The sequence below is a fragment of the Musca vetustissima genome, unplaced genomic scaffold, assembly GCF_032173495.1.
Source record: "Musca vetustissima isolate MV318-11 ecotype Yass unplaced genomic scaffold, APGP_CSIRO_Mvet_v1 utg35446, whole genome shotgun sequence".
Taxonomy (NCBI): domain Eukaryota; kingdom Metazoa; phylum Arthropoda; class Insecta; order Diptera; family Muscidae; genus Musca; species Musca vetustissima.
This window is the reverse complement of record NW_026880501.1, coordinates 31,389-92,336: the sequence shown is the minus strand read 5'-3', so window position 1 is coordinate 92,336 and position 60,948 is coordinate 31,389. Positions and strand designations below refer to the sequence as shown.

The 60,948-nt window shown below is 35.9% G+C and overlaps 2 protein-coding genes across 2 annotated transcripts; one reads left to right on the top strand and one right to left on the bottom strand.

Annotated features, from left to right (window-relative positions):
- Nucleotides 1-831: 831 nt before the first annotated feature.
- LOC133326176 (lysosomal thioesterase PPT2 homolog) lies at nt 832-33,343 on the top strand. The gene is made up of 6 exons (XM_061534853.1): nt 832-959; nt 1,020-1,155; nt 24,054-24,195; nt 32,648-32,755; nt 32,816-33,089; nt 33,144-33,343. Exons 1-6 carry the CDS (start codon nt 832-834, stop codon nt 33,340-33,342), a joined length of 987 nt encoding a protein of 328 aa, XP_061390837.1. The 3' UTR covers nt 33,343.
- An 18,248-nt stretch (nt 33,344-51,591) lies between these two features.
- LOC133326175 (uncharacterized) lies at nt 51,592-60,792 on the bottom strand. The gene has a single exon (XM_061534852.1). It carries the CDS (start codon nt 60,787-60,789, stop codon nt 51,652-51,654), a length of 9,138 nt encoding a protein of 3,045 aa, XP_061390836.1. The 5' UTR covers nt 60,790-60,792; the 3' UTR covers nt 51,592-51,651.
- Nucleotides 60,793-60,948: the final 156 nt, after the last annotated feature.

Sequence of the window (60,948 nt, the reverse complement as noted above, 5' to 3'; positions counted from 1 at the left end):
TCAAGAGGAACCTCAAACTCATTAGGAAGTTCTCTATGAACTATCCTGATGACATTAAGAGGGACTTCTTGATTGATAGGATCCCCCGACCCAGTACTAGGACCACAGCGGTAGTCCCTTCAAAGAAGGAGAAACCTACTGATGGCCCTGGTACATCCAGGAAACTGATGCCTGAGACGTCTAAGCCCTCAGCACCCCCAAGGGTAAACTGAGTACTGAGACGTCCCAGACAGCAGCATCCACAAAGACAGAAGGCAGGGGACTGTCGAAGTCGGCCCGAAGGAGAGCCCGTAAAAAGGCCTCCAAGAAGACCGATAAGGCACAACCGCCCTCTGTCAATCCAACTTCTGTCGAATTTCCAAAGCCGACAGCCAAGACGGAGACAATTGGGCAGTCGCCAGTGGATGAGCAGAAGGTAGCGAACGCGAAGCAGGTGCCTGCGTCTGCTGGGCATACCTCTGCAGTGGTTGCTACCCCGAGTGCCAAATCTCGGCCACAGCCCACGGCTGTCAAGAGAATGAGGTCCTCGGAGGAGCAACAATCTGCTGCAAAGAGACCCACGCAGTCGTCGGCCGAGCTGACCCCGACGGGTTTATCAGTGAGGATAGATGGGAGCTGGTCGACAGTCATCTGTAGGACCTCTTCCTATCCGACGAGGTTGATCGAAAGAGCCTGCGGTTTGGCCTGACATCCTCATACAAAGGGGTAAAGGTTGTTGACTGTAGCACTAAGGAGACTTCAGATTTCCTTAAGAAGACAATCAACAGCCTGGACCCTCTTTGGGAAGGTAGTCGTCTGGCAGCTGTAGCGGTCCGAGAGATACCGAGCGGTATGGTAACCTCTGTGCTCATCCCAAAACCTTTCAAGGGGCTGGAGAAGACACAGGTTATTAGAGAAGCAGAACGACGGCCTTCAGATGAAGAGGTGGAGAATCTTCGCCTCATTTTAAAGGAACGGCGGTGTAGTCGCGAAGTTCGCTACCGATTAATGCTTCTTTCTAATTTAATGCTTCTTTTCAGCAATGGATATATGACGACAGCAAGACTAGGCAGAGGTACATCGAAACCCCTGATAGTCTCTGCCGTCTATCTTCCCTATGAGGCTCCTGACCCGCCCGGTACTGTGGTATGCCGCCTACTGGAGGAGATGGGCAGAGTTGGTGATATCATCATCGGATGTGACAAAACTCAGTACAGATTGGGATGTTTATAAAAGACAATTCAATAGGTACAAGGGCAAAATCAAGAAAGCTACGGATCCAAAATCCATAGGGAGTATTATGCGAAGTGATGGTACGTGGACATTGAGAGGGACTTCTTGATTGATAGGATCCCCCGACCCAGTACTAGGACCACAGCGGTAGTCCCTTCAAAGAAGGAGAAACCTACTGATGGCCCTGGTACATCCAGGAAACTGAGACTCTTGGTAGTGAGACTCTTGATCTTCTATCATCAACCCACTTTCCTGGTTGCAAGGACTATAGGATGCGCAGTGTGTGCATCAGCCTACAGTTCGGACGAGGGAAGAGGAGAAGTTGATAGAAGATACAATAAGATACACAAAACTGATATGGGCGATAAACAGTTTTCAACCCTATAAATCTCCTGGCCCAGATGGTATAATACCGGCCATGCGGCAACACGCAGATGAACGTATAATATCATTTCTGCAGGACATTTTTAGAGCTTGTTAACTTCTGTCGTACATACCAAGTCTATGGAAAGAGGTTACCGAGACCCTCATACCGAAAGCCGGGTCATACGTTACCTAACGACTATAGACCGATTAGCCTTTCTTCCTTTCTATTCAAGACTTTAGAAAGGTTACTAGACTCAGAAATTAGAAATACCATTGACCATAGTAAACTTAGTAAATCCCAGCATGCCTACATCAAAGGCAGATCAGTGGATACACCCTCTGCATGAGGTGGTTGGATGCAACGAGAAGAATATGGAGTCCTCTGGCTACACTTTGGCAACATTCCTCGATATCGAAGGAGCTTTCAACAATGTGAAGCTAGAGACCATCCATTCTGCTCTCGTAGGCATACGTATCCCCTCACTCCTTACAGAATGGATTGATAGAATGCAGGAAAGCAGAATTATCAACTCATTCTTAGGAGAGAGTTCCGTGAGGAAATCTGTCAACATAGGCACACCTCAGGGAGGAGTACTTTCTCCCCTTTTGTGGCTTCTGGTGATAAATGAGATACTTATGAAATTCAATCATCTCAGGAAAAAGGCGGTAGCCTATGCCGATGATGTAGTCTTGCTGGCACTCTATTCATGCAAGAATTCCATAGGGGGAATAGTCATATCAGTGATTATATTGTAAGATTGTAAGTCCGCTTTGAATGATATACGACAGATAGTTGGTTTATGTTGGGTACCAGGACATAGTGAAATTGAAGGGAATGAGATAGCCGACGAGCTTGTTCGAGGGGGCTCACAGTCGTCCAATCTTCTGATTGAGAGATCTGTGAAACCTCCCATCAGCTATTTCATTGGCAGAATCCGTGCGTTCCATTGCGAGGTAGTTGGTAACAGATGGCTAAGGGAACCTGCTTGCAGAATCTCAAAATCTGTCTGGCCTGAATTCTCTCGTAAAAGAACGTCTTCGCTGGTGGAACACAGTAAGAGGGAGATCAAAATCGTTGTGGGAATTATAACTGGTCACTGCAAAATTAGATCTCTCACTTCTAAGTGGGACACCAGTGGAGAGGATTAATGTCGTCTATGTGAGGACGAAGAAGAACTGCAAATGTCCATCGCTGATCAGCAGAAGACATAAACAGTTTGGAAGTTATGAAATTGATAATCTAGTCTTCTTCTCCAAAATAGACCCTAACCAAATTCTAGGCTTTGTCAAAAAATTGACTTGGCTAAAATAATCTCTCTTCCGCCCCCTTCTTTCTCATTATTTTTTCTCCCACTCTTCCACTATCTCTTTTCTTTTTCTTTATAGGTACACATATATATATAAAGGACGATCACAATTGACATAGTTCCCCAGTGGACGGTTGTTACAACAACCTATCATTCTGTCATATGTTTCCATTTTTTCATAAATTTTTAATTTGTCTGAAACTTAATACTCGGAGGTTTTTGGCTGAGCACCGAGCACAGAAGAATACAAAAGAAAACAGAGTGCTCCGATAAATTGTAAGTATAAAAATCAAGGCCTATATAAGGTCGGACAGTAAGCGAATTCAAAGAGAAAACTTAAGTTTAACGTCATTTTTTTTGCCCAGGAGAAAACTAATTGTTTGGCCTTTAAATAAAAAACACATCCAAAACACAACATAATTTATAATTTTTAGGATAATTTGAAATAGTCCAAATGTGCTTCACAAAGACGATGTAAATTTAAATATAATTGAATGTTTACAAAATATTAACATTTTCGTTTTGAATATACATAACATAATTTTGTATGTATGTTTATGTTTCAAAATATGATTTGACAGCAAACTTTATACTCACCTGTGCTTACTGGCTGACTTGATAAAAATAATAAATTTTATTAAAATTTCGTCCGCCATATTGAATTTTGGAAAACTTAACGCTTGAGCGACAAGTTTCAAGCGAATCTGATATTTTATAAAAATGTTGGTCACTTGGTTCTAAAAACTTCAAATGCGTTTTTCTCGAATGTGGTGGTGGACAAGATTTCTCAAAAACTACTGAACCAATCAGCTTCAAATTTGTAGAGCCTATTTTGCACATAAATGACTAGTTCGTGAACGAAGGACTTTTTATTTCAATAAAAACTTTTATTTCTACTAAATAAAATCCTGAATTATTTGCTTACAAAATCATATTTTTCAAAAAAAAAAAAAAAAATGCAGCCATTTGTCAAAAACTGAAAATTTTTAAAATCTTTCGTTTACAAACTGTGTATAGCATCGCACTATCAGAAGAGTTTGGGATTTTTGATTTTAGTCCAGAATTTTGAAATACTTGTTGATTGTTTAATTATTTTTAAACATTTAATTATATGCAATGTAACAACATTTTGTTAATTTGTAACGGATTAAAGAAATAAAGAATTTGATTCTTTATTTCGTTTAAAAATAACATAGACTGAGCATTGCTATTTGATGAAGTGTCTGTTTCCAAGAGACGATAAATATGATTGACCTTGTTATCAATGGATGTTGATGAATTTGGCGTAATTAAATGCGCTTTCGCATTAGTCGGCGATTAAATTGGCCTTTTCTTAATAATAATAAACTTCTTTGCCATTTACCACTACATTTTTCATTGAGTTATTTATTACACTGATTTTTTTTTTTTTTTTTTTTTTTGTAATTTTCCAAAATTGTTTGCTGCTTGTTGGAAAAGAAGACAGAAACATTTCTCCATTGTGCGTTTCTATCATTGTTTATATTGATGAAAATGAATTTATTTAGCTCCCTAACGATAGCACACATGGCATAATTTTACAAGGTAGTCCCATGCAGTCATATGTTTCCATTTTTTTTTTCATAAAATTGCATTTATTCAGCTTTAAAAATTGAAATGAAAATATATTCTTTCGAAATGTACGCATATCATTTGTTCAGTGGCAAAAAATTGCTAAATAATTTATATTTATAAAAACTTATAAATATAAGATGATTAAATCTTGAGAGCAATGTTCAGCTTTAAAAAATGTATTTTGTTTACCTTATTGAAAATATGCCAATCGACATACATAAAATTTTGTGGCATTTATTTTTTATATTATTTATAATTGATAGATGAATTCCAAATTAATAAGAGTTACTATGATCAAATTCTAACATGAGACTACATTCTGTAATTGTGCCATGGATAGCACATTGGAATCATCTTTTATATGTATTTGTTTCTTGTGGTTTTAGAGAGGCCTGCCTGTGTGTGTGATTTTTAGAAAATCCTGTGTGGTTAGGTGGATAATATTTATAGCAATTATAATTATTCTGATGATTAAACAAGGCGTAATGCAGTTCCAACTGGCGAGGTGACCAGTTGGAGTCGCCAATTGATGTTGTTATTATATCAAGATCAGGAAGCTAATATGAATTTTGTTATGAACATTTAATTGTTCAATTTTTGTTCTGCAATTAGGTCGGTCAGATATCGTTTTTGAAAAAATGTGGTATAATTCATCGATGTTAAAAAGTTTGGCTGTTGATGAGCTATTTTGAGTGCATAATTCAATTACTCTTGCGTACGTGTTTTCCGGTCTGAGTGGATCGGAATTGTTTGAGGTAAAATATGATTTTTTACCTGTGGAAATTCATTAGCTGTTATATCGAAGGTTAACGGAACAGGGTGTCTTCTTACAGAATATCTCCTTGTTAAGTTTTCCCAGATTGCTAAGTATTCTTTTCGGCAAGGACATCGTGGATCGTCAGCCCGATGGTTGTTGTTTTTCAATTTTTTTTGTGTTTTATTTACTTGGCACATTGATAAGTCGTGGTTATCAATGTTATCAATGTGAAATGATTGAAGTATCTTAAAACGGTTTTCACTAGTTTTATAATTTCTTTTGGCGGCCTTCCTGACAATTTTTTTTCTCTTGAGTGAGTGCATTTCAATGTACCACGAGTAGTTGTTATTGTTTATTACAATTTGAGTTGAACACAAAACGTGTTACAGTAGATATCGGATATAAGAAACTCAAAAAAGCCCTCGATTTCTTTCTTATATGCGTTTTTTTTCTTATATGGAATTATCGGATATAAGGAAGTTGTTTCTTATATGCGTACATACGCATATAAGTTTTCAGAGGATAGAATACCTCCTCGCATATTAAATGCGCCCATGTTTCGAACTCGTCCTCATGAAAAGGTCCTACTTTTTTATAGTGGTCCACATTACCCGACGTTGAATATTCTTATTCTTATTTAAAAAAATTATCGGCTTAAAAACGTATAAAATTAAAAATAACCGATTGTAATTGCAGCTAAACGTTTATTTTTGTTAAAGAAAACAATAAAACCACATAACTTCTTTATATTCGAGGAAAACAAAGTGTTCGACTATTGTGGTAAAAGATTTTAAAATCACACTTACAATCAGAGCTACATTTTCTACTACTACATTTTCAACATTGCAATTATTTATCAAAAACCAAGTTTGATGTTTGTTTTCACGAATTAGGAAAACATTTATCAAGGCGGCATTGACGTATTTCTAGCATTTTCTTAGATATGGGGGTGGTCCATATTAGACAGATATTTCTTATTGCGACACACTTTTTTATAATCGTCGATAATTTGTTTCTCTCGGCATAAGTAGTTGCAAATGTTTTGGGCTGGCCAAAACACGTTTTTATATTCTTTTGAAAATAACAACAAAATATTGAAATATATAACTTTTTCCAAGTATAATTTAGAAGGATGACTTATTAAATATTGTTTTTAAGCATAAGTAAACATTATAAAACCATATAAGTATTAGTTTCGCTCTCTATATATATAATGTAATTATCGTTAGAATTATGTTAAGAAATGTTAAAAAGCATACAATTTATATTGTATGGCAATACTATTATGTTATTAGTACCATGTTGACGTTTATTTTTGTTTTTATTGTGCACAAGTTCGAAAACTTCTGAGGGGAAGTGTATGTGTGAAGTGTAAAAAACTCACCGTGTGTTCCAGAACATACCCGATATTGTTTGGTTCAGTAGTATTGAAAAATATGTAAAAGCAATTTGTATAAGTTCCGATACAGGCGCATGAACTTGTAGGGGTTCTAATTCTACAGAGTAGCTTTAGAGCCGAAAGTATTTGTTGCGTAAAGACGAACAATAATAAATATAAATATTAGACAACACAACAAGTATACAGGAGATACTTACATGTTGTTAATTAGGAACTGATGGTGGTTGGCAACAATAAAACACTTGTTTTAATAATAGACTCTGGCGGTCTACAATCAGCAGTTATCAGTGTCTATCATACTCCGATTTTCTTGGATTAGCTTCTAGTCCTTGTCCGGCTCCAAGCTTTTAGCAATATTTCACTTTTAAGAATGGGGCAGCTGAAGATTGCAAACGATCCTGCTATTATCCTCCTTCGGGAATTACAACATCAGTTGGCCAGACAGGGATAGAGACCATGGTGGGAACTCTGTCGCAAATTCTTTGAGCATCCATATTCGCAGAATAGGATCAAGCTACCAATTATTCGGAGGTGCAAGAATATGAAACGAGGCTTAGAGATAATTATCTCCAGATCCAAGCCACTCAAAGCCATTTGTCCAGACGAATTTTCTATGTTTATGTTAAAGATGCGTAGTCAAAAGGGCTACACAATCTGGCCAAATTCACGAACTATCTATTTCACAGTTGATAAATCCTGATAGTAGGAATCTAAAACCTGATAAATAGAATACTAATGTCCCCATTACCATCACGGAAACAGCATTTTGTTCGTTTTTTCTACACACCAACATAATTTCAGGAAAATATATAGCACAAAAAAAAATAATTTCCACCTTATTTAGCAACGATCAATGAATCATTGTGGCAGCCTTAAATCTGTCTTTGATTTCCGTGCCCAAAAATTTAAATATCGCAAGATAAAAGTGAGATGACCGCAAGTCGGCGTCATATCTATTATTTTTTTCAGTGGTGTTGTACGCCGACAACTGGCATTTAATCATGGTTTGATATTGATGACAAAAAAGCCAATCATAAATTATGCACTACAAATTCAAGACCTCCCGCATGCTTCTAAGGAAGCATCAGTCGGAAGAACAGCATAGTTATGTATGGTAAAACATGTCATCGGGTTTTGAATATAAAGGGAAGGAAAGGGCCTTTTCGAAAATGCAAAGTTGCGCAACTTTTTTCCATACCTGATATGTAACTTAGAAAGCAAAAACATCGAAAATTAGCACACACATGTATTTTTGTTACATTACATTCAAATACACATTTTGTTTGCTCAAACAGTTTGATCAAAATGACAGAAAACTAAAATTTATTTCAATTTCGATTATTTTTCTTTTTTTCCTGTTGAGCATTTGATAAATTATATGTTTTTTTGTTCGAAAAAGTTATGGGTATTGCGAAATGCTCGTTTCATGAATTTGAGTGAAAACTTGACTAGAACTTTATAAATATCGAACATAGTACCGTTTTATATATAATCTCCATATTCAAAATTGTCAAGATGGTTTTTGTTTTATAATTCAGGTTTATTTAAAATAAAATGTAATTCTTCAATAAATATATAAGGTTACAGAAATATTTTATAGTACGCTTTAGCTTTCTTAAAAGCGTCCTCTCTCGTTCACTTCTTAACGACGACTATCCTAATAACTCATTTGATACTTGACAATTCGGCCTCTCCTGACTCTCGTCCCTCCTGGGCGAACTATCAGCGGACTCATATTCATCCATGACATCTAGATTTAGGTCGCCATAACACCATGGCTTCATATGATCTGTTGACATAACACTCCAATATTTCCTCTGCTTCAAACTCAAATCTGGTAAGTCCTTTACCAAATAACGATCGTTTCCAATGATTATTGTCACTATGTATGGTTCTTTAAACCGGGCACCTAACTTATGTGATTCTCCAGTAGGTTGTGGTACTGTATCAACAACAACTAAATCACCTTCCTTGTATTGTGTAGGTTTAGTATGACGACTGTCAAACCTTTCTTTCCACTTTTTCTTTTGTGTGTTGATGTTAGCAACTGCCTGTTCTCTAATTATATTTACATCATTCTTCTCTCTTTCATCATTTTCAAGAACCTTGATAATTCAATTACCACTAACATAACGCACGTTGAAGTTGAATATTAAGTCATTCAGACTAAATATCGTAGTTGCATTCTGCGTCCTCTGTCTCCATATGAGGACATCGTTTTTAAAGAGAGACAACTATATGTAATACCGTTAACTTTCGGATTGTAAATACACATATGACTGATGTAGGCTAAGTGTGTTTTATTAACAAGAACGCGTGGTCCCAAACAAGTGTTATTTTTAGTGTTTTGTAATTTCGGTTCAGTTTGTAATATCGGTTCAGTTGTGTTTGGTAAAATGTTTTAATGTTATTAATTATACCAAGTGATTTAAATTTAGTAATTCTTGATGTATAATATCTCGATTGCGTGTAGAGAAGCGTGTTACATTTTAAATAAACAAAAAGTGAAAATTTTGGCTAAAACGTAAGGTATGATCCTCATGTAGGGACAACCCTTTTTCTCAAAAGTGAACAATGATTTTTAAGTTTTTTTTTATGGAATCCCTTTTATTTAGTCGGTCATGAATTAATAAAAATCAATTAAGGGGACCCTTTGTATTTTGGTTTAATTCAAGAATGCCCCTATAAATTTTCAAGTGAAAATCTCAACAATTGTTGAAGATATAACCGATTTATTGTGTTAGCATCAAGTGGCAGCAAGAGGGCTTCCTAAACTTCAAACGCGTTTTTCTCCAAACAGCGTTTTTGCGAATGGCGGGCACGATAACTCAAAAACTAATAACCTCATCGATTTCAAATTTTTGGACGTTTCTCTGTGAGTGTATAGCTATCGTATGAATTAGGATAAAGCCAATCGATGAAGATCTTCCTTATTTTTTAACTTAGCATGGGGTCAAAAATAGGTGATTTTCCAAAAAAAATTTAAAAGTTCCGCCATTTTGTTAATTCTTGTTCGAAGTCAATAATCCTAGTTCATACGAGAGCCAGGCATGTACTATTCCCTTAAAGCAATTTTAAACGACAGTTTTCTTTTGGACGTTAATGGGTTAATACTCCATTGTATAGTTGATATCTTGGTATCCCATTCATTTGTAGCTTCCGTACATGCTCCAACGCTGCAAACGCTGTTGCTTTATCTGAGACAATTCTCCGCGGTTGTTCAAAAATTTACGTTGCATCTTGCAAAGCTGTTATAACAGTCTTTGTATTTCTTGTGGGCCTTATTATGGTGTATTTACTGAAACATATAGATTTTCTCTCTAACTTCTTGGAAAGGTACCCCTATGATCAATGTTGAGACTTCTGAATGGAATTGGTAGAACTTCTTCAATATTCTGAATATACGATTTAACATATCGTCTCATTCTTTGGAACCAAACATCTCGTTGCATCCTTTGAAGAGTTTTCTCTAGACCGAAGTGTCCAAATCATCCTTAGTAATACGCCACCGAACCCTTTCCGGAATTACTAACCTTTTCCCATTGTCCGTTTTGTGGTATAGCCTACCATTCTCTATAACATAATCAGTCTTGATCTGCTTCGTTTCGTTAGCTTCTCCTGACCCTTGGCCATTGATAACACCGAAAAGGTGTTTCAGCTTGCTATCAGACATTTGTAGTTGATAAACCCAGTCGTAAATACCACCATCTAGATATACGAGTTGCAATCCGTGACAATCCTGAAATATATCCCAAACAAATAGATCCTGAGTCTTTGCAACGTCTCGACAATGGCTAATACCTCGAGTGCATGACTGACATATTTACTTTCATCTTCAGTACATCTATTCTTCACCTTCACGTTGGAGTAATATTCCAGGCAAACCAATAGAACAATCATCCATATGTACTTCATGTTCTTTCTGGGGATCAAACAGTGCCAAAACTGGTTGTGCTGTGATTTGATTTTTCAGCGAAACAAATGCATTCTCTTCCTGTTCTTCCGTGTCCTTCTTTATCAGCCTCGTTAGTGGCATAGCTACGTGACTGTACATTAGTACAAACTTACAGATCAAATTGGTATGCCAATAAACTTACGTTCGTTCGTTCCCATGCCTCACTTTCCCACCCCTGCCGACCGAGGGGGCGACCTCCCCTTTCGTAGGGATCGCGTACACACCATAATCAGCATTATGAAGGAATATGAGAAGGGATAGAAAACCAGCTACAGAAATCTACTTCAACAGCCAGTTTGTTATTAAGTTGTATTATTCATTTAAAAATATAATTATATTAGATTTTATTAGTTCTATATTCATGCAAAAGTCTACGTTAGAATACACAGAATTGAAATCAATACACATTTTACTAAGTGGATCTCCCATAGAATAATTTGTGCGATGAAAATCTACGTATAATGGTTGATAATATCTACTTAATCGAAAAGGAACATTTATTCTAATGGATGAAATTAGGAAGTCTGAGGGTATATTACCGTTTAGTATTTTAATTACCATCATAGTGTTCAACATAATACGTCTACTTTTTAATGTAGGCAATCGAATTAATTTTAACCTGCTAGTGTAAGAAGGCAACACAAAGTCACTATTCCAATGTAAACCTCTCAGTGCAAAAATTAGAAATTGTTTCTGCACTGATTCAATTTTATCGGAATATATTGTATATTGGGGATCCTATACAACAGAGCCATATTCTAATATGGGTCGCACAAGAGATGTAAAAAGTTGTTTTGTAATGTAGGGATCAGAGAATTCTTTAGCCCATCGTTTTATAAATCCTAAGACACCGTGGGCTTTGTTTACCATAGAAATGACATGATTATTAAAATTTAATTTTGACACGCTTTCGGGTCTCGGAAATGCCTCAATGCTAGCACTGACCGTATGCCCTAGGAAACTTACACTTCCTTGAAGGATTGTGCATTTGGTTGGCCTTAACGTTAGCCCTTCTTCTCTAATAGCTGTCAGAAACTCTTCCAATACCTGTTGTCCTTCATCAATTGTCTCAGACGGAATTATCACCTCACCACATAGCTTATGATATTTCTTCGATGTTTCAATTTACGTATTGTTCTCGTTATCATTTCCTGGAAGACCATGGGAGCGTTTGTCAGTCCGAAAGGCATGACATTATACTCATTGAGATCATCTGGTGTTAAAAAGGCCGTGAATTTCTTTGATTCTTCTTTGACGGGTATCTGGTAATATCCTGACGTAATGTCCAAAGTCGTGAAATACTTATTTACAAATAACGAAAGTTGCTCTTCTACTACAGGCATTGAGTATTACTTAATATAATGCTCTGTAATCTGTGCAGATACAAGTTGCATCGAAGCAACTTGTCAATAATATCAGATAAAATTTGTCTTTGGCGTCTTGCCATAACCTTTACATCTTTCCTGTCATTGCTACAACTGTTGATTCTTTGCGTTTGCATTGGGATGCATCATGCCTAATCTTTGCACATTTATTACATTTCGGTTTCTTCAATGGTTGTGGACAACTAGTCGATATATGTATATCCAAATTGATTACAGTTAAAATATTTCGGTCCCTTGGGCACAACTCCACATGATGCATTCAAACTTTTGCTTTCTTCATCAAAATTAGTAAAAATAATGGGGGCTCCTAGAAGAAAACTCATGTTATGATAAAATCTGGAATATTCCGAAAAAGAGTTGAGAAAAAGATGATTACCTAATAAATGGGGGCTAGCGTTTTAGGGGCTATACCAATGGGAGTTCAACATTGATCATTTTGGGTAGGAAAATTTGACAGCCAATGAGAATACAAATTACAGCCAATTTGATTGAACAACGTGTCCAAAATTTCAAATTCAGAACACATCTGAAAACATGTGTTTTGTTATTCTACATATCCAAACAAACCAAAATGCTGTAAAAAAGTTTTTAACAAACTTACAAAGAACATTTAACCCTCGTGATAATATTGGTAATCAGTAGTTTGAAGCAAGCGAGGATGTTTAAAATTAGTACAAGTTTGTGATTACTAATATAAAAGGCTTGTTAACACTTGTTGAATAAACAAAATTTGACCCTTGCTTTAATATTGCTGGTTTATAGTATGCAACAAGGGTAGAAGTTTAAATTCTTAAATTCCAAACCTCGTCGAAAGTCACATAAAATAATTAAAAGAAATTAAATTTTACTTAATTTGCACGAACATTCTGTTTAGGCCTTGAGAACGAACTACGTTGTCCGAATACCCGCAAGAACATGGCATAATAAAAATAAAATTTCCCTCGTGATAATACTGGTAGTCAGTAGTATGAAGCAAGCGAGGATGTGTAACATTAGTACAAGCTTGTGATTACTATTGTTAACACTTGTTGAACATGGCATAATAAAAAAAATCCCATTATATTATGACATGTACAGACGAGCGTTGTTAGCTCTCTTATTCGTTGTTCGACACTTAATAATTAAGTAATTACTTAGTTCCCCATACAAAATTTTCTGAGCGAACACCGACTTTTGTACATTGTTCAATTCGAATCACTCTCTGAATAACCAAGAAAATTGTCCCATTCATAACAATTGAGAGTATTTATCGAAAATAAATTAATTTTGTCAGCATGAAAATATTTAAAAAATTTTAAAATGTTCCCTTCCCTAACAGTTGAGAGTATTTATAGAAAAAAAATAATTTTGACTTGAATATTTATAAAATTTTCCAACTTTTTTAGTAAAATTAAAAATGATGAATGAAAAGTAAGAAATTGTCTTTTTTATATTTGCAGCAGGATGTAAATTTTGTTATCTATATAATACAATATGAATTTCTTTCCCCTTAGTTCTAATTAGCGTACAAAACAAGAAACAAATGTGGGGAAACTCAAACAAAAAAATCTCCAAATTTTTGTATGTGACATTTGAACATGGCATTATGCCATGTTCTGACGGGCAATCCAACAACGAAGTTCGCTCTCACAATTACGTACATATCTATTTACTTTTAATTCGTGTTTTCCATTTTTTCTGAAAATATTGTTGTTTTCATACATTTTTATATTTTCGAAATTCAAATGTCACATATAAAAATTTGGAGAATTTTTTGTTTGAGTTTCCCCAAATTTGTTTCTTGTTTTGTACGCTAATTAGAACCCAGGGGAAAGATATTCATATTGCATTATGAAGATAACAAAATTTACATCCTGCTGCATAGACAAAAACTAGACAATTTTTTACTTTTCATTCACCATTTTCAATTTTACTAAAAAAGTTTGAAATTTTATAAATATTTTCAAGCTGTCAAAATTAATTTATTTTCGATAAATGCTCTCAATTGTTACTGATGGGACAAATTTCTTGGTTATTCAGAGAGTGATTCGAATTGAACAATGTACAAAAGTCGGTGTTCGCTCAGAAAATTTTGTATGGGGAACTAAGTAATTACTTTATAATTAAGGTTCGAACAACGAATGAGAGAGCGAACAACGCTGGTCTGTATATGGCATTACATTACTGTCCTTCCGATAGTATATATTGCCAACACTGACATATCGATAAAGAGATTTGTCATCACTATAACTTTCGATAACAACATTTTTATCGAAACTACAATTTTTGCAACTGTTCTGGCATAAAAAGTCATCAACGGAAAAAAAGAAAATTATGAATGAACATAACGACAAATTTAAAAATATTGTTGTATAATTTGTTTTATAGTCTCCATTTACAGATTTATTTGTAATGTCCCAGTAGCAGCAGTAATAAATAAAATTTCGTCGTTCTGTGCCAACGTAGCTAACTTCACGGAGGTAAATATTTGACCAAGGTGTATTAATAAGGTCATCCAAAAGGTCAAATTCTCAAATGAGACTACCTTCTGTAATTATGCCATGCTATAACAGTAGTTTGTTGTAGAAAATCGCCTATGTTGCTACAATGGCACAAGAAATATGTATTCCCAAGGCCTATTAATAATGTCATCCAGAGAGACCAGCTGCATATCAGCTGCTTCTCAAGTTTGCTGTTAAAATAAATTATTGTAAATAGGCTTCCATTTGAAAACGTAAACAAAGGGCAAATTGTTGACATTAGACTTGAGAAAAAACAGCTCACTTTTTTTTTGTACTTCATAGCATTGGATTTGGTGGAATACATTCATGATAGCTCTGTCTGTTAACTCGATATTTGGTAACAATTGTTACCAAATGTTACTAAATGTTGTTTGTTTACACTAAAATCCAGTAAAAGAGAGTCAAGTGAGAGAGCAAGTTTGACAGTTGAACAACAACAAAGTTGCTGGAGTTTACTGAAAGAATTTTATTCAGTAACATTTTGCAACTCAGCCATTTTCTGATCAGCTGTTTTCTGACCAAACACAAAAATTATTTAAAACATTTGCAAAGTTCAATTTGAAGTTAAGTTGTATAAAAATTACAGAAAATGATGATGTCTTGATTATTTTTTTTTTGTACTTCTATACGTTGTCAAGTATGTTGGTGGGAGAACATATGATGTTCATTCACCAGGACCGGTTATGGGTTACTTGAAGTATAAGTACTCATTTATTTACATTTTCTTTTGATGCTTACGTACTAATATTTACATATATGTGTATTTAGAAGTAAACTGTGTAACAGAAAGAGTATAGCAAAACAAATGAAAAAAAAATTGAAACTGAATATAACCAAAATTATAAACAAAAGTGAAATAAAAATTAGAGATCAATTTTACATTTTGATATAAAAATTAAAAGTTCATCAATGTGTTGCTGGTTTCTGGACATTAAGAGCTCTTGTAGGTTGCTGAACGTGTGGAAGATTGTAAACTGCTTCCTTTCGATTTCGTATTTTTTACAATGAAAAATAATGTGTTTCTCATCTTCAATAGTATTGCAGACTTCACACAGATTTGTGTCCACAATGCCGATTCGATGGAAGTATTTTTTTGTGTAAGTGTGACCAGCTAGGAGTCTGTTAATAATTTTTATATTTGCAGGTTTCATCTTAGAGGATTTGAACCAAGGTTGTTTTGGTGGTTCTGGAAAAAATTGATAGAACCAAATGCCTTTGGACCGGGAGATTTCTTTATATATATCCGTGAACTCATTCCACATAGATGATTCGACTTGCTTAATAGCATCCGTTACTGAGAGACAATAGTCAATTTTGCATCCTGCGTTAGCTGCATGTTTGGCGAAGTAATCTGCCGCTTCGTTTATTGAAATTCCAACGTGTGATGGTGTCCAAACAAATGTTATTTTGTGTATATTAGAGTTTGAAATTTTTCTTATGATGTTGTATGCTGTGTAATTATTGGAAGAGTTATTCTGTAACAGAAGACAGGCATTTTTACTATCTGTAAATAAAGCTGCTGTACAGATTCCATCCTCAATCATTAAATCTATGGCCTTTTCAATTGCACATAGTTCTCCACTAAGCGAAGACAGTTTTTCATGAATTTTGAATAAAAAGTTTTGACTAGACGATATGTTGCAGACGGCAATGCCTGTGCTATTGTTAGTTATAGAAGCATCTGTTGCCCAAATTGATACACATTCGGATTTAAAATCATTAATAATTTTAGCATAGTGTGCTTTTATGTATTCTGTAGATGTGTTATTTCTGGAAGTGTTGAAACAATTTAAGAGTATCTCCATTTTGTTTCGCGAAGTTGAATTAAACCCAATTTTTAAATTATCAAAAATGTTTTTAAATTTTAAGTAAACATATCCAATGCTGGTTTTTTTGGAGGGATTTGCAGTCAAATGCTCATAAAGAGACATGTTGTAAGTTTTTAGTCTTATTAGTTCTTTGGCAGCCCAAAGTTGAGCCCTCAGATTCGTAGGTAAAATCCCAGCAAGAGCGCATACTACATGATTGGGAGTAGATGGAGCAAGCCCTATATTTCTCCTTATAGTTTGGTTTTGAAAACTTGTTATTTTTTATTAATATATGTTGGTCTGTGCGCCATGGACGATACTGCATATTCTGTTTTGGAGAAAACTATCGATTTTGAAATATTAATTGCTTTAGCGGGATGAAGACCATGTTTTGGACCAGTGACCATTTTTAAAGCGTTAATAGTGTTCTTACTCGAAAGCATCACCTCATCATAATGCTCTTTGAGTGAGAGACTGTTTTTAATATGTCTTCCCAGAAATTTTATAGTTTTGACAGTGGTTACAGGATTTCCATTTATTAATATGTGAGGGTTCTTTCTACTGCCTTTTGCAACATACATGACCGCTGTTTTTTCTATATTCACTTCCAGGTTGAGTTTTTTAAATAAGGAGACCATGTCGGTAGTTTTGTTTTGTAAGATTTTGTTAGCATGTTCAAAGTTGGAATTAGCAACTAACAGAATGAAATCATCGGCATATTGAAATAGTGTTGTGTTTTCATCAGTTATACCATGAAGTCCTATTGTGTATAAATTAAACAGTATTGGGCTTAAGCTGCTCCCTTGTGGGATACCATTGTATATTTCAAGATTAGTGTTACCCATGTGAAGAATGCGTTTGGATAGGAAATTACCAATCCACAATATAATTTGGTATGGGATATTCAATTCCAATAGAATGGTAAGCAAACAGTTTAGATCGACACATTCGTAAGCCTTTGACACATCCATTGAGAGAAGTAAAACTTTTTTATTTTTTTCCTTTAGAGTATTTACTGTGTGAAGAATGTCGTTGATACATGTTGAGGTTGATACTGTTTCCTATATGCGTATGATCTTGGTGGAAGTAAATTATTGTCTTCTATGAATTTAGTTAGCCTTTGTTTCACCATTAGGTTTATTATCTTCGCAAGCACAGAAATAAGAGCTATTGGCCTAAAATTGGTAATGGAATCTAAATTCTTACCCCTCTTGGGTATGGGTATTATTTTAATTTTCCTCCATTCAGCAAGAAATTCGTTGTTCTGCCACAATTTATTGTAAGATGCCAGAAGATTTGCTTTCCCTTCTTGGGAAATTTTGTTAACTATTTCATAGGTTATTCCATCCAGACCAGCTGCCGATGGTTTCTTCTTTTGTTCAAGAACATTATTCAATTCATCCATGGAAAAATCTATTGATTGACAAATTGGGGATTGTGTAAAAAATAATTGACTATTATTAGGAACTTGATCCCTCAAGTGACGAAGGTATGCTTCATTATTTTCAGGACACCACTTGGAGCCAGTGTGAGGTTCGAAAAGGGATTTGCAACTTTTAATATAGCGAAAGAGTTCTTTGGAATTAGACATTTGATTTAATTCAAAAAGTTTTTGGCGTTTTGCTCGATTTTTGGCACGTTTTACAGCTTTTTTGAAATTATCTGTAGTCTCGATTGCATTTAGGGCGTTTTCTGTATTTTTATATTTCTCGAATTTCTTTTCGGCTGCCTCTTTTAATCTCAAATACTTATTTAGGCCATCATTCCACCATGAATTGAATTTTTTTCCAGATTCAACGACGAAAGTTGATTTTTTTATTGAAAGATGTAAATCCTGCTGAATTGCTTTCATATTGGTTCCAAGTTTGAGATTTGATAGATTGTTGAAAAGATGTTTTTTCGCTAAAAAATATTGGTTTTTTGGCGTAACATTGCCTATAGTTATCAAGATTGGTTTGTGGTGACTTCCACCTATTGTTATATTTTTTACGCTCCATGTCAAATTTGAGAATGTGTTCGTAAAAGTGAGGTCTAAAACCGAACCAAAGGAATTATCAAAAATATTCTTTTTGAAAGTGGCTGAACCATCATTAATGCACCTGAAAGCTGAATTATTCATAAGAGTTTCCACAGTGGATCCTCGCACTGTATCAAAAATGTCTCCATATGCTTTACATCTAGCGTTGAAGTCACCAGCAATTATAATATTCGGGTTTTCATCCAGAAAAATTAAGTTTTGACAATTCAGATTTCAATAAGTTGGATTTTACTGAATGTGGAAAATATACTGAGGCAAAAGTAAAATTTTCCGTTAGATTAGTGGTTTCGCCGATTAGAATGTCCAATGTCGAGTTAAAGGGTAATCTTTTCATATTTATGGAGTTTTTGTGCAGTATGGCAACACCTCCATAATTATCACTTCTTTTTTTGCAAAATAGTTTATAGTTTTTTATATACGAATTTGACAAGTTTTCGTCAACATTGAAAATTTCACTAAGAATGCATATGTCTACAGAGTATTTGTTTAAATATACCTCCAGGTAGTTTTTATTTTTATTTAAACTTTGAATGTTGTGTTGTAGAATTATCATCTTGTGTATTAATGTTAAAAGTAATTTCTTTTGAGGGGGCTTTTAAGGCGTCTGATAGACCGTTTAAGATATCTAGACCTTCTTTGCAGTTTGCGTTGGCTAAGACCATTTCCATTTGTTTAGTAAAATATGATAGAATTTTTTCGTAATGTGAGACCTTTGAAAAATTTGTGAAATCAAAGGACGGTTTAGTAGGCGTAAGAGATTCAGAATCTGCAGTGATCAGCGATCTTTTGGGTATTTTTGCTGCTACTTTATTATAGCTCACTCTTGTGAGTCTGCGATTGAATTCGTCATTAAAAGTTTGAACTGGAGGCTTAGTTTTGTTGGTCAGTGAAGGAAATTCATTTTCATATTGGGGTTCATCTAGAATTGCATAATAATTGGCTGACGCTTTACGGGTACATTCCTTCCTAGATAGGTTTGAAATTGCCATTGCTTCAAGGATATTTTTTTCATAAGCGTACTTCTCACATTTTTTTACATCCATGGCATTATGATTATATTTATTGCATAAAATGCATCTGGGAAAAGTACAAAAGGTGGTACACTTAATTGTGGAGAGGCATGTGTCACATTTTTGATCGGTGCAATTGTTAGGACAATCAATGTTTTGACCGCATAGGATCAGCGTTCGAAAATAATCATTATGGTACCGTTCCATAGTGTTCTGTACCGTACCAAGGTGGATAGGTACACTAAAATAGCGTACTGTACCGGTACACAAACACTAAAAATATTTTTAGCGTTACTGTTCCGGAGCACAACGAAAATCTTAGCGTACCTGCTGCGGTACACTAAAAAATCGTAGTGTACCGACAGCGGTACACTAAAAATCGTAGTGTACCGACTGCGGTACATTAAAAATCGTTGTGTTCCTCTGGACGGAACACTAAAAATGTTAGTGTTCCGCTTATCGGAACACTAAAAATCTTAGTGTTCCACTTGCCGGAACACTACGATTTTTAGTGGTACACCAAAAATCGTAGTGTTCCACTGGTCGGAACAATACAAATCGTAGCGTAACAATACAAATCGTAAGTTTACTTGCAATTAAAAAAGTGAAAATGTCCATTTGAAATAGGTATTTTGGCCTGTTTTTGTGACAAAATTATACAGCTTAGGATAAAATTTTCATTAATTTACACAACGAACATATTTTCCATAATATTGGGAGATCTCCTTGTAAAATTCTAGTACGAAAATTTTTTTCTTAAAACAATTATACCTGCATCCATCTATGATTCATACTTTTAGGAAATTTTAGCAAAAATATACAAAATTTGGTGATTGTCACACAATCAACATAATTATTACCTGCTTATTCATTAAAAGAAGTGTACAAATTACGCGGGTATGAAAAAAATATTTTTATGATTTTGGGATAAATGTTACAAAACCACATATTCTTTATGATTTTTGCACAGGTAGTCTTATGCAATACATTTTTCCGATCAGCGCAATCGATTATCAGCGAAAATGTAATCCAATGGAATTTTCAGTTGCGAGTTGGTATCAGATTGAATTTTCACTCGACGACCTTTTTTAGTTATAAAATATTTATTATTTAAAACTGTAGATGCTAATAAAATATTACTAATTTTTAATAAAATATAAACAAATTTAACAAGTTTTCTATTTATTAAATCTATTGACAAAAATATATAAATTTTATTCATACAAAAAATAAAATATAATTAATACATCTTTTTGTGTTCCGACAAATGGAACTCTACGATTTTAAGTGTTCCGCCAAGTGGAACACTACGATTTTTAGAGTTCCGCCAAATGGAACACTACGATTTTTAGTGTTCCGGCCAGTGGAACACTACGATTTTTAGTGTTCCGGCAACGGCGGTACGCTACGGTTTTTTAGTGTTCCGACAGCGGTACACTACGATTTTTAGTGCTCCGACCGCGGTACACTACGAATTTCGTTGTGCTCCGGAACAGTAACACTAAAATATTTTTTTAATGTTTGTGTACCGGAACACTAACGCTAAAAATTTTTTAGTGTTTGTGTTCCTGGTACGGTACACTACGATAGTGTACCGTTTTTTTGCGAACACTGCATAGGATACACCTTTTTTTTGACCTGCATCTTGTTGCAATGTGACCTAAACGGCCACAATTCTTGCAAAGACGAACTTGTGGAATATAGAATTCAGTTTCAACCAACGAATTAAACATTTTGAGTTCTTTTATTATAAAATCTGCTGCAATACCGACTTTGATTGTCTGTGAAGGAACATACTGACCATTTTCATTTCTGTATTTGAAACATTTAAAATCGTTGTCACTGTTATTGATTTGATCAAAAATCATCTTCCCTGTGAACTCAATTGGCACAGATTTTATAATATAAAATTTCTGCACAAATCTGTCCGGTATAAACGCCGTCAGACCAATGCGTTTGACATCGGGATTTAATATAAAATTATTTGCGGAATTAGCGTTGTTAAAACTCAAACGGAAGGTCTTGTACCCTACATTGTTGGACACAAAATGGGCGTTAATGTTGGCATTGGCTAGTTTTGCATATAGATGTAGTTCTGAGTTTTTCCTTCTGGAAGATATTGGTTCATCAGAAGTTAGCATGACATAGTAAGGGCCAGGATGTGCTTGATTATATAGAATAGTATTGTTTTCATTAATATCGTAGCTGTATATATCGGTTTTATTGGGAAAAATTGAGGCATTTGCATTATTAGAGTTTTTGCTATTGTTGGTTATATTTGTGAAATTTGTGTTGTTAGTGTTTGTTAGTTCATTATTTTGTTTATTGTTTTCACTTAAAGCTTGATGAGGCTGTATTTGATATTGTGTATGTGGTGAGTTTGATGCAACTGATAGTGTTGTTGGAGATATTTGTGATTTTTGTATTGACGGCGAAAGTTTAAAATTTTTGAATTTTTTTGATTCCTGGTTGTTTGAGGTTTCAGATCTTCTCCTCGGGTCCAGCCGAGGAGGCGGCTCCTCGTCCCCCATGATCACCAGATATTGTTGTTATTGGAATACCAAATTTTATTTTAAAAAAACCAAAAATCAGAGAAAAAAGCGAAATTGGTTATGTGTTAATGTGTGTGTATTGTTTATGCGTAATATGCAGAGAGAAATTAAAAACATAAAAAAGCGACCCGCGCGTATTTAGTCTAACATCAACAAAGGTTGAGAAGCGACTGATGTCTTGATTAACTGTCAAAGTGGGTAATTTCTACTTGAATTCGATGTGTAGTGTTGCCAACCATTTGAAATATTATATGGAAAAATTTGACAGATAATCGAGACAAAAACAAAGGTTTTTGTTTTGATACATCACCTTATTATTACATCATGGCCGCTACCAAGATGCAATAATAAGGTGATGGATCACAACAAAAACCTTTGTTTTTGTCTCGACTAGCTGTCAACATTTTTTCCTTATAATATTTCACATGGTTGGCAACATTACACATCGAATTCAAGTAAAAATTACGGATTTTGACAGTTAATCGAGACATCAGCTGCTCTAAATGGACTATCTATTTATTCATGGTATAATAATAGAAGGTAACAGCAAGTGTTGTTGTACAACAAACGATACAACAACCACATGGAAATTTGTTGTTGTAAGTCGATGTCATTTGACAGAAAAATGTAAACAAACAATGAAATTATCAACAAATTATAATAATTTTAAAAATGAAATATTTTCGAATCCTCAAAATAAAGTTTGAAAACCATGAATGAAAATCTATCAATTTTATATTTCTATCGCTTCCACATCTTTCCTATAATTGAGCCATTGCCACTTATATGTGTAACACATATGAAAATGCAGGGAATTGAGAGTTATTCCATGAAGAAAGATTTGCTTCCTCAAACTTTCCCAGCAGGCAGGTTGAGTAAACTGAATACGGGAGCACATTTAATAAAGAACAATTTCAAATTGTATGCGTTTCCAATTTTCCTGTTGGGTGATTTTTAAAAACATAATTTGTCAAGTTCAGTATTACGTTGGAATCAAATCAGCTGGGATTTGCTGTTATAGTACGTTTACATTATACCGGATTTCGTTAACCCAGTCGGTTTCAATTATCAATTCCATTGTATACATGCCAAATAAATCCTCATAAAGTAGGTTAACCCGGTAAAAAGTTCTAATGTAAATGCCGTTTTACCTTTTGTAATTGTACCATGCTTTTTATTGTACTGTGCTATTTATTGTACCTTACAACGTTACCTAAAATTTGACGGGGCGTACAAAAATATTCAACTTTCCCACTATGACAAAACGTTTTGTACGGCCGTATTACCCAAATACGTCGAATCCATTTCTCTTAGCGAACTAAACCAAATCGCGAAATAAAATTAAGAAATTATAAAATGTGTTCAAATAGTTCATATTCTTATTGAAAAAAATTATATTTCTTTATGTTTTGTTTCTTTTTTCAACAAAAAAAAAAAAAAAAACTACGTTCTGTCATAGTTGAATTTTTTCAACTTTGAAAATTCGTACGTCGACGTATTTCGGTAACATTCATATAAATACATGTGTTCTACTTTTGTGGTGAAAAACGTCGAACGTTTAGGTAAGGCTGTTACTGAATATATAAGGTCTATTAATAAGGTCATCAGTCAGCTGTCAAAATCCATTCTTGTGAATTGATTTCCATTATGAAAACGACTTTCGCTAACCGAGTAACCTTATTAATAAATATTGGTACCAAAAAAAATGAGTGACTTTTTCAAAATTTATTTGCCACTTTTTCAAAGTGGCTACGTTTTGTAATTTTCCAGCGGTCATGTTGCGTGTGTTTTTGTTTTGGTTTAATGTCTATCCTCTGATAATTGTTGCTGCATGAAACAGCATTTAAGTTTATGAGAAAGAGAGAGAGAGAGGTGTTTGCCTAACACAAAAAATAAAGCAGAAAGAACAAATAAGCATTTTCTCAATTCAGAAAGTAACAAGTTTTACACATTTTAGAATGAAGTCATTTCCATATATAAGTTGTGTATGCAATTTTATATTGATTTGTGCTATTCAAGTTAAAGCATATATGCCTGTTGTTTTATTTCATGGAATATTATCGGGATCGGAATCGATGGCATCTCTAAAGTTCTATATAGAAGTCGTAAGATGACAAATTTAATTTTATCAATATGATTACTCAATGCTTCCTGTGCGAAATTCATCTAGCAACATCCTGGAACTAAAGTTTACAACTGCGAACTGTATAGCAATTGGAACAGTCTTGAAGCCGCTTGGAGGCAAGTTGCAGGATATCGTGATTATCTTTATGATATTGGTGGCAGACATCCGGAAGGAATAATAGTAATAGGTATTTATTATTTGTCAATAGTTGACCTTAAACATTATGATGGAAACAAACGTATGAAATGTTTTACTATTATGCCGCAATAGAGAAACCGATTACAACGATATTGCTAGCGGAAGTCAAAAAAATCATAGGTATGGATCATTACCATTCGTTTTAAAATTAACTATGATAATATGGGTATATTTTTGAAGCGGTTGATGTCCTGAGTGGGACAAAGTATATTTTGCCCGTGGAAGTTCGTAAAAACAATTCGGTACATTTTGTTGCGTAGCCCGTATTGGCGTGTCCATAGGATAAAGTCTTTAATACCCGGACAAACACCCACGAGATCGTTTTTACAACTAATGTGAAAATACAAATTCGTAAAGGAACTTTGCAATCCTATATACCTGGAAGTATAGACTTCGGCAAGAAAGATAGAATATCGATATAATCCTAAGCCTAAACTTGTTTCTAAATGTGCTTAAGGGGCACCTCTCAGAAAATGTTATTTTTTTACCATATGTAGCTTTTTGATGCTGGTGCCGGAAAATATGGGATACTCAGTTTTGAAATCATCTCTGACCCGCAGTTTCCTAGAGCAATAAGAGATGAGAGTTGCAATCTTAAAAGAATTATGAAGTTTTCATTTCGAAAATTATAAATTTCCGGAGCATGTTTGCCATCCACCTCAATTTCTTTACATTTAGAAGGGAATTTCAATTTTTTCAATTTTGATTCTGTTGCGTATCCTGTATTGGAATCTGTCGGTGCCTGAAGTTGTCGCCGAGATCCGTCCAAGCAGCTCAACATTTAGAATAAGAGCTTTCTTTAAAAAATATGTTTTTTTTTTCATATTCATTTCGGATACGATCAGTTGTTAGTGTATGTTGTTTGATAACTTAAAAGTTTAGTAAATGGGAGTAAGGGTGACATAAATTTTGGCAGTTGTGTACTGAGTATTGAAAAATTCCTACTCGGTACAAATTTTAATTTATTATCCATAAATTTTTTGGTGATAATAAGCAATATTTAATGTATAACAGCATGAAATATATAAAATTCTTTATTAAAAATTGTTATTTTGTATCCGATTTCTTAACAACTGTAAATTGTGAAACATGAATGGTCTGTTCCCGTACTGCAAGAATCTATTCGATTTTACTATTTTTTTTGATATCATAAAGGAAAAAAGTGTTATCGGAGTAAAAAGTAGTAGATTCTTGCAGTACGGGAACAGACCAAAAGATTCTTACTAGATTTTACTGGATGTCATTCGATTACTTTTTTCAATATTTTCATATGAAAGAACAAACTCTCAACATATGTAGCGAAGTAATTTTTCATACGTTATCGGATTTACCTAAGGGTCGTACCCAATTTATTGCGCTCCGTACAAAAATACTCACCTTCTCACCTTTATAGGTTTGTTAGACGTCCGTATTACCCAAATACGCAAGGGATTTATTTGCATCTGGCCATTGAAAACGGCGAAAATGGGTGGCAATATTTTTTTTAATGATCAAAAAATGTTTACATGTGTAGAAAAACAAATTTTTCAATGACTGAAATTCTCTTTTCAAAAAACAAAAAATTCCAAAATACACATTGTCAATGTTGAAAATTTTCAACTTAATATTTGTATACGCAATGCGTATTTGGGTAACATTCATTGAAATACATGTATTTAACTTTTGAGGTGAATAAAATCGTACGCATACGCATGAATTTAGGTACGACCCTAATATGTATTTCAAATATATGATTAACTAAGCTTAACCAAGGTGTATTTAATAAGGTGTAAGTAACAATCATATGGTTTTAAACAATTATCTTTGTTTGTGAAGCAAATTGTCAAAAATATTTGTCAACGTTTCATTTCGATTTAAAATGTTAGGTTTCTTTGACAGCCCAATAATTTGTAAGAATTTGTACCAATTTGAGAACTTAAAAGTTCTGTAAATTAAAGTAAGTTGAGAGAACATTTTTGGCAGTTGAGTACTGAGTATTGAAAAATTCTTACTGGTAAAATTTACTGAGTAAGAATTTTCTTGTTTATGTTTTGTTGTCATTTGAGAACTTAAAAGTTCTGTAAATTAAAGTAAGTTGAGAGAACATTTTTGGCAGTTGAGTACTGAGTATTGAAAAATTCTTACTGGTAAAATTTACTGAGTAAGAATTTTCTTGTTTATGTTTTGTTGTCAAATATATATTATTTTTTTTTTTTCAATCAATGCAAAAATCTGAATAGTTTAATTTTTATGGCGATATAAAGCAATACGCAATATATAATAGCAGGAAATACATAAAATTAATTTATTAAAATTTGTTATTTTGTATCCGATTTCCTGACAACTTCAAATTGTGATACATTCATTTGATTTCTTACTGGATGTTGTTCGATAATTTTTTTCAATATTTTCAAATGAGATAACAAACTCTCTCAACAGAAGTTACTGAGTATTTTTTCTCAGTAAGTTATCGGACAAACCCATTGTCTTTTGTCTTCGGTTATTAATTTTTATTAATGAAAGTGCAATAATAATTCATTTATAGGGACGGAATATTTCTTAATGCCCCAAGTGATGACAAGGAAACGTGAGCTTAAATTAGTTTTAAATCCGGCCGCTGATTTGATCCACATATTTGCCCCAAGTACAACTTGGGTTCCAGATTGCAATTATACATATGTATATGTGTGTTCTTATGATCGATTCAATCCCAAAAAGATATTGTTACGTACCCCGTGTAAAATTTTACCCATAAATCCCCTGCTTCCCTCAAAATCAAGGAAATTATGTTACATAGCTTGTATTAGAATTTGTCCATTAGTTTTCTACAAACGCCTGGCTAAATACATTTTTTTTACTGGATGACCTATTATATAGACCTTGGACCTGAAGAAATATATAATTGTTTTTATCTATTTATGTCAACACCTATTTGTCAGCATGACAATTTAATGTATATAACAACAATGTTGTTTTCGTAAAATGTTGGTTGTTGTTGTAGCAGCCCTATTGCTTTTACAAAATGGGCTGAGTTGACAGACGTTGGCCGAGTAAGACTCGGGTCGTTTCGGATCGTAGACCCCTCTGTCGTGGAAACGTAAAATGTTGGTTGTTGTATCTGATGCATATACTTATTAAATACACCTTGAGTTTAACAAACAAAAAATAAAAAACTTAGGGTCGTACCTAAATACAAGCGTATTCGTACGATTTTATTCACTTCAAAAGTTAAATACATGTATTTCAATGAATGTTACCCAAATACGCATTGAGTATAAAAATATAAAGGGGAGAAGAAATGAAAAAATACTCGGGTCAATATGAATATGACAAATTATGTTTTTAAAAATAAAATTTGGTACCCATAAAATTCGAGAATGTTCTTGATTAAATGTCCTCCGGTATTCAATCTACTCATCTGCCGACCGAGGGGGGCGACCTCCCTTTCGTAGGGATCGCGTACACACCATAATCCGCATCATGATGAAATATGAGAAGGGAATAGAAAGCCAACTTCAGAATCTACTACAATAGAGAGTATGTTATTATTATTATTTATAAGTTCTACATTCATGCAAAAATTTTACTAAATGGATTTCCATAGAATAATTTGTGCGATGAAAATCTACGTATAATATTTGACAATATCTATGGATCGAAAAGGATCAGTTATTCTAATAGGTGAAATCAGGAAGTCTGATTATTAATGTTTAATATTTTTATTACCATGATAGTGTTCAAAATAATACCACTACTTTTTAATATAGGCAATCGAATGAATTTTTAACTGCGTCAGAGTGACTAGTGGACTGTATTAGTGGATGATGAAGAGCTCCTGACACCGAACGTCGGTGATACTTAGAAGTAAAAGAAATAAAGGTGGCTTGCGGAGTAGGGTTTTATTATCAATGCTTGGAGATTTGTGTTTACCCCTCGAGAGATGGATTGAAAAGAATTTCAGACATGGCTTTATACACCTCTGAACGGATAGGGCTGTCGAATGCGGCTTTATAGTCGACGAATAGGTGGAATGTGTCGATGTGTTTTTCGTGGTTTTTTCAGGATTTGGCGCAGAGTGAAAATCTGGTTAATGGTGGATTTGCCAGGTCTGAAGCCACATTGGTATGGTACAATAATGTAATTGACCATTTGCTTCAGTCGTTTACACAGTACGCTGGATAACACTTTATATGCGATGGGAAGGAGACTTATTCCTCTATTGTTGGCACATATCGTATTGTCTCCTTTTTTGTGCACGGGACATAGGATGCTGAGGTTCCAATCAAATGGGCATGCATTTTTCTAGCCAAATTGTACTAATCAGCTGGTGCATGCTCCTTACCTTAGTTCGGCTTGTAACCCATCGGCACCTGCTGTTTTATTATTCTTCAGCCGATTGATTGCTATTCTGACTTTATCTTGGCTAGGTGGTATACACTCTATACTGTAATCTATTATTGGTTCTGGGGTATCCACTTCACTGCTATTATTTGATACCAGAAGTTTCTCAAAATGCTCCTTCCAGATCCTCAGCGTGATGTCTGTATCTGTCGCCAGGTTTCCTTCTTTATCTGTACAGGAGGATGTGCCTGCACCAAAGCATTCGGTTTGGTGTTTTACCCGCTGGTAGAATTTTCGGACTTCATTCTGACTCCTATACATCTAGATTTGCTCATGTTTTTCTTGCTCTTTCTTCTTTTTTCTGAAAATACGTTTCTCCTCTCCTATTCTTCTGCTATCTGTTGTGTTTGCAGCTTTTCGACGTCAAATTTCCGTGTTACATTAGATCGCACTTTTGCTGCAACATTCAGACGGGTGCGTACCTTGGCTGCCACAAGGTAATGGTCCGAATCGATATTCGCTCCCTTCCGCCTATCACAACATGATCGATTTGATTTCTCGTTGTTCGATCGGGAGAAATCCACGTGGCCTTGTGTATATCGAGATGCTTGAATCTACCATGATTTATACTGTGGACTTTATTATACAGTGGATTTTAAACGGTATTACAAATTTTAATGTAAAACCGTTAAATTCAAATTCAGTTATAAATTTATATAGATATAATAAGACTAAAATGAATAGAAATAAATCCGAAGAACACCTTTAGAAAGTGCCATTAATTGGTCTGTTCCCGTACTGCCAGAATCTACTACTTTTTACTACGATAACGAATTTTACTTTATGTTATCGAAGAAAATAGTAAAATCTGATAGATTCTTGCAGTAAGGGAACAGACCAAATATTGTATTGGAGTGGGCCTAATTGACTTCCTTGAGGAACACCCGAATGAACATCAATGGATTTAGGGAGACAATCATTAAACTAAACTACCTGTGATCTTTTCGAAGATCACGATTTTCAAATTGCACTTAATTTAGCAATTCATCTATAATTCGGGACATCAGTTACAGGAATTACATAGGACTTCTTCCAGATGGCGAGAAAATGGCTAAATTTCAGGGAATATTTTAACAACAGCGTCAAAGGGATAACCAATGTATCTGAACAATACTTTAGAATTATGCTAGGAAACCCATCGTGGCCTGCACTTTTAATTGATATTAAATTACGTAGATGTTTAAAAACATATTAACTTTGATAAATATATAAGTTAACAATTTGGACTTTGTTTACGTTTTCATAATGGAAGTCAATTCACAATAATGCATTTTGGCAGCTAATTTCAGAGGCATCTGAAATCTAGTTGGACTCTCTGGATGACCTTATTACTAGGGTACTTTTAAAACGGAAAATATTAATTAATATTACAATAAAATGAACTGAATTCAATTGGTCTGTTCCCGTACTGCAAGAATCTACTAATTTTTGCTATATTTTCCATATCATAAAAGTTGTACATTCTTGGTGGTTCATGAACAGACATATGGTCTGTTTCCGTACTACAAGACTCTACTACTTTTTACTACGATAAGATATTTTCCTTTATTATATCGAAAAATATAGTAAAAATTAGTAACTTGCTGTACGGCAACACACCAATATTTATTTAAAAATAATTGCTTTGTTCCTGCACTCAATTTTTTGCTACGAAAACATATTTTCCTTTATGATATCGAAAAAATAGTAAAATCTGGTAATTTCTTGCGGTACGGGAAGTGAAGTCGAAACCAATTTCGATTAATTGAAGATTTTTTTAGATAACCTTTTTTGGATTAATCGGATCCGTAGACCCGGGTATAACCCGAACTTCCGAGTCAAATAACCCGGTAACTGGATATGTAAATAAATAGGGTAAAAATATATCTGGAAGAAAATTTCAAAAAAACCTGATCGTTTTTACTAAACCACCCAAATGTACCAGTTAGTACACATTAATATAAATTTCTATAACTACCTATTTTAACAGTCATAAGTATGAACTTCTAAAACTTCCCACATACCCCAAGTGGAAATTTCCATTACTACCGACATCATGCAATCCAATGGAAATCTTATTACCCAATTTCAGGATTCCAGCTCTGTCGGTTCACTCTAAATTCAAATTGTACCTAATTTAGTGTTTATTACTAGATATTTCTAAGATTTCCTACATGCCCCAATCCTACACCCCATCAGTGAACCTAAATCCATATTTGGTACCATTTTATACAAATTTATAAAACTTTCTACATATCCCAATCTTACACTACAAGAGTGGCACTAACTCCAAATTTCAGGATTCCACTCCATTGGTTCACACAAAATTTAAATTGTACCAAATTTAGTGCACATTAGTACAAATTTTCTAAAATTCTTACACAGCACAATTATACACCCCAATAGTGACCATAACTCCAAATTTCAGGATTCCAGCTCTATCGATTCATCCAACTCCAAATTTGGTACCACTTAGTACACATTAGTACGAATTTACAAAACTTTCTGCATAACCCAATCCTACACCGCAACAATGAACCTAACTTCAAATTTCAGGATCCCAGCTGTGTCTATTATTTAGTACAAAACAAGAACAAAAAATCGAACAAATATATAATTTTTGTTAAATTAAAATGCGACATGCCGACTATTACAACATGTCATTCCGTCAATTGGCAAAAAAAATCACTCGGATTTTTAAATACGTAATTCCTTAAAGTAGCGACAACTAGTGCACTTACCCTATTTACATGTTTCATCTAGTCTTTCAACAATATATTCTTTATAAATGTAAGGTATTATTTAGTACACGGCCTTCGAACGACCAAGGTGGCGATGGAATATGAGAAAAGAATAGAAAACCAGCTACAGCTGTGTCATTGTTCCACGCTTGTCCTCTATTTGAACCATTGCAAGTTGTATGTGTCACACATACGAAAATGCTGGAAATCCGAATTTATTGTATGAATTATTTTACAGTAGACAGATTGAGTAAATTGAATAAGGAAGAACATAATATGTACCTAATATTTATGATAGAAGTTGACACGAGTAGGGCATTTGCGTTTTCGATATGAAGCTCTTACCGTACATCATTAGCTTCGATACATATGTATCGAATATAAAAATAAAAAACTGTGGCAAAGTTTGAAATCTCTAGCTAATAAACATACACGATTTTTTGCATTTTTACAGATGTTTTTCTAATATTTCCATTCTAATTCGTAAGGGTTTCGTGTATAGAACTTTTAAATTTTTAGGGCAGTATTATTAAAAAGTAGTAAATTACAATGTGCATTCTTACAAAAATAATTAAAAATATAATGTTTTAAGAAGATTGAGAGAATAACTATAAAAATTGGGGCACATTCGGCGATATACAGATAGTGCTATATAATTTTCTTAGAATGGTTTTGAGTTTGTCTTTAAAAACATTGCTTTAATATGGTTCGAAAGTACACAACAAGTTCAAACGTGCTTGTATTGACGAAAATGTGATAGAAAAAACCTATTTCTGAGGGTGTGTGTGTGGCCTTGAGAAGTCAACGTCCGTCGCTAGAAAATATAGCCTTAAAAGTCAAATTTTGAGTCGCATATTAAAACAAAATGGGATATTTAGAGGACCAGAATTTCACCCAGACTGATAGCGGTGATAATTACCAGGCTATGACTATGGTGCCGAATGTGCTCCCATCAAATGCATTCGGCAAATTTGACTTTTTTACAAAACTGTAAAAATGTTTAACTAATAATAATTTGTTATATGTTGTTGGTACTAGTGTTTATAATTAAGTATCTGAGGACAATAATCAGCCATGAAGTTTTTATATCTGTTGAATAAGTATTAAGATATAGAGCTCTAAACAAAAAGTGCCGATGGTGCCCCAGTCTCCCATATTACATTGGAATCAAATCAGCTGGGTTTTGCAGTTACCTTGTCATGAACTCAACTGATCTGTTACCGAACTACAGGAATCTACTAATCTCTGAAAATATGGTAAAAATATAAAAATTTTCTGAGAGATACTCCATATGGAAAATTAAGCTTAAAATTTAATTTTATTTATTTTTAATACGGTTAGGATATTCACAAGGAGGACTGTTGGCAAGGGCGGCTGTTCAGTCAATGCCCGAACACAATGTGCGAATTTTTATATCTTTATCTTCTCCTCAAGCAGGACAGTATGGAAGTAAGTACTGTGTCAAAGCAACACTTAGGATCTACATCAAATATTTTTTAACATCTATAGCCAGTTTTCTGCACCTGATATTTCCGGATTTGGCTGCCAAGACCGCATATGAACTATTTTATTCCAAAGTAGGACAACATACATCTGTCGGAAACTACTGGAATGATCCTCGAAAGCAAGATTTGTATTTGAAATATAGCGTTTTTCTGCCGTACATAAATAATGAAATTATTTCGGGAAATTCAACCGATTTTAAAGAATCTTTGACTCGCTTAGATAAATTAATTCTTGTTGGAGGTCCGAACGATGGAGTGATTACACCGTGGCAATCAAGGTTAGGTTTATAATATACATAAAAAGACGTTGACTTATGATTTTTCTTTTTTAGCCATTTTGGATATTACAACGAGAGTCTAGATGTGATTCCATTCAATGAACGAAAAATATACACATCGGATGAAATTGGTTTGAAAACTTTGGCAGATCACGGAAAATTGATAATAATCGCTAAACCATTTGTACATCACTTAACATGGCATACAAATAAACGTGTTATCAATGAGGTAATATTACCTTATCTGATATAAAGTGATTCAAAAAATATCTTCAAACTATGATTATTGAATAAATGTATGTTATTTGTGTCCATTGTATTTTTTATGTAAATATTTGCAAGATCAATATATAGGTTTGGTGATAAATTTCCTCGTCAGCAGTGCGACATTTTTTCCTCCGATTTTATTTATTTACTCAATATAATGAAAGCTTCAACTTTTTTTACTCAATCGAATGTTATAATTGCCAGTTGTTCAAAAAATATCAATTGTCTTCTATTATATGGTTATATAGTTATTTACTTGGTGATCTAGTTACTTTATACCCCAAAAAGGGACATCAAATTGATAGAAAAATTTGTTTAGGCACATTATACCAATTCGGTAGTTACTGGTAATGCAAATGGTAATGAATCGACTATGAAGGCAAAACAAAACAGAACAATTGTTTTGTCATTTTTTTCGAACGTTCCCATGCCTCACTTTCCCACCCCTTCCGACCGAGGGGGCGACCTCCCCTTTCGTAGGGATCACGTACACACCATAATCTGCATTATGATGGAATATGAGAAGGGATAGAAAACCAGCTACAGAAATCTACTTCAACAGCCAATTTGTTATTAAGTTGTATTATTCATTTTAAAATATAATTATATTAGATTTTATTAGATCTATATTCATGCAAAAGTCTACGTTAGAATACACAGAATTGAAATCAATACACATTTTACTAAGTGGATCTCCCATAGAATAATGTGTGCGATGAAAATCTACGTATATTGGTTGATAATCTCTATTTAATCGAAAAGGAACATTTATTCTAATGGATGAAATTAGGAAGTCCGAGGGTATATTACCGTTTAGTATTTTAATTACCATCATAGTGTTCAACATAATACGTCTACTTTTTAATGTAGGCAATCGAATTAATTTAAACCTGCTAGTGTAAGAAGCCAAGTCGCACAAGAGATGTAAAAAGTTGTTTTGTAATGTAGGATCAGAGAATTCTTTAGCCCATCGTTTTTTTAAATCCTAAGACACCGTGGACTTTGTTTACCATAGAAATTACATGATTATTAAAATTTAATTTTGGATCCTTTTAAATACCAAGATCAACAAATTAATCTACAGTTGATAAAACAGTACCATTAATATTGTATTGCCTTGTTAAAGTGGAAGATCTGGAAAAACACATATGCTTACATTTGTTTAGGTTTAGCTCCATACAGTTTAATTCGCACCATTGAAAAAGGCTATTTGAATCATTTTGTAGTAAATCAGCTTGCTTTATGGAGTTATGTGTGATAATCAACTTGACATCGTCTGCATACATTAGCAACTTGGAATGGATTATAGCATTTGGTAAATCATTTATAAATAGAAGAAAGAGGAGTGGGCCTAAATGACTTCCTTGGGGAACACCAGAAGGAACAATAATGGATTTGGAGAGACAATCATCAAACAAAACTACCTGTGATCTCAATCCCACGGCAGCTGGTTCTTTGTACCGGATTGACTCGGAGATGGACTCCGACCAGAGGCTGCCACATCAACAATTACATGTTCGTGTTCGTCATTTTTGTCATGGGAGCGGCATTATATCCCGGAATGCCTGCTCCGAACCCTACTGGTCCGTGCCGGGATTGAAAGTAACCCCGGACCTTGGTTCTGCAGTGTTTGCAGAAACCGCATCCACCACAGATCTGTCTCGGTGAGATGCAATGGATGTGGAGAATGGGTGCATTTTCGAGGCTGCTCTGGACTGAACAGGATCCAGGAGTACTGCGAAAGGAGTTACGTTGCTTCATGCTGCGCTAGCACGTCTCCCAGTGTGTCTCAAGAGTCGTCGTCCGATTCATCATCCGAATCGTCATCGTCGGAGTACGAGACACCCCCGCAGTCTCCCCAACAGCAAAACGCGCAGCATTTAACACCACATATTGCTGTTCCGCGCCTTGAAAATGCATCGTTTTTGCAGTTCAACTGCGACGGTCTTCGCAACAAAATCAGCGAAATTGTAGATTTTATGAGTCGCAAGAGAATAATGGTCGGTGCGATCCAAGAAACCAAGCTAACTGAGAACTGTAGCTTGCAGCGTTGCGATGGTTACAACGTTGTGCGGAAGGATCGTACCAGAAGCGGAGGTGGGGGACTCGCATTCTTATTACACCATTCTGTCCAGTACAGACCTATCTCGCTTGAGCTAGACTCTAGTGACCCATACATGGAATGTATGGGGGTAGCAGTCAAGTGTGGAACTGCCGAGGTAGAGGTGCTCAATGTTTATATACCGCCGATGAATAGCTGTACACCGCGTTATTTACCGAATATCAGTCCGCTTTTAGAAGGTAATAACCGCCTGGTACTAGGGGATTTCAATGCCCACCATGAATTATGGCATTCCGTCCTAGGTAATGACCAGAGGGGTACAGCGCTGGCTGAGCAAATTGATAGCTCAACATTTTGCACGGTTAATGAGGATGCCCCCACGAGGATAAGAGGAGATTGCCACAGCTCGCCAGACATCACCATTGTGGCACCGGGTCTGATAAATGACGTAACCTGGCAACCCGTCGTTTCACTAGGCTCAGACCACCTTCCGATCATCGTCTCCGTAAACAGACCACCAGACTTCATAACCTCTGAAAGCCGTACTTTCCTGAACCATGGGAAAGCTGATTGGCCTGGCTTCAGAGAGTTTACCAATCACCGCTTCAGAGAGCTGCCCACTCCCTCAGATCCACGGGTAGCTGAGAGGAATTTCCGCAAAATCATCGCTACTGCTGCCGCTCGCTTCATACCTGCTGGTCGAATACCCGAAGTAAGACCTAACTTCCCAGCAGAAGCAACGGTATTGGCCAATGAGCGTGATGAGCTCCGTCGTACTACTCCTGAGGACCCAAGGGTGCGAGAGCTTACCCTTGAACAACAGATTAGTATGCGAGCACAAAAGGAAAAAGTGGCTAGACCACCTGAAGCAATGCAACATTGCCACCGGAACGAGTAAATTGTGGGCAACGGTTAAGTCACTCTCGAATCCTGGAAGGAAAGATGACAGGACGGCTGTTACATTTAACGACGTAACTGTAACAGACCCGAAGAGGTGCGCGAGTTATTTTAACCGGCAGTTCATAGAGCACCCCGAGAGTGACAGGGCGAAAAGGAGTGTGCTACGTCGCATAAGAGCACTCCGAGCTGAGGAGGAACCACCACAATTTACGAAGGAGGACGTTGCAGATGTCATCAAGAACGCTAAATCATCCAAAGCGTTGGGACCGGACGGAATTTCCATGGTAATGCTAAAGCAGCTGGATGAACCTGGAGTCGAGTACCTAACATCAGCCCTCAACTTGTCGTTAACCACCCACATAGTTCCTGAAGCCTGGAAAATAGGCAGGGTGGTCCCGCTACTGAAGCCAGGCAAGGATGCCAGCAGGGGTGAATCGTACAGGCCGATTTCACTCCTGTCGCCGGTAGCGAAGACACTTGAGGCGCTACTCCTCCCATCGTTGAGAAGCAGTTTTCCAGTTGCCCAATACCAACATGGATTCCGTAAGATGCATAGTACAACAACAGCATTACACGCCATTTCCACACATATTAGCAGAGGACTCAACCAGAACAGGCCGTGCAACCGAACAGTTATGGTGGCACTTGACCTATCGAAGGCCTTCGATACCGTCAACCATGCCAAGCTGTTCGAGGATATAGAGAGGACGAATCTCCGACCGTGTTTGAAACGTTGGATAGTCAACTATATGTGTGGACGCCAGTCGTATGTGGAATTCAGAAACAGGAAGTCTAAACCCCGTAGAGTGAAACAGGGAGTTCCCCAAGAAGGGGTGATATCTCCGGAACTGTTTAACCTCTACCTTTCTGATATTCCACAACCACCGGACGGCATAGAGATCGTAATGTATGGCACGATCATGGCGTCGGGTCCCATTATTGATGATATATGTGAGAGGCTAAACGTCTACATAGCCGATATTGTTAACTACTTCCATCTGAGGAATATGAAAATATCCGCCACCAAATCAACAGCCACACTGTTCACCACATGGACGGCTGAAATGAAGCTCCCGCTGAACATAATGGTCGATGGTGAATTGATTCCGACCACCAACTACCCCAAGATATTGGGAGTAACGTTCGACAGCCTTTTCAAGTCGTCCGCGCATGCCACTGCTTTATGCGATAAGCTGAGAAGTAGGAACAAGGTCCTCAAGTCGCTAGCCGGCAGCACTTGGGGCGCTGACAAAGAAACCTTGTTGACCTCTTATAAAGCAATAGGCCGGTCAGTGGTAAGCTATGCGGCGCCAGTGTGGTTCGCGAATGTCAGTGATACGCAGTGGAAGAATATTCAAACCTGCCAGAACGCTGCCCTGAGAACTGCAACAGGGTGTCTCCTCATGACTCCAGTGGACCATCTTCATGAGGAGACGAAGATCTTACCCGTCCATCGTCACAACTATATGTTGTCGATGCAGTACCTGCTTGGGTGTTATCGTCAGGAACATCCCTGCCATAGCCTTATGGACAGGACTCCCCCACCCAGGCACGTCAGGAAAGATCTTCATGATCTAGAGAGAGAGGTCCAAAGGTACAAGCGTGAACCCCTAGATCAAGAGGCCTATCAAGCAGGTCTGAATGGTATTCACACGGATGCAGTCGCTCAAGCAGTAGAGCAATATAGAGTGAATACCATAATTGGAGACCACCCCCCATCCATAGTAGCTGAGGAGAAGCAGCTGCCAAGGCAAACACGAGTAGTCTTAGCTCAACTAAGATCAGGATGGTGCAACCGCCTCAATTCATATTGGGCAAGAATTGACGGCTCGATACCTAACACATGTCCGGCATGTGGACTAGGACCACACGACACGTTGCACCTCTTCAATTGCCCAGCTAAGCCTACTCACCTATCGCCAAATTCTCTTTGGGCGCAGCCCGCTGAAGTTGCAGCTTTCCTGAATTTGGAGGTAGAGGATGCAGAACCAGACGATGCATGACAAAACAACATGTATTCTGTTGCTACAACAACAACAACAACAACCTGTGATCTATTTCGCAACTTTTGTTTAGACTTTTTAGAAATTTTCGGAATTTTAAAAGCAAAAATTGAATAGAAATGTGTTTTCCGGAATAAATATATACAGTAGAACTTCGATAATTCGTAATTCAAGGGACCAGCGAATTATCGAGATTACGAATTAACGAGGTTAAAATAAAAAATACGAATTATCGAGATTTTTTTATTTATTGAAATATTTATATAAAATTCAAAAAAAAAAAACAAAAACTTCAATTCATATAGCTTAAATAAGTACACTTGATTTAAAAACTAAAATAAATGAAATTAAATATGACATGAGTCAGCGAACAAACTGACAATGCCGTTGACTGCGCTAAGTGATTTCGCAAGAATTGTTGACGGTATGCATTTGGTGCGTTAACAGTTGTAATAAAAAGATATTAACAACAAAATTATAACATTTTTATGAAATTATAATTTGTTTTGAGATGAAAAATTTACGAATTATCGAGGGGGCCAAAATGCATGTAAATTTTACGAAATATCGACATTTTTTCAAGGGACCGACAGTTTGTTACGAATTAGCGAAGATTACGAATTATCGAGGTACGAATTATCGAAGTTCTACTGTAATTTAAATATTCGAATGACATACAGATGATAAATCTGAGGTAAGTTTTGATATTGTAACACAATATAGACCAATGTAATCCTTCTACAGATTTCATTTCTAGATTTCTATGGATATCGTCCCTTCAGAAACCCCCACAGATTCAGAGAGAACACACATAGAGGAAGACACTCGTAAAGGAGCATTAACATGTCTTCTGTAAAAATTTAATAGCGATAGAAAGAGGTATCGCTCCATAGAGGTCCCAACAGGAACAAACCAAATGTAAACGAACATACCATGGCCTATTAAATAAGGTCTACCGGGTGGCGAATTCATGGCTTAGTCTTCTCTTGCTGTCAACATTTTAATCGCGAAATAACAGCCACAACAGGATAAAAAATCAAAATATCTTAAAAAAAACCGTAATGATAGTGTGCACATATATTTTGGTTTGAATAAAAATATTTTTTATTCCTCAAGCAATAAATTTTACAGTCAATGAAGACTACGAATTCGCCTTCCTGTTAACTTTTTGAATAAACCTTGGAACATATCAAGGATTATTCATAAGGTTAACAGGGAGGCGAATTCATGCCTTAATCTTCTCTTGCTGTCAACATTTTAAACGCGAAATACAAAGCAGAACAGGATAAAAATACAAAATATCAGCTAGTAAAGGGGAACATTTCAAAATCGCTCTCAGAGTGCAAAATAATTTCAAAAGTTCGGGAACGCAAATCTAGTAAAATAAAAATAAAATCGTATGCGTGATTTTATACGACTTAAATGGAAAAATTGACTTAAATTCATTCAACGTTCTTTATTAGTAATTAATTTCATATGACGGTTTCTCATTTACTTCCCGAGCATTTTCTTTCTTCACACTTCTATACTACAATAAATTTCCACGTGGTTGTTGTTGTAACAGGTTGGCTGTTGATGAAAGTTCTTTCCTGAAAAATGTTGATAGAAAAAGAAATCGGAAGAAGGAACAGGAAATATATTAATTAATTATTAGGATTTCGGATTTGAAGAGGGTAGCCGGAGGATTCCCCATTAGTAACGGATATATCAGGTTTTAGGATTGGTATAATCCGGGCAACTTTCCAAATGTCAGGAATTACCAACTGTGACATCGATAACTCGAGATCTTTGGTCAGATAGCCCAGCCCTACTGCTCCAAGCTTCTTTAACATTAACATGGATGTCCCGTCTGGAACAAAGGCTTTGGATGGCTTGGATTTGGAGATATTGCCTCTACCTTGTTGGATGTAAATGATAGTGGCTGCATGTCAATTTTAAGATTCTTGGATCTCCGGATAACTGTTCGCATGGTCCTGTTCTGCGAAGATGGATGCTCAATGAATTGAACGCAGGCACCAGTTCTCATATGGCACCAGTTACTACAACCATTGCACCTTACAGATGTCATGTTTCTCCGTATGATTTCCCCGCAATCAGAACAGTTCCACTTGGAGTTTTGGGCAGGTTTCTGAGAAGGGATGGAATTTCTCGGGGTTGTTTCGAGACAAGTTGCTGGATGTCGTAGGCTGCAGACAACAACTGGTGAGACCTGAGCACCTCCTCAGGTGACACCAATTGTTGCAAACATTGCATCGCACTGAGGTGGACTGTGTTTTGTTCAACGCCGGCAAGGATTAAAAGAATGGCGAGCAAAGCTGAATGATTTGCTCACCTGTGGAAAAAACCTTCGTTAGGTACAGCTGTCGCTGAGTTGACAATCCCTGGCCGAATCGAACTCGGGTCGTTCCAGAGCGTAGATCCGATTGTCGTGGGAACGAAGCAAAGTGGTTGTTGTATCGTTTGTTGCACAACAACACTTAGAGTTAACTTATATTAGGTATGTTTGTTTAATCAATAAAACTATTATGATAATTGCATTGACCAACTCTCGACATGTCCGAGTTATCAATTCATAGATGTCGAAGAGGGTAAATACGACAGTTCCTTTCGGGTATATCTACATTGCCTTTCGGCAATAAATCAAAAGCGGAAATTGTTTCGAACTTTCCATTCGTCATTCGTTTGGAAATCATTGAAGAATACTTTTAACTATAAACGTATCCTGGTGAACAATCACCTCAAGTTGCTTTTTGATCTTTCCACACTAGAAAAAGCCTGTGAGTGCACTGGCCTCAAAACTCTTCAACGTGGAATAAATAGTTGTATTCCCGCAATGTCTGTTTACGATGTAGTGACTGATCATTACTTTTCATTTGACTGCAACGTTTACCAAAACTAACATTAACACTCTGGGAACAAACTATCAAACACAAATCATCTCTAGCTACTTGAAAACAATTACAGTATTCCCCGCTTAATTACCTTCCACGGTTAATTAATCCGATTTCAGAATACCCAGTTATTTTCAGTACAATCCCTTACAAAATTACACGTTTAATTACCCCCTTTTAATTATCCATTTCATTTATTTGCCCCTAAAAAACCTACCCCAAAGTAACAGTACCTTTAAATCCGTCCCATGTAATTACCCAATGTATTTTTTTAAATCTGGCAACTTCACTTAAAATGGCTAAAATCTATTGTTTTGAAAGTTTTCGTGAAATGTCTCCCAGAAATACATCTTTGTCTATCAAGCTTTCTTTGTCTGTCTTTGCATAAACTAAGAAATGAACACCCATTTAAAAACAGCAGTAGTCTACACAATTGCCCCATTAGCAAAATAGACATCACACGCTACTACACCGTGCAAAAAATAGCATAAAGTTGTCAAATTCGATAAAGGTATCTTCTACTTCGTGTAATACTTCGCCCAAATCTCGCTCCATATATAGTTCAATAATTCCCATTCGAACTTACCATTCTAATTTGGACAATCGGCAAGTTCTGCACCTGAAGTAAAAACTGTCTGTACAACTCTGTCTGGAGTAAATAATGTTATAACTATCACTTCTAAATAAATTTGTTCTTTGCAGTTATTCTCACTAAAAAAATCGTGCAATACTTTATCTACTTACAGGACTGATCCTAGTCACATTGACATAAGCGAACAATGTTTAATCGTAGTTTATATATCTCATGTTGCAAATTTAATTTGTTGCTCAACAGAAACTGAACTACTATACCTATCGATGCATTTAATTCACAATACAATTATTAACCCTAGTTAAAATCGCGCACTAATCTAATATCGGTTGCCTCGCAGCTAGCGCGGCAAGGTGGGCGGCAAATGTATAAGTTCGATACATTGCTTACGGCAATGTGTATGTTCGATACATTGTTTTCCCCTTCTACAACATTATAATAAATCATTTTAATTGGCCGCCCTTCGGAGCCCAATGGAGAAATCTTCTCTGCACATCTTCCAGGAGCTTCTGTTGGCTTACTCAGACCACAGAAGCATCTGTTGGCCAACACTATCATTTTATATAAGGCCGTACCGAGGCAACCTCGAAGTTGCAGTCTTCAAGTTCCATAGTTGGTCCGAATATACTGGACTTCTTGCGCGTTGATACCACCATCTTGGTCTTCTCGTTATTTACTGCCAGACCCATTTTGGCAGACTCTTTATTAATTGGTTCAAAGGTGGCGATGTCATCGGAGAATGCGAGTAACATGTGTTGTTCGGTGTGCAGAGTGCCACTTCATTTCACATTTGCATCTCGTATGTCCTTTTCCAGCAGGATGTTAAAAAGGTCACACGACAAACTGCCTCCATGTCTGAATGCTCGTTCGGTATTGAAGGGCTCCGAGATGTCGTTTCCGACTACAACTGCTGACCTCGTGACAGTTAAAGTTATCATGCATAGCCTTATTAATTTCGCAGGAATGCCGAACGCAAACATGACTTTAAACACCTTTGAGCGGATTGGGCTGTGTTTTTTCGTGGGTCGTTCCCATGATTTGGTGCAGGGTTAACATCTGGGGGGTTACTCTGTATTGCGATGCGTAAGAAAAATTGTATCGCATCGCGTAATTGGTACTCTCTAATTCGTTTTCGTATCTCCTTTCGCATCTACTTTACGCAAATGTGGCATCACTGCAATCTGTAATACGAAAACGCATGTCAAACTCGTTCGTTAAACGCAAATATCTTGCGGTAACAAAATAGCAAACGCAAATGAAACGAAACATGTAAATAAGCACAATTAAAGTTTTTATTTACATCTAAATTGATCATTATTTTGGGTGAAAGCCAAAAAAAAGTTACAGTTGACGACTCAGCACCGTCAGTTCCAAACTTTAGTAGATTTTATGGTGCAACACAGCGATTTGGCAAGGGGCCAGTTGTAGAGTTCAAATGCGAAACGACGCGCCAAAAAATTGTAGAGAAAACTGGATGATGACCTTAATTCAGATGGACCTCCTGTAAGAGATGTCGCTGGTTGGAAAAAAGTAATGTTTTATATTTTATATATAAAATGTGAAACTATGTGTGCATATTTACAGGTTGGTGTTGATAACCACCTTGTCCAAGCAATTTCAAAGCAGCGTCCACTTTTATTGGATTTGGAATTGCTGTGGATCTATTTGGAACGACGAGGTCATTTTTAATAGCGTTTATTAAAAACATAAACGCATCTTTATTGAGACGAACATTTTGTACAAATTTATAAAAATTAAATATTTGTAAACGTTTGTCACATTATTCGTACTTCTATTTTCATACCCGTGTTCACTTAGGTAGAGTATATTTGATCGATCTCTTAAAATTCTTTTTTTTAGTTGGTTCATCATTTTTGTTTAAAAAAAACACTCGTACCACATAAAAATATGTTTTAAATGTTTAATGTTTAAAAAAAAAACACTCGTACCACATAAAAATATGTTTTTATTTACAATTTTTTCACGTTTCCCTTTGTCATTTTTCGTTATTGTTTACTTTGTGGTGCCAGTGTTGCCCTATTTTCGATTTATTTTGCGAATGCGTTTGCGTGAGCGATACAGAGTACCAAATTGCACTCTTAACGCATTTAGCTTTCGCATCGCACTGGATTTCGCAACGCAATACAGAGTAACCCCCCTGGTCAATGGCGGATTTGCCAGGTCTGCAGCCGCATTGGTATGGTCCAATATTCTTGTTAAATAATTGTGGAGGCACGAGGAGCGGTTTTCTGTTTATCAATTCAAGTTCTTTTTTTTTCAAAGGAAAGTAATAGGCAACTAACTAACAAGTTTTACAAAATGAGTTATATTTATGTACCGTGAATATGCAATATGTAATATGGCGGACTAGATAATGAAGGAATAAACAAAAAAGAGAAAGAGAACATAAATGCGTATGCGTATTAATGTATATAAACTAGAACAATGTTGCCGCTTCTGTTATTATTTTAATTACTTCAGGTATTATTGTTACAGGATTACCAAGCCTATCCAATGTACAATTGCAAATAACACTCCTCCTCAATTGTACATGACTTGTGCACAAGTTCTGAATTTCTCAAGCTTTGACAATGTTAGTGGTTTTGTCAGCATATCAGCAAGCATTTCTTCAGACTGACAACAATTACATTCGATTGACTTTTTATCAATGTAATCCTTTACAAAGTCAATATGTTTTGTTCGGTTACTTAGTCTCTCCTTAATTAAGTTTAAGCAACTTATGTTATCTTCAAATATTATGGTCGGGTTAACTTGTTAACATCCGAATTCTGCTAAAATATTTCTCAACCACTTCACTTCTTTTGCTGCTTCCGAGAGAGCTATGAATTCAGCTTCAGTTGTAGACAGAGATACAATTGTTTGCTTTTTCCGGTCAATACGACATTCCGCCCATTTCGCATCAGCGTAACCAACTAGTGTATTCGGCGTATCAGTCTCACAACTAAGCTTTAAGTACATATCAGTTGTGCCCATTAGATATTTTGCCACACGTTTGAGCTCAATCCAATCTTCCTGAGTAGGACAACTTATTTTCTTAGATAAAATGGATATATTTGCCGCAATATCAGGACGTGTGTTAACAGCAACATACAACAAAGATCCCAGTAAACTTTGATATTCGGAATTCCTTAACAAGGGTTCGGAGTCTATTTTTCCATATGATGGTTCCAATTGATACTTTGCAACTTTTGAATCTTTGAGACCAAACTTGTTAATTACCTCCATGATGTAGGTTTTCTGTCCAATGAGAAATTCATTACTGCTTGTTCTTTTGATTTCAATTCCCTAAAAATGTGTTACAGGCCGAGATTCTTGGCTTTAAAATGATTATTCAGCACTTTACCAACATTTGTAATATCAGTCTCATTTCTCGAAGCCACCAACAAATCATCAACATATACCAATATAAATAATTCTTCCCCATTGATGATTATGGTATAAACACAAGGATCAGCCTTACTTCTCGTAAATCCTTTAAGAGCCTTGTTCCAAACGTTTGCAGCTTGCTTTAAACCGTAAATGCTTTTCTTCAATTTACAAACCTTAGTCAAATCGCCTTTTACAAAACCAGGTGGCTGCGCCATGTATATAGTCTCCTTCAGATTTCCATTTAGGAATGCACACTTCACATCCATATGGTGAACAAACATCTTATTTTGGCCAGCAATTGAAAGTAAAATACGAAATGTTACGGGCGCAAATACTTCATCATAATCGGTGCCATATTTCTGATTGAAACCCTTAGCCACAAGGCGAGCTTCATAGCGTTGAATTTTTCCATCACTATTTGTTTTTAATTTGTAAATCCATTTACATCCTATTACGTTTGCATTTATTTACCAATTCCCATGTATCATTTTCCAACATCGAATCCATCTCCTCCTGCATCGCAGTAGACCACTTTTCTTTTTGTTTCGACAAAACAGTTTCCTCATAATTTTTTGGTTCAATTATCGATTCGGATTCCATTAAACATGTTGTGTATCGAGCAGGACGAATACCTTTATTTCTTATTACTTGTAGTAGGCTCTTCTTCTTCTTCTACAGAGAAATACTCCAAATCACTGCCTAAACTACAGAAAGAATTACCAGAAGAGTTGGAAATATCAGAATCATCATCATGCATTTCTCTTTTTGACGAAACGTTTATTTCTATTTCAGATGGTTCACTGGTTTTATCATTTTTTGTCTCATTGGTTTCATCACTTTATTGGTTTCTGTATCAACAAACCGCAATCCCCTGCTCTCTTCGTCATATCCCATGAAAGTTAATAGCTTAGATTTATTGTCCAACTTCTTTCTATTTACCTGGAATATCAAAATATAAGTCCTTGTTCCAAATATTTTAAAATTTGCAGTGCTTGGTTTTAAAACTTTCCATCTTTCATACGGGGTAAAAGGAATAGAATTAGATATCAATCTATTTTGCAGATAATTAGCACACATGACTGCTTCGCCCCAATACTGTTTAGGTAATTCAGCCTCTTCCAGAAGACATCGGGCCATTTCTAACAAATACCGGTTTTTTCTTTCGGCCACCCCGTTCTGTTGTGGGCAGTAGGGTACAGTGAATTGAGATTTTATTCCACGACTACGAAGGAAATCAGTCATTTTTATTGATATATACTCCATACCGTTGTCTGATCTAAAACATTTAGGATACCTTCCAAATTTATTTTTTACCATTTCATCAAACTCTTTTAGTTTTCCAAAAACTTCTGGTTTTTCATGCAACAAGTATATAATGGTGTAACGGCTATAATCAATTAATGTCAAGACATTTTTTTCTTACCAGGAGTAATTGTTTGCATGGGTCCACATAAATCAGTATGGATTATTTCCAACACTTCCCTAGTTTTTGACTTCGACATTTATGGGAATGGTTTTTGTGTTAATTTACATTTGGCACATACTTCACAAGTTTTCCTTACACCACAATCCACAATATTAAAATTTTTATCCAGCTTTCCAAATTGCATGGAACTAATATCTCTGTGTCCAAATAATTTGTGATAAATGTGTTGACAATGGTCCATCGTGCACGTAACAACGTTTGCTTTCTCTGTACGTTTACAACGCAGTTGATATAAATTGTTGACCAAATCTGCTAATCCAGTTTCCATGTCCTTTTCATTGCTTATTATGCATTTGTTGCCAGAAAATGTAAAAGTATAACCCCTCGTTGACAATCTCTTTGCCGACAGTAAATTTTCTTTAAACGATGGAATGTACAAAACATCCCTAACAGTTATGACAGCTTCAGCACCTTCGCTATTCAACATCAATATTCTACAAACACCTTTACCATTTGAATAAACAGCATCACCATTTGCTACAGTCACCTTTTCACACCATGTTGTATCAAGTTCCACAAATTGATCTTTTTCGCTGCAAATATGGCACGTCGCTCCGGAATCAACAACCCATTCACCTTCAGCACTGTTCATGATATTACATGCATTCTCCACTTCTAAACTATCATGTGCAATTTTTGGTTTATGTGGACTCCTTGTTTTTTAACTTCCAACAATTCTTACGAATGTGTACAACACCGCGGCAATGGTGGCAAATAATTTTCTTTTTCCAACCAACAGTCTTATTTGTAACATTTAAAACAGTCTTCACTCGCTTGCCTTTTCATTAATATATCATGCTCTTCCAACAATTTATTTTCAACAAGGGTCATTTAAAGATTAGTTTCATCTCTTACCTCAGCAGTTATTAGAGTATCATATGTAGCGGGCAGGCTACTCAAAAGCATAGATATAATCCATGACTCTGACAAGTTTTCACCCAAAGACTGTAGTTTGAAAACATAAACTTCATTTTTGTTATGTGGGAATCCATATCTTCCCCAGGCTGCAACTTGAGTTCACAAATATTCCTCATAAGTTTCACCTTATTGCTTAGTGACGACTTTTCATGATACGATTTAACTGTATCCCAGGCTGCTTTTGCATGTTCGCAATTTGCAATGCGATGCACTTCACTTTCAACAGCCAATCCAATCAAAATTGTTGCCTCAGTGTCACGCTCTTTCCAATACCCAAAAATCCAGTAAAAGAGAGTCAAGTGAGAGAGCAAGTTTGACAGTTGATCAACAACAAACTTACTGGAGTTTACTGAAAGAATTTTATTCAGTAAGTTTTTGCAAACTCAGCCATTTTGATATCAGCTGTTTTATGACCAAACACAAAAATGATTCAAAACATTTTTTTAATTTGCAAAGTTCAATTTGAAGTTAAGTTGTATAAAAAGTACAGAAAATGGAAGAAAAATCGTAAGTAATGCAAAGTTTCATTAAATTAGAAACTAATTCCTTATATATTTTTAGGCAAGTTCCAGATAGAGGGCAATGTATTGATGCAGGAAGCTTAAAGGTTCCCAAGGAACATACCAAATCAATTTTTCTTTTATTATTCATTTTATTTTTAATATTAAATGCAATACAAATAACTGTGTTCGTCCTTTGTTTGTTTTTTATTTTGGCGCAAATCAAATGTTTTCTTGAATCAGCTGTTTATTTGCTAAATCTTACTAAATGTTGTCTGTTTACTTTTTTCAGTATTATCGCAAAAGAGAGTAAAAACGGCTTTCTCTCTGAACTAGAACTTACTGGAAAAGTAACCAGACACACCTATTTATGTACAGTGAATATGTAATATGGCGGACTAGATAATGAAGGAATAAACAAAAGAGAGAATGAGAACATAAATGCGTATGCGTGTATGCGTATTAATGTATACATATAAACTATAACAATGTAGCCGCATCTGTTATTATTCTAATTACTTCAGGTATTATTGCTAGAGGATTGCCAAGCTTATCCAATGTACAATTGCAAATACCAACATTATTTATTTCTATCAATCTGTTATAAACATATTTTTAATAATTTTTATAAGAATGCACATTGTAATTGACTACATTTTAATAATAATACTACTTACGAAATGGAATGGAAATATTACAAAAACATCTGTAAAAATAAAAAAGTTTCTTAAGTAGAGATTTCAAACTTTGCGACAGTTATTTATTTTGATATTCGATACCTATATATTGAAGCTAGTGATATTCGGTGAAAGCTTCATATCGAAAACGCGATGGCCGAAGGTGCCCCAGTATCCCCTACTCGTTTGGGCTAATGGAATTTCTACGAATGAAATTAATTATAATAATAAAAATCATTGCAAACATTCTTACCTGTTTCTATATGTACGCCAAGGTCTATATAAGGACGGCAGATATGATTTTTTATTCGAAATCAAATATTTTGACAACAAATTTATATATCAGGTGGCCTTAAAAACCTAATGTATGGGCCTTGCTGTTATTTTCACATTTTAAAACGAAATTTAAATTCAGCTTCGAAGATTCGAAATATATTTTCTACAATTTTGGACATTTATTTAGAAAATACAAAAATGTCTGCTACTTTATGTAGAATATTTCGAGAAGCAAATAAATCTTTCAAACGACTACATTCATATTGTCAAACACGATGGGTTGAGCAGCATGATTGCGTACAAATCTAAAAGGATATATGGAAGTGATAGTAGCGAAAGATCCCCGACCATTTAATCCACTTGATGCGATTGTAGTATATGACGAAAATCAATTTCTAAACATAAATATTTTGTTATAAATATACTGGTAACCATAGCATTAGCTGAAAGAAGTTTTTCTACCCCATGACTGTTAAAAAAGTATCTGAAAAATCAAATGCAAAGCCCACGCTCTTATGTCTATACATAAATCCGAAGTAGAGTGAACTAAAAAATCTATAAATAGAAGATTTGATTTGATAGAAGACTCCGATTGGTAGTTTTGTTGAAATCGGTTCAGATTTAAATACAGCTCCCATATATAGTTTCGTCCGATTTTAACTAAATACTGCAACAAACACGCCATGTTTGTCAGATTGGCACGACATTTTGCACAACGGACAGAATTGAGCATAGAATCACATAATTGCGGTTTTTAGAAATGCAGATATAGCAAATATATATTTTCGACCGACTTCATGTTAACTGGCCTCCAAATAATCAACATTTGACCGATTGAGTTTAGTTTAAGTCGATTTAGATAATTTTTTTCGGATTGTAAAAAAACGACGATAAGATATACAGTATTCTCCGCTTAATTACCAGTTATTTTCAGTACAAACCCTTACAAAATTGCACGTCTAATTACCCCCTTTTAATTACCCATTTCATTTTTTTCCCCTTAAATAACCTACCCCAAAGTAACCGTACCTTTAAATATGTTCCATGTAATTACCCAATGTATTTTTTCAATCTGGCAACTTCACTTAAAATGGCTTACATTTGCTAGTGCACTTGCCACACATGTGCACATAAAATCTATTGTTCTGAAAATTTTCGTGAAATGTCGCCCAGAAATAAATCTTTGTCTATCAAACTAAAGCTCCAGTTAATATCTCAAGCAAAAAAGGAAGAAAGAACAAAACACCAGTGTCCACCGATATTTACCCTCGCTTGGTAATTAACCGGGGTCCACGGCTAATTACCCTAGCGAGGTATTTAACCGCGCACGCTTAATTACCTTCCACGGATAATTAATCAAAAATCTTGACATTTTCACTGAGGTAATTAAACGGGGTTTACTGTACAATAAAAAGGAATTAAGAAAAAAATTTTTGTGACTCAAATAATGAATATAAAATATTGTCTTTAGTTTTTTTCATTTCGCAATCTAGGACATGGATCTCAGATTTGGAATTCCTTGAGTGGACACGAGCTCAATACAGAATGTTTTCTGATAAAATATTTAGAAAATTTTCAAAAATTGACATATGTTAGCTTTTTCCCAAAATCGGTACACCCGTTATTAAGTTAAATGCTTTGTAACTAACTATTTTTCCTTTTATATATAGATATCAAATAATACCAATAAGTCACTGAGTGACTTATTTCTTACCCACTGGAAATAAACATTACCAAATTGCTGACAATACCACAGGCCCTTTAAGTACCAAAAATCTTTCTATACTACGCAAATATCAAATCAGATGGTATTATAATATGGTTTTTATATACCTAATCTTTGGTAAATATCTATGAACTTATAAAAAGAACACATAACATATATCCTAAAAAAATTAGAACCAATTGTACCAATTTGCTACTCAATGGGAACACAAAGAACCAAATGAATGTCAATCCGTTTTCTGGGTAAACAAGTGTAATATAAAAAAGTCAACATTATATTAACTTATATTACAATATTACGTAACTTCATCACATATGTCAAGATAAATGTTCAAACACTTTCTCTTATACTCAATAATAGAAAAGATAATCTTACGAAGGCTCAAAGGCAACAAACGTCCTTATGAGGAACGCACGTACCTACTTTCTGTTATTTCAGAAACATCGCAAAGGGATTCAACCGATATAAACCTAATATATCGTACAAGATCATAGGTAATAGCCTCAAATGTTTACAGATGTTTATAGACAATATTATTGTTGTATTTATACCTTTGCGAAATACTCATTTAATTTAAATAAAACCTTGATTTTAATAATGAAAATTGTGATTTTATTTTTAACTATGAATACGACAAACTCTTATTTGATACATTAAATAAATAATTTATTTAATTTCTTATTATATACAATGAAATAATTCAATGGGATGTAATTATTAAGAGAGCTTAAACAATATCAATTAAAGTGAACGTTGTTGAGTTTAAAGATTTGAAATTATGTTCTTACAATCAACAAATATAAGTGATAGATTAAATGATATTTCCCGTATGTTTGCTTATATTTTGTAATATACTTTATTCATTGTTTGTTATTTAAGTGCCTGCAGTTGGTTCTTGTCTAATTTCAGATTTAAGCTTCACAAACTCTTTGGCGACTTCATCGTTATTGCGTTGAGAGAGTATGCGCAAAATGGTCCAACCGGTCTCATCCATATGGATTCTTCTCTGCAATGGCAACCAACTGGAAAGAGAACCCTTTTCCAAGATATCTTTAAGCGGAATAACAGCCACACCAACCAAGCGATCATCTCTGGCAAAGCAGTAGTCTTTGACGCAAATATGTAATTCGAAAAAATCTAGTTGTTCCTCGGTACCAATAGTAAAATTAAATGACTCGTTGTATTTTGGAGACCAGTTATTTGACTTGGATTTAGTAGCAAATTTGCGTTTTTTATCCTGTAAGTTTGGACCAATTAAATTTATTTCAACAAAAGGTCGAAACATTCCTGATGGTATATTCCATTTAAGATCGTTGGCGGCAACAACTTTAACATTTACTTTGAATTCGCCGGTGCCTGGATGAGAATACAAATCAATTTGTACTGATATTTCACCAACACTTTCTTCCTCTGGGTCTGGATCTAGAATTTGACATGAAATAAACGTTTTTATTAGAGTGTCTGTCATTTGTGTGTAAAGACTCAGAGCATAGCGCAAACTTTGTAATTCGGGAGACTTTTCGAGGAACGTTTTCTTCAAACCATTTCCGCCTGCGTGGAAGTATTGTTTTATAGTGTCTAAGGCCACGTCGAGAACTGCACATTGTTTTGGTGACAGATTTTTTTCGACTTCCTTTGAAATGTCCATGACACCGCTCAAAGCACTTTTGACGTCCTGTTTTCCAGCCATGTGAGACTTAAATAGGCGGCCCATATCTTCAATTTTCGCATTAGATGCAAGGTTTTTAGCATTGTCTGTAAGATGTTTGAACATCATTGTTTTGTCGGTCATTGGAGGTAGGACAATGGTTTTCTCCAATGTGCGCATTACGATTTTCCATAGCTCCTTCAGAAGTCGCTTCAAAACAGTTTTTTCACAAGACTGGGCATATAGTGTAAGGGATCCATCCAAAAGATCCATTAGTGGCCGCAAAACTTCATCGGCCTCCACAGCGACAACGTTGCTATTAATTTTATCGCCGGTTGAATTTCCTTTAACTGCTAGCAACAAATCGCCTAGTTCTCGTAATGACTGCGTAATACGAGGCTCAAGACTAATGGCAAATTGCGATGCTAATTCATCAAGCGCAGAATTAAGGTTCTGCTGCAACTCTTTAAGAATGTTGGCGGCATCTTCCTCGAGTTTATCGCCACCCATTGATTCGAACATCTTTTCCAATTGCACACGCAGTTGTTGAATATTATTCATAAGAATACATGCAACCCTTTCATCTTTTGTATGTTCGGGAAATTCTTTTTTAACAATATCAGCATAAGCAATTAACACCTTCACGATAGTTTTAGCAAAGCGTCTCATGTAACGTTTCCATATTTCTGGATCAGGACACTCGAGCTTGCTAACAACATCGAAGCATTGTGTTAGTTGTGTAAATACGTCTACTACCGAATTTGAAAAAAGAGAATGCTCGCTACTTCTTTGGAATCCATCTTTTTTATCGCGATTAAAGGCACCGTGAAGATATTCTAGCGAAACGTCGTCATTTTCATTAAGCCATTGCATGACGAATGGCTCGAACCACGCTGGGTATTCTGGTACGGCACCTTTATGAGGGGGAACCTCTTTAACGTAGTTGCTATACAACCATTTAACTCGAAAATGTAAGTTCATATAGGCGGACGATTTGCATAATCGATGTTGTTCATGTTCTTCCAATGCGTACTTCATATCTACTGCGAATAAACTCCACATTGTTGCAGCGGAAAGTTGACCTATATTTAGTTCTTGTGGAAATTGATTCAAAACAGCTCCGTAACTATTTTTATCTTCGTCAATCACTGAGACTATCAGCGCTATTAATTTGTGCCAGAAATCAACACTATCCAATTTTGGTCCATGGTCGTCAGATTCACGCTTCGCCTCGTTTGGATCCACCTGAAATTCCCTGTTGTAAAGTTCGTAGCAGTTCTCGAAAAGAAATTGGTAAGTGGATCTAAGACAAGCTTTAACGCAATCTTTAACGACTGTGCTTGCTCGTGGTGGACTCGAAAGTTCCTGTACTTTCATCCGGAAGAATGTAATACTAGTTAGTAAGTCCACTGTAGATTTCAGATCCATTAGTTTTTCGGGGCTAGAAGCGGGGAAATTATTTCGGTACATTGACAAGTCGATTCGCAAAGAGTTATGCAATTGATCCAACAATTTGACAAATTTCTCCTTTCCGAAATTGCTTGCAGCAAATCGATCACTAGCAGAAACCGCGGACGAAGCTGTTGTATGCGCGTAATATGCATTTATATTTGCTAATAGTGTACTCATAACTGCTGGCACCCCGGGACACAAATATTTGGCTGATAGGCAATGAAAGTGCGTCATAGCTTGGTATATGTTTTCTATGCCGTAACGCATAGCAAACTCGTCGACTATTTCCTCAGGAATTTCATCAAAATACAATTTCCAAGCCTCGTCACCCTTTTGCTGCGGCAATTTAACCATGCCATTGTTTTGCTCACAAAGATAATGGAACAGATTTTCATGTAGGCATGTGTATTGCACGTGATAAGGGGCAACTTTTTCTTCGCCTTTTATTTCAACTGATATGTGCAGACGAATAGCTCCGGAAACTGCGGATTTGTCAGTGCGTTTTTCTAAATTATACCACACGTCCATCTCACCAGACAGTGTACGGACTTCAATTATAGTTTGACCTAAGAAATCATCGGACTCCCTAGTAAGTTTTTGTCTCAGTTTTGATTTAAGATCATTATCTTCATCCCATACACGGACTTTAATTCGATCAGAGGAATTATGACACTCAAAGTGGAATTTTTCATTCCAAACTGGGTTTAATTCTTGTGGCATTGTACGTGTGCGTTTCTTTACCTTACTAACTTGAACGGTCACGTATGGATCACTGGTACCGCTTTTATCCTTCGCTATTAAGCCTTGAGCACATATCACTGTAATGGCTATTTTGGCGGACCATTTACTGGTACCATCCAATACGCTCTGTTTCATTGCTTTCATATGACCTGTATGACTTTTTTCCTCTATGTTAAAAACAGCACGAATTAACTCAAATATTTCAGGCTTTTCTTCCTCGCGCTGTTTCATACGCTCCTTCATGGCAGTTATTATAGAATGTGCTTTATCTTCTGCTCCGTGTTTCGAACTTTTCTCGGCAGCTCTTTGTAGACAGTCGGCATTCAAAAGATCTTTACATTTCTCGTGACACTTTACGCCACACTCAGTGCAACGAACACCCTGTCGAGCTATTCCCCATAATAAACCTTCACACTCATAACAGTATGTTGGGGAGGTTGCTGTCCAAAGAACAAAATTATGAGGGGTTGTTGAAGAAATTGGATATATTAGCGCCTGTAGAGCTTTTTTGTACACATGCATTTTCAACTCTTCATCATTTAATGTGGCCCTTGGCACAGCAGAAGTAAGGCCAGCATTGCGTTTTATAGCTGCCATCGTTATTTCAGATACAAGTGGTATTGATTTTCGTCGTGGTCTTATATCTGGCATGCTGTCAATGTTGCTGTAGAAAGGGTTGTCTCCAGGGTGCCCATTGATTCGCATTCCTACCGAACCAGGACCGCTTCCATTGTTAAGCTGCATTATTATTTTGTTATAAGCCCAATGCCAACGCTTAATGGCTGTTATTTCCGGTTTTCTCTTCGAAATTTGCATATGTCCGCTTACAACTTCTTCTGTCTCACCGCGCATTAACTTTTTCTTTCCCGACATATTTTTTGTGGCAATTTGCAGGTCATTCATTGGGAACTCATCATCTTCGTCGTTCATAACGATATTGCTAGATTTTCGACTTAGTGATTTCGAAGGCGAACCAACCGTATCATGTAAACCAATAGACGACATTTCATCTTCCTCATCCTCCTCCAATATAATGCTGTCCTGTTTTTTCATATGTTGGTGTCCATATTGTTGGTTGGACATGGTTGTTGTAGGTTCATGCATTTCTCCCATCTGTATCGCGCCAGTCATTGTTGTTTTTGCCTGCTGTTGTTGATTGTGATTAGAACTTTTAACACTACCGTTTGAACTTTCTTCATAATTGCCACTGCCATCACTAGGGCATAAATCGTCAACGTAGTTCTCAGTATTTTCGTTCGAGTGTTGCTGCAGATATTCAGGTTCTTCTGGCACATGAGGTAAAGATTTTCGCTTTGTAGGAGCAATTTTATGAGATTCTTGGTTCTCCGTATTTTTAATGGTATTATATTCATCATCTGCCTCAAAATAATCATCTTGGTAATCATAACCTCCATTAGCGTGTTCATAATAAGCATTTGTAGACACAGGTATTGTCGACGATTGTGCTGTGTGCTGGACATCCATATAGTAATCATCCTGTCCATTATCGATGTCGTAACTCGGCGTACGCTTTAGCTGAAGAGATTTGCAAGGTATAACGTCTTCGCTGTCATCGTAAATCTCTGCAGGTTGTTTTATTAAAACTCCCGATTTACCATTGATGATGGGCAGTTTTTTGCCAGTGGATCCAGCTGTTGGCACAGTCGGCAATAGTTTAACTTGCTGATTTATAGATTTCGGGGGCTGATTACCGTTAGCATATTGAGTACTGTCATTATCGACAATATTCATTTGTTGTTGCGATGTTGTGATTATTTCAGGTTGACTTGTGTAACCATTTATATAATTTTTTTCATTCGTGTGAACTGCATGCGAAGATGAATATGTTGTTGTAGAAGATGAATATATTTGGCCTGATTGTGGTTGTTGCTTTAAATTTTGTGTATTATCCCTAGCATCAGATACTACACTACCATCTTGCGAATTTGGAGCACTCGTTGATTGCATGTTCTTTTGGACCTTCGTACTAGCTATAGTTGCACCTTGGTTAAGCACTTGAGTCGCAGTTTGCATAGCCACTGCAGCTTTTCCAAATAGGGAACCGAACATTCCGCCACCGCCACCACTTGATTTCGAGGTCGTATTTGCAGGAGCTGGTTTTGATACATGTGATGTAATGCTTGTCAATGAAGGTAGAATAGAACTGGTAGCACTTTTAGCACTTGATGTGGATGTGGCACTCGCCACAATATCTGACTTTAGTGGCGTGGAACTAGTTACGAATTTCGATTCGTTGGCATAACCACTCGGAGCTGTAACATAATCGTACTCATTATAATCATTTGCAGTAGTACAATGAGTACTGTCGGCAAAAGTTGAATATTCAAAATATGAATTATCAACGACATTTGCCATTTTCATGTCATCATGGGGATAATCGTAACTATTCGTTACCTGACAGTACTCATTTTCTTGACTTGTTACATGTATACCATCATAGTCTGAACTAATAGACGTATCTTCATTCATTGCCGAGACGACATTAAATGCATTTGCTTCTTCTGTGTAATTATTGTTTATGATAAACCCATTCGTAAAATTATTATTGTTGTACATTTCCTCGTTACACGTTGTCTCGTTTATTAATGATGAGGTGTTGTAATTTTCTTTTGTAATCAGATGGTCGTATGAATCAGCTTGTACAGGCTTAGACAGTATATCATTTGAAATGGTGATCGAAGACGATATGGCGTTGGTATTTGTGGTCTGGGTGGATGTTACAGGGGGAGCTGATGTAGATTTCGTGGCAGCCGCTAATAAACTGCCAACGTTAGGCACCAGCTTGGAAGCTAATCCAAACCCAAATCCTTTTTTTGATGTTGTAGACTGTTGCGAATCACTGCTGCTGGCATTGTCGGTCGCCAGCACATTGTCCAGTCCCCCTTTTAAGCTCTGAGATAGTCCACCAAACATGCTTGAGGCTTTACTCACCGCGGAAGCAGCAGTAGCATTTGAAGCAGCAGCCGCATTTGAAGTGACGGAATTTACTGTCGGTGGTTTATAGTATCCTCCACTAATGGTAGATTCACTACTGCCAATAGAACTCGTACTATATAAAGATTTTTTAGTATCGTCTGAGTAATTAGAGGACGTAGAAACCACAATAGTCGAAGTAGATATGACCTGAGTACCCTGTACATCTAATACACTGGTGGTAGCCGTCGTGGTTGGGACACTATTATTGGTACTTGTGGTAGTTAAAATAGTTTTAGATTCGCTGGTAGAGATTGCGGTCGTTGTAGTGCTTGATGTGTCGATAATCAGTGATGTAAGATCGACATTAAAACTGTTATAGAAACTATCATCGAAATCGACCTTTGGTAGCCCAGTATCCGTAGTGTATGAATATGTAGAGCCGATTTCGCTGGCGTTCGAAACTGGTTCTGATGTTGTTGTTAGTTTTTCATTTTCTGGAAAATCATCCCTTTCTTTTTTTGTGTCTCCTGGAGATAATGTTGTCTCAATGCTCGTTGTATTTTCTCCAGAATTTATTAGTGAAAATGTACTAAAATAATCTGCAAAATCGTTTTCATTACCCACGTCTTTTACGGTAGTATTTAGATCGGCCGAAGTTATGGCGTCAGTATCTGTTATTTTATATGTGTTGAAGTAGTCATTTGTATCGCTTAGGGAAGATGTAAAAAGGAAATCAGTTATATATGCTGGTAATTCCTTTGTATCCGTAACGGTTGAATCGAAAGATAAAGCTGGAGAGATCGATGGAATCTTTTTCAAGTTATCAGCTTCCGAATATTTAGATTGCATAGTTTCGGTATTGGTCAAGGTGGTGAAAGAGTATGAGGATGTTGGTTCATCGGCATTTGTTTGGTTTGAATCAGATGTTTTAACCTCTGCAACATCACTATCAGAGTCTCCTAAGAAATTTGAATTTTTCGGTAGGGAATATTTCGTTGATAGTGGTGATTCGGTAAGCTGTGGCTTTACTGAATCGGATACTGTGGTAGCTGTAGTTGCGGTCAAACTAAACTCTTTTGTAGAATTTAAATAATCTTCGAAGGTATCACTGTATAACTTTAAATATGAAGGTGGCTCCCAAGAACGTTCTTCTAATATACTAGCTACAGTGGTTGGGGTAGAACTTAAATAATCTGACGATGGTAACGTTTTGTATTTCATGGGTGATGATACAGTTACCGTTGTAAGGCTTGACGTTGTGGTGGACGAACACGTGTAAGAGGCAAGATCTACATCGCTACAACTAAAACTATCACTTTGCAATATTTTGAAACTACTGCGTCTGTCGGCATTAAATGTTGTATAATCATCAAAAGGCTTACTGTATGTACTATTCACAGATTCAGCGTCTTTTGTTGATGCGGAAGTCGATGTAATATCCGGAAACATTATGGTTGATGATGACAATGTGGAATATTCTACATGATCTACATTATGATATGAGATAGGAACGGAATGAGAAATTTCAGAGGATGTACTTTTATCGACGCCGTTATTGTATATGAAATCGATTGTATCCGCGTATTTCGATTGGGATATTGTCAACGATTCCGTACGTGGGGCATCTGATGTTGGCTGGGATTTGTTAATATATGTTGGTTCTTTTTCAATAGAAGAATATTTCGTCCGAGATGGTAAATCTATAGCTGATATTGTGCTGACGGATGTAGTTGATGTTAATGGATCGAACTTTTCTGAATCAAACTTATATGATGTATCTGGTAAGATGGATGCATCTGATATCATAGCAGACGATCGGATATTTTCAGGTAGATCCGGGCGAAGGTGATCCATGGACGGTGATGTGGGCGCTAAGACTGATTCATTTACGAAATCGTCAGATAGTCCTTCATCAACATGTTCACTGTCACACGTTGGTCTGAAATCATCTGCAAACTTATCATAGTAGCTGCTGCCTATTTCACTGTCGTAAAAATTGTTGTTTTGATTAAAGTTATTATCGTAATTACCCCTATAGTTGGTGTTAAACACAAGGCGCTTGCTATTATTCTCAATATTATCGACTGAAATGTTACTTGATAGCGCTGTTTGGTCTAATGATGAAATTTGGTTTAAGTATGAGGGTGATGAAACATCATTCTGAGCGATTGGCAAATATGGTTTAGGTGCATTTGAGCTACTAATCAGTAAATTATCTTTCTTAGAATCTAGTATACTTGGGGAATTCGTTAGCAAACCAATCGTTGAGGATTTTTGCGCCGCAGTGGGTGATTGAGGCAATTGTTTGCTTTTGCCTCTACTCAATGTTTGAGGCGTATTGGGTAATTTCTTTGGCAATTTTCCATACGATGGGACAGATGGTTCAAATGCTGATGTTCCTGTTGTCGATATGTCACTTATATACTTTATATTGTCGGATGAGACGATCGGAGATGAAGAGGACAATAAAAGTGTTGTAGGAGCAGCCATGGGTACAGAAGATAAGCCATCTGCAATGCTGGCTTTTACAGTTGTATAGGAACGAGATTTCAAATCATTAGTGGAATCAGTATTGCTGTTGACGGTGTATCCGCTGTTGGTATATGAGTATGAAGAGACATCGAAAGAGTTAGGATGTTTTGATGTTGTTAGTCCATAATCCATTGCACTAGAGTATGTCCCAGATGCGATTGATTTCGTAGAATGTTCAGATTTTTTTAAAAGGTGTTGTGGAATACGTGTTTCACCGCTAGCTATAACCGATGCAGTGGTCATTGCAAGAATAATTGATTGGCGGCGTTTTTGTAAATCTTGCAATTTCTGTTCATAAGCCGATGTTGTCGCATTCGATATTGAATCACTGTATGATGGTATTTTATTACTGTCGCTAAAGCTATAATCCCCATAGCTCATCGTCGACTGCATTTGCATCGCAGTATGAGGACGTGGTTCCATCATGTATTGATCGTAATACGTACTCGAATCGGCGTAATCCGTTGCTCTGCTACTCGAACGACTTCGTGTAACGTCACTAGTATAGTATTTGTTGTATGGCATGTTGAGTGTTGTTGTTGAAAGCGTGCCCATGCTATCTTGAAGACTAGAATGATTTTTATATAATGACGTCACTGCAGCCGTTGAGGTAGCCATTGGCATCATGCAGGAATTTTCTTCAAAATATGGATTTAGGGTAGCACTGCTTTCCCTCGTGTGGCTATAGTTGTCGTACCACATTCTAAAGCTGTATCAATACCCTTAATTTTGTAAGAATTTTAGATCCTGTTTTTCACTATCTGCTCGATCTTCAACCTCATGTGCATTAATTTCTTCTGCAGAAACAACTAATTTGCTAAAAAGTATTAAAATACACAATTATAAAAATATTTATACCAT

What these genes read in the sequence shown, in the direction of transcription:
- LOC133326176 (XM_061534853.1), top strand. Translation starts at nt 832, where the DNA reads ATGGTAACCTCTGTGCTCATCCCAAAACCTTTCAAGGGGCTGGAGAAG. An exon ending in CTCATTTTAAAGGAACGGCG is followed by an intron (nt 960 to 1,019) that starts GTGTAGTCGCGA and finishes GCTTCTTTTCAG; the next exon opens with CAATGGATATATGACGACAG. An exon ending in TCAAGCAGGACAGTATGGAA is followed by an intron (nt 32,756 to 32,815) that starts GTAAGTACTGTG and finishes TAACATCTATAG; the next exon opens with CCAGTTTTCTGCACCTGATA.
- LOC133326175 (XM_061534852.1), bottom strand. Translation starts at nt 60,789, where the DNA reads ATGTGGTACGACAACTATAGCCACACGAGGGAAAGCAGTGCTACCCTA.